Genomic DNA, 72089 nt, shown 5'->3' with positions numbered 1-72089 from the left:
TGATTTTCAATGCAGTAAGATTGGATTAAGCAAAAACACAAACACTTGGTGATACGTTCAAATTGATAGTGATTCAAGTTGTGGTGAATTGTGATGTTTGTGCAGAACTTTAATTCACAATTTTAACACTCGAATCGTTGATCAATTTTGCACTTATAACCAATTATGAACAGAAAGTAAAAGAGAAAGTAAAAGCGACAAGAACACGATATTTGTTTAGGCAGTTCGTCGATCGTCCTCGCTACGACTACGTCTGCCCCCAATTCCAAATTGAAATTGGGTAATCTTTCATTAATGTTGAAAGAAGTATATACAAAGAAGATAACAAAGCGATAAACGATAAACCAATTATGTCGATCCTTTGAATCTTCTTCCCCCTTAATCTTGACCAAGATCAAGGTTATCCAAGAGCTTCACTTTGATTCCCTTCTGCAGTGTCTTGATTCCTTGAACTCCCCGTTCCTCAATCGTTACACTCAGCTGAATCCTCAATGAACGCCTCTTGATAAAAACCCCCAAGAACCACCCGTCGTGGAGGACAAAACCCGCAGATTTTATTCACCAACAAACCCCACAAACCTTCACCCACTAGGAATCTTCAATTCCGTTCCATGGACGTTATCGAACTCATCACTAACCCGCAACGCAAGAATGATTATGTGTAATTGTGTTGGAGATGATGAAGAACGAAGATGAGAAGCATTTGTGTATCTTTCAGTCGTTGGTGTTGCTTGAATAATTACCCTTGCACAATATATATGATTGCATAACAGTTAGAACCAAGAAAAACTGATTTTTGAACTTTCTTGATCAGTTAGGTCGACCACTTGTAGTGCTTAGGTCGACCTAACAGAGCTTGCAGAATTTTGCTCCCAGTTAGGTCGACCTGTTGAAGGAGTAGGTCGACCAGAATCCTCTTCTGATGCATTCTGGGGACATTTTCACAGATTAGGTCGACCTAGTTGCCATGTAGGTCGACCTAGCAGACTGATATGAAGATTTCTTCATTTTGAGTCGACCTAAATGGTCTGTGAGTCGACCTAGCAGAGGTATATGGATTTTCCTTCATTTTAGGTCGACCTAGGTTGACAGTAGGTCGACCTAACTGCTGATTTTCTGCATTTTTCATGTCCAGCTTGTGTTGAGTCGACTTATATGCATAGTGGATCACCTTGTGCTTTCATGAGTGATCAAATGCTTTGCTTTTCTGATTCCTCCTTGTTGTTTGAATGCTCATTTGAGTTTGCCATAAATCAAAAACATCTTTGAGTGTAATCTTGTATTCACAGAACCTAGAGACTATAAGGAAGTTATGAGGAGTCGAAATAAGACTGAATGGCTGAAGGCCATGGATGATGAGATAAAATCTCTTCATGATAATCATACCTGGGAACTGATCAAGAAACCTGCTGGGGCAAGGTTAGTCAGCTGTAAATGGATTTTCAAAGTTAAGGAAGGAATTGAAGGAGTGACGTCGAAAAGATACAAGGCAAGGTTAGTTGCAAGGGGTTTCACTCAGAAAGAAGGTGTCGACTTCAATGATGTGTTTTCTCCTGTTGTGAAGTATAGGTCCATTCGAATGTTGCTTGCCATGGTGGCACAGTTCGATCTTGAACTGGAACAGATGGATGTGAAGACTGCGTTCTTGTATGGTGATCTAGATGAAACGATCCTGATGAGGCAACCTGAAGGGTATGTCGAAAAGGGGAAGGAAGATTATGTGTGCAAGTTAAAGAGATCTTTGTATGGGCTGAAACAATCTCCTCGACAGTGGAATAGGAGATTCGACAAGTTCATGGCACGCATAAGTTTCATTAGAAGTCAGTTCGACCACTGCGTTTACTTCAGATTTCGACCTGGTAATTCATTTGTTATTTTGTTGCTTTATGTGGATGATATTCTCATAGCAAGCAACAGTGTCGAAGATGTGATGAGGGTGAAGGCTGAACTCAATAAGGAGTTCGATATGAAGGATCTGGGAGCTGCTTCCAGGATTCTTGGAATTGACATTCGAAGAGATAGAAAGAAGTCGAAGTTATGCATATCTCAAGAGGCATATCTACGGAAGATTCTTGAAAAGTTTGGTATGTCGAATTCGAAGCCAGTTGTGACTCCAACAAACCCTCAATTCAAGCTGAGTATTGATCAGTGTCCCAGTACTGATGTCGAAAGAGCCTATATGAATAGCATTCCGTATGCTAATATAGTTGGTTCTTTGATGTATGCTATGGTCTGTACTAGACCCGACATAGCATACGCAGTAAGTCTTGTAAGCAGGTACATGGCGAATCCTGGAAAGGCTCACTGGCAAGCATTGAAGTGGATTTTAAGGTACATAAATCGGTCTCTGAATAGAGTCCTAATTTATGGTGGAGCCTTGGGTGAAGATAGTAAAGCAGTAATAGAAGGATATGTCGACTCTGATTATGCAGGTTGTATGGATTCCAGAAAATCTATTTCTGGATATGTTTTCACTATGTTTGGCACTGCAATTAGTTGGAAAGCAACACTTCAGAAGGTTGTTGCTCTATCAACCACTGAAGCGGAGTATATTGCCCTAACTGAAGCTGTGAAAGAAGCATTGTGGCTTGAAGGTTTTGCGAAGGAGCTGAAACTTCAAGGTCGAGGTATCACTGTTAAATGTGATAGTCAAAGTGCAATACACCTGTCGAAGAATTCAGCCTATCATGAGCGAACTAAGCACATTGATGTGAGGCTGCATTTCGTCAGAGGAGTAATCGAGCGTGGAGAAGTCCAAGTGCTGAAGGTTTCGACTGAAGACAATGCTGCTGATATGATCACCAAGACATTGCCGAGTTGCAAGTTTTTCCACTGTATGCAGTTGATAAAGCTGCATGAAGAAAGCTAGTGTGTTCCCTTGATGTTGTAGAGTTAGATCCAAGGTGGAGATTTGTGAGATTTTGGATCGAACTCTAGTATGGCCGAAGGGTAGCTTCTTGGTTCGACAGGGTTAAGCATGAAGTCGAAGGTTGTTCACATGCTTGTGTCGAAGATGCTAGGGTTGTTAGCATGTTAAATTAGGTTTTAGTGTTTAAACCCTAATTTGTTAAGTTAGCTTGTTTATTAAGTTGACTTGTGTAATGGGCCTTGTGGAAAAAGCCCATTAGTTAGTATGTTAGGTTTTATTATAAATAGCATACTAGTCTCTCATCATTGCTAAGCTGCAAATCCTAATTTAGGGTGAGAGAGGTTATTTGTTATTCTTGTAAACTTGTAATCTTGTTTTAAGAGAAAGTAAAAGAATAACGGTTATAACCAATTATTGTGTTCTTCTTCTCCCCTATAATTCCCTATTATACTTTGTTATTGGTATCGTTTTTCACAACAGTTTTCATTCATTTTTAAGCCACTTTTGTGTTGCAATATCTTCTCAATTTTTTACCATTTTGAAAATTTTGGCGTTGAAGATTAACGTCAAGGTTCAAGCATACATTTTACTTGATAAAGTGAAACTTGATAGTAATCTTTAAACCAAAATTTTCATTATACCGTTTTAGCACCTTCAAAGTCATTGATACAACAACAATAACACAACAAGAAATGGTGTTTTCTAGTTTGGTTTATAGAAGAAATTATGTTTGGGGAAAAGGTGAGCGAAGGCGTAGAGTTCGTCAATGGAAAATGAATTTTCTATTTTGGTTTTCTAGAGATCGTTAATGATAACACAACAAGAAATGATGTTTTCTAGTTTGGTTTATAGAAGAAATTATGTTTGGGGAAAAGGTGAACAAAGGTGTAGAGTTCGTTAATGGAAGATGAATTTTCTATTTTGGTTTTCTAGAGATCGTTAATGGAAGATGAAGTTTGGAGACGAAATAAGTTAGGTTTCGAAAAAAGGTGAATGAGCATGTTGAGATTTTATAAACAAACCTATGATTAAATATGGTGCACTTTCTATCACATTCTTTGTTACCACGAACGACCAGCTGTGGTGAAATTTTTCTCCCAATCGAGATAATAGATACTTTTTATAGTAATGTTTACGTCATTATTTTACACTTGCATACATGTTGATGTTATTTCAAAGTAATTCGTTGTTAAATTTTCCATTTTTGTGATGTTTGTGTACAAATGTTGATGATGCATGAAATTCTATTGACGTGATGCACAATGTGCAATGTCAGTTGGCCATTAGCCTGAGGTAAAAAGTGGTGCACTTTCTCTCACATTCTTCGTTACCACGGACGACCAACTATGGTGAATTTTTTCTCCCATCGAGATAATAGATACTTTGTGTAGTAGTGTTTACGTCATTATGTTTACACTTGCATACATGTAGATGTTATTTCAAAGTAATTCATTGTTAAACTTTCCATTTGTGTGATGTCTGTGTACAAATGTTGATGATGATGCATGAAATTCTATTGATGTGATGCACAATGTGCAATGCCAGTTGTTTAAGTGGCTTTTGTGTGTAAATGCTTATTTTAAATTAACCATGTCATTTTGGACTTTGCATGAATATTTGGAGTTCCAATTTTTGTGTTTAATGAATATAAAAAGGATAAATAATCAAATTTATAGCTAAAATGATTAGAAGTTGAAGTTATTAGTGATCACAACATAAATTATAAAACTATAATTTTTAGTCCTTAACCTCACACATTTTATTATGTGTTAAGTGTTACATCGCAAGTACAAGGTTATGCATGTTCTTACAAATTGGTGATAATAAATTATTTATTTGATGCATAAAGATGTAGTGTGGCCAAAAAACAGAAACACGCAAAATAATTACCCTCAAAGATAAATAGTCAAAGCCTCAAAAGAAGACCATTCTAAACAATACTAATTTGGATGAGTCCATTCGCACAGGAGCATACTCAAGAAGTAGGATACCCCTAATTGAGATAACACTGTTACAAAAGAACCAACAAGTGATGGATATAAAAGCCTCAGGAAGGAAAAGATTAAGTGTTATGTTAGATGGAATGCATCATTGCCAAAGCATACATGGTTTTATGAGACTAAAGAAGGTCTTTGATCTTCAATCATTTGGCTTGAATCTCATGTCTAAGTTTTCCAATAACGAACCAAGTCAACAAGATGAAAATACAATGTCATTGGTTCATAGTCCATATAAGACAACTAAACCACATTGCATCTGACCTAAAAAGATTGTTGGAGTTCAAAATATGACAACACATTCATCTTTATATCTAGAAGTTGGTAGTACTTCAAAGTCATAAATATAAGTACATTAAAATTTGAACTTTTAAACTTTCTACAAGTTATGACAAAAACTTTAAAAGATTGTCAAGTTCAATCCGAATAGCCACTCATATAATCTAGTAAAATAATCGTGCCTACGCACGGGTACTGATATGATACACGCATTTGTTTTCAAAATGTAATAAAAATGAAATGAAAAAATACAAAATTGCTTAATCAAAAGAATATTTTTAAAAGATAATAAATCATGCCAATAAATTTTTTGGTATATAAAAATATTTAAATCATTAGTAAACTTGTTCATGTTATTATTCAATATTTTAATCAGTAGCTTCATTTTCCACGTTTCATATAATTTCCATATTTGGAGAAAACAAAATTTATTAAAATTTGAAATAAATATATTTTTCCTAATATTTATATCGAATTATTTATACAACAAAACATTAATTAAAGTAACTATTTTAGTTTGGTGTTTTAAAAAATGGTCAAAATTAGTTTTCTAAAGATGATCAACATCATAAAAAATATTAATAACAATAAAAATCTTAAATTGACAAATAAAAATCATATTAATTAATTAAATCCTCGTAGAGTTATAATATTGTATCATTAGAAAAGCACTTTGGATCTTCTTTCTCCCTTCTTCTTTCTCCTTACAAAACAAGTATAAGATGAAAGAGAAAATGAATAAAAATTTATACATTAAAGAAGTGAGATGAAATATAAGAGAGATATAGAGAAATTAGTGAATGAGAGAGTTAGAGAGAAAAGATAGAAGGAGATGATCTAAGTTCATTTGTCTCACTTAAATCATTAATAAAATATAAAATATATTAAAAAATATCAACAATAAAAGATATATCAATGCTTCAATTATTATTTCCTTACATTTTTTGGCACAAATTATTTTCTTACATTTATATGTAAAATATATTAAAAAATATTAACAATAAAATATACATTAATATTATAATTAACAAACTTGCATTTTAGTGTCAAACAATAATATAAAATGCTAGTTAGCAAAAAAATAAATATCAAATGCCAAAATGCATGGGAGAGAAAGAAAAATAAATCCACTTTAGATATTCACAGTCGATGTATAATTTATAATCTTTCAATACATATTAAATTTTATTTATTGCCACTTTATTAAAAAGAAATATGATAGTAATGGTAATAAAAATAATAATAATAATAATAATAATAATAATAATAATAATAATAATAATAATAATAATAATTCAAAGGTATAGAATAATTTTTTATCTTGCAATTTCTATTTTTTTTATACTTAAATTGTAATCAATTTTATATATGAGGTTTGATTATTTCCTTAAAACATGAAATTTGAATTTAAGTAAACAAAACATTTATATCCTTAAAATATAAAAGACTATCGAGAACAAAATGCATACACTATAAAGACTTTTCATGTACCAGTATGTGGCTTTTCATGTGCCAGACTGTCAGTATGAAAAATGCATATATTATATCCACCTAAAATTGAGGTTGCAAATGGTATAGTATCCTCAAAGATATCAGCTTAAAAAGCAAGGCAATGAAAATATGTTAAAATGAGATTTTATCTTCAATTGAGAACAAAATAAAAATATATATAGTTAATGCTTAATTAATTGTCTTGTTTAACTTGAGGGTCAAAGATAACATCAAGTGAAATTCACAAACACCTTATAAATATAACTTTCTCTTTTAAAAAAATCTGCTTTTCATTGATTCAATTGTGTTAGTAGTCATGAACCTTCAATCTCCTTTTCAAGTCTCTCAATGTTGTAAAGGAAAATCATGCATCTACAAAAAAGAAAAGAACAGTGGAAAACAATAAGAGAGAGGGAGAGAGAGGAAAAATGATAATATAAATTACAAATTGAGACAACTCTACCTCTCCCTATTAATCAAAATTTTAACAATTTCATAACTTAATAAAGAATAGAAAGGAAATAACATAGCGACATTCCCTCCCAAAAGACATAGCTGCAAATGAACAAACTCTTGTATGTCGGCACATGGAACAACCTGCTATTTAAACAGACAAAATAAATTAGCAGATTTGGAATTCTTTTAGAAGATGACAAAGAGAATTGCATATGCCTAATCAATCTGAATCACTTTAAATGACTGAGAATTACATAAGGTACCAATATATTCATTCACCATCAAAGAATGAAATATGATATCCAACTTTGAACAATGTAATGTACTCAAGCAGGGAGTCGTGTAAAGAAGGACTCTGGTCACCTATTGAGATACACTTGTTATGGTCTGACAAATTGGAAGCTTCGTGTTCAATAACATCTTTCAAAGAAGGATTATGGTTATCCTTACTAGGCTCTTGATAAATTCGATGATCGGCTCCTGGTTTATATTTAGGAAAACTATTAGAAATGAAGCTTACATTGGCTGAAACAGGCAGAATTGCTGACAAACAGATAATCAATTCATACAAACAAAACCAGAAAAAAAATTAACAAAAACTCTAAAACTGACAAAACTGAAAATTGCATGTGTAAATTAAAGAGCTTGTTTTCTAATCGCAGGTATTACAAGGAAATTGAAATTCTTCAGGTTGAATATCAAGGAGCTCGCCAGTACTCATGATTGAGGGATCATCGGGAAGAGGAATATCCGAAGAGGGTTACTGCGAAGAAAAATTTACAATTACTGACTAAGCTGTGTGCGATGCATTATTATTAGAGTATACTTTTATATCACTTACAAACATAAAAATCAAAACATATTACTAGTTGAAAGAGAATTTTAAACATTGGCATGATTGTTTCATAACAGTGATAGTTAGTTTTAAATAACTACTTCATAGTTTGGTTTTGTAACTTGTCTTTTTTTGGACATATATTTTATGGATTTTTTCTATAATTTTAAGAAACCATAATACTGCAAAGTTATTTGGTACATTGCTTGAATGATCATTGAAAAACATTGTAACATATTATTCTCATGTTGTTGGTCTATTATACTTATATGTTTCTATCATAAATATTAACATATGGATGACAACAACTAACAAAATAATCATGCCAGGTATTTCAATGTTGTTCTTATTCTTCATTGATAATAAGTGCTCTCATGTTGTTATAATGGACAACATACAAAAGGGTCCACTACACACCAGAGTAATCAATCTTGGCCGCTATAGCGGCGCTCCGTAGCGGAGCAGCACCCCACCGCGCGATATGCAGGGTGCGGAGGCAGAGATGAGAAAGCGGCCCCTTCAACCGCTATACCGGGTCGCGGGTCGTGAGAAACTTCTGGGCGGAGCGGCTCCGATTCTTTTTTTTTAAGACATTTTTCTGGGCAAAATTACCAAAACACCCTTGTGCGAGAGAGGTTGAAGAAGAAATGACTTAGGGTTTTCAATGTCTGATTCATAGAGAGAGACGCAAAGCGAGAGAGAGAGAGAGAGAGAGAGAGAGAGAGAGAGAGGGGTTGAAGAAGAAGTGAAGAGGACCTTGATGAAAAGAAGAGGAAGAGTATATAACGTGTCTGAAGAAAAGGTGAAGAGGTAGATGAATATTTAGACGAAAAAGAAGAGGAAGAGTAAATTACGTGTCATTGATTACATAAAACTTTATTATTATTTTTTTATAAATGTGTTACAGCTGTAACTCATTGTAACTATATATAGTAGCTATTATTATAAAAAGAAGTACAGTTGTATAGGTAAAATAACCTAAAATTAAGTTAACAATAGCTGTTCACTCATTTAAGAATAAATAGTTAAGTTTTTTATCCATTATCATTATTTTATTAATTTGATTTTTATAAAAGGATTATTTTTTATAAATTATTTATATCATGTATATATTTAGTCTAAATAATAGTCAATTATCAAAAGTCAACAAAAAATGTCCCGTTATCCGGGATTCTGCTATTCTCACTATTCCCATTTTTTGAGGTCGTCCGCTTCGCTCCGCTATCCGAGATTAATAACTCTGCTACACACCCATAGTTACATAATCCTGTGTTCACTTTCACTATCACTTAACTCAACATCAAAACTACCATGTATGTTATACATTTCAACGTATCCATCTAAGTTGTTAACAAATGTCCATACTAGACCAAAATATATGCCACTGCAATTACTTATGTATAATGTCTGATACAACCACTGATAATACAACTCACTTCTACATAACACTGATGATTACTTATGTACAAGCAGTTCAAATTTCATTTTGTTTGTTGTGTGTTTTTTTACATATATTTTCTACTTTTTTCTCAAGGCATAATGTATGATACAATTCTTATTTTTTTCAAGGCATAATGTATGATACAATCCCTATTTTTTTTCAAGGCACAATGTATTATACAATCCTTGTTTTTCACATAGCTTGTCACGGTGTTATTATTAGATAATTTTTTACTTTAAAGATATAATTATATATGTAATTGAACAACCATATTTGAGCGACTACAACCACTACTGCTAGGGGTGAGAATATGTCAGGCTGACTAACATGGGCCTACGGCCTAGCCTACACATGCCCAAGCCAGAAAGCATGTTTAATTGTATATGAATAATTTAATTATTATTATAATATTGTATTCATACTTTGAATTAAATTACAAAAATCAAGCTTAATCATTTTGATGAACGGATGAAAATTAACTGCAAAATCTTTATGAATAATGTCATAAGTTGTTTTCTTAAGTTCTTTCAAACAAATAGTATCAAAAAATTTATGTGAATAAGTAAACTTGAATAAGTCAACACAAATAAGCATTTACTTTTGTTGATCTTTTAATTTGTTAGTGTATTTAAACATTAGTTAAATTTCTTATTTACAAAGGCTCAAATAAAATAGACTTTTATGTAGGCTCTTAGGCCAAACAGGCCTTCGAAAAGGCCAGGCTTAGGCCTAAAAAGAAGTCTTTGACAGACCACGGGTCAGGCTTAGGCTTTGAAAATTTTGATAGGCCAGGCTCAAGCTTGACAAAGCCTAACTCGACCTAGCCTATTCCCACCCTAACTACTGCCTTTTTCTTAAGCTTATATTTCAATTGTATGCCCAACCTTTACTTGTTTTTACTTATTCACAAAAGTAAATGCAACATCATATTTCCCTTGCAGATTGTTGTGGATGGCATCCAGAAAGTGTGTCCTCGTGTTGGTGGATCCATTTTGTTCCCTGTCTATAACGGTTAATAATACTTCTATTTTATGTATTTTTACTTGTTTGTATGTTGTTGTTTAATTCTCAATAATTTGATGAATACAATTGACTCTTCATTTTATTTTTATATAGGTGAATTAATTTGCTTTGCATATCCAGATCTTTGTAACTCTGACCCAATATTTTTGTCTGGTGAATACAATTGCCATTGAACATTCTTTTGAAATTTTCGTTTTGAGTTAATGTTACTTATTACATTAACTGCATGTTGATACATTAACTACATGTTAAATGCTGTAGAAATTTTATTGGAAATTCTCTTCTCTATTACAATCTAATATGTTAATACTATACTATGATCGTTTCATATCTAAATACAACTTTAACTAAAATTCAATTACAAATGGATAATTTAAGATATAAATGTTTTTTCTGTGCAGATGCACATGTTCTACTAGTTTTACACATGATTGTCATAATACAATTTACATTATGTCATATTATGCATGTTTTTGAATAACGTTTGAAGATTATTTCTTGCGTTCCAAAATATTTTTTAGGTAAAAATATAAAACTACATAACTAAGCTTTCATGTCAAAATCGCCGCATAGTTTTTCTTAATAGTATTATTTTTTCAAACATGCACTACATCTTAATTTAAGTTAGTTAGGGATGTGCTTCACCTTGATTTACCTTTTCCATCAAGAAGTGAAATCTAGCTTCGATATGCTTACTCCTTCCATGCAGAACTGGATTCTTCGTCAGATTTATGGTTGACTTGTTGTCTATTTGTAACACAAGAGGTTTCATCACTTCGACCTCCATTTCTTCAAGTACTGATATGATCCAAATTGCTTGACATGCAGAATAAGATCCTGCGATATATTCAGCTTTACACGATGATAATGTCACCACGGGTTGTTTCTTCAAACACAATGAAATTGGGGCACCAAATATTTGAAAGAAATATCCAGTTGTGCTTCTTTGATCTTCCTTATCTCCACACCAATTAACATCTTAAAAGCAAGTAACTGTTGCTTCTTCGCCTTCAGAGTCTTTTCGAAATAGAATTCCATAATCTATCGATCCTTTTAGGTATCTTAGAATTCTTATTGCAGCCTTCATATGTGACACTCTTGGTTCACTCATGTATCTGCTCACTAATTCCGACTGCGAAACCTATATCAGGTCGACTATAGCACACATATCTCAGATATCCAATAATTTCTTTGAACAAAGTTACATCGACCTTGTCTTCCTCTCCATGCTTCTCCAACTTCAAGTTTGTTTCGACAGGTGAGGATGCAGGATTTGAATCATCCATTCTGAATCTCTTGAGTATCTCTTTGACATACTTCCTTTGATGTAGCACCATACCTTGCTTCGACATTTGAAATTTCATTCCTAGGAAATAAGACAATTTTCCTAGATCTGACATTTCAAATTCCTTCATCATCAACTCTTTGAACTTTGACAAGTTCTCCAAGCTATTTCCAATTACCAGCAAGTCTTTGAACATCTCAAATGTGTATTCTCCACCTCTGGGCTGTTTGCAGAAATTTGATCTTTTTCTCACTCTGGTTTTCGACAAGTATATTGAATCTCTTAAAGATGTCAAATACTTTGTCCTTTGTCTTGATCACATAGAGCCACAACTTTCAACGAAACTCATTGACAAACGAAAAAAAATATCTGTTTCCACCAAGGGTATGTTCTTCGAATGGACCACATACATCTGAATGTACCACTTCGAGTATCCAGGATGATCTCATTGGCATCGTCGAAGCGAAAGAATTTTTGGATTGCTTCCCAACTAAACAAACTTCATAAAATTTGTCAGGCATCTCAAGACTTGGAATACCAATAACCATATCTTGAGTAATCAGTTGATTGAGTGATCAAAAATTCAAATGTCCAAACCTCAAATACCACAACTAACTATCTTTGTGGCCGACAACAGTTTTTAGACATTGTACTTCAGTTGAACTGATTAAGGTCTTAAATATCCTGTTCTTCGACAAAGGAGATTTCAAGACCAAATTGTTCTGGGTGTCGAACAATTTTAAAATTCCATCTTTCATGACAACTGAAAAACCTTTTTCGACTAGTTAACACTTTGCAAGTTGCACTTCATTCCAGGTACATAGAGCACATCTTTAATCATAGCTTTCCCTCCATTACTCATTTATATGTTACCAGTACTTTCTGGTTGCAACGAACTATTATCTGCAAGTTTTACCTTGCTCTTCTTCGACCCGTCGAAATTTACTAACCACACATTTTAACCAGTCATGTGATTTGAGCAGCCTGAGACAAGGAACCAGATCTTGGATTCGACATGGTTATCTGCAACTAGAACCATAACCACCATACCTTCAGAATCATCTGAATCTTAGCATGCAAAGTTCGCTCATTCGTCTTTGCCTTTTGTCGATCCACTGTCTTTCCTATACCAAAAATGTTTAGACAAGTGACCCCACTTCTCACAGTGATAGCACTGCACACCTTTACCTTTCTTATCTTCCCTGTCCTTTCAATAGTTTCCTCCTTTTCCTTTCGAGGATTCAGAAGTTCATCTTCGACCTACTGCTCATGAGAGTTCGACCAAGGCTTCTTGTCACGAGTCTTGTCGACTTTGCCTTTGAATTTGTTGGAACCACTATTCTTTCTCTATGACTGAGCCTGTAAAGCTTGTATCGAATCTTGAACTCCTTTCCTTAAGACAATCTTCATCTTATACGCCTCCAACGAACCAACTAAATCTTCCAATTTTAGGGTTTGAAGTTGATTGGATTCTTGAATAGCTACGATAACGTGATCAAAGTAAGAGGTCAACGTACGCATTACCTTCTCAACTATGATCTTATCGGTTAGGCTCTCACCACAACCTTTCATGGGATGGACGGGTTGCTGCACCTTCGACACATATTCTGTAACCTTTTCGTCTTCTCCCATCAATAATAATTCATATTATCGACGCAAGGTCTACAACTTGACAACCTTGACTTTCTCACCTCCTTTATAACACTTAACAAGAATATCCCTTGCTTCCCTCTCCGATTCAGCATGAGAGATTCTATCGAAGTTAGTCATATCAACCGCCGTCTAAATGCAATATGCATCTTTGCAATCCTTCTTCTTGACTTCGACGTTGGCAATTTTCTGTCCGTTGGATGCATTTGCAGCCAACACAGGAACTCCATTAGTAACCATTTCTAGGGTCTCATGAAAGCCAAACAGAGATTGCATCTGTTTTCTCCATCGAATCCAATTCTTGCTGTAAAACATTGGAGGTGAATCCGGAATGCCCTTAGTACCGTTCATCTTTGCAACGATTGATTCACGTTCCCTACTTCTAGGGTCTCATGAAAGCCAAACAGAGATTGCATATGTTTTCTCCATCGAATCCAATTCTTGCTGTAAAACATTGGAGGTGAATCCGGAATGCCCTTAGTACCGTTCATCTTTGCAACGATTGATTCACGTTCCCTAGAAACATGATCTCTAACGTGAAGTTCTCAAGAACAATAACCTGAAGCTCTGGATACTAATTTGTTAGGGCGTGAGACATTTTAAGTGAGGAGAGAATAGAGAGAATAAAGGAAATAAGGATTATATTATTGAATTGAATTGTACAAATAATGATACAAACTATGACTATTTATATACAACCTTAATTGGACTTGGGCTTACACAACTTGAATTATATTTGATATTATTATATTAGATTATATTTGATATTATATTAATAATATCAATTCCAATAATATCTCAACTAATCCCAATAATATCTCAACAATGAAATCATCATATATAGATTCAAGGCCATTCAGAACTGAAATGTACTCTACTATACTTCATCAAGTACAACAATTATTTTGTTGTCCTTTTCCTATAGTGATTAACTAAACGAATATATAGTAAAGTTTATAAGGAGTACTTATATTGAAATTAAATTCAAGAATAAAATCAGAACCATACATTTAATAATTCACAATCAAAATTATATGAAAAAATAATTTTTTTTAAAAGATTCTCACCGTTACATTGAAAGGAGAAGAAAGAGAAAATTTTGATACCTATTTGAGGTTGGTGAAAAATGGATCGACGTTGGGATAACGGAAACTAAAAGTGAGACAAATTTGAATTGAAATATATTCAAATTAAAATCGATTTTAAACCGATTTGAAACCAATTATATCTCTCAAAGTGGTTTTTGTAGCAAATGATTTGATTTATAAACTATAATGATAAAAGTGAATTGGTTCAGAATAGGTGGTTAACCATACACAACCCTAAAGTTAATAATACACCTTTAAATAATCATGAGTTTATAAATTAAAGATTAATTATTATGCATTGTCGGTGTAATTTTTTTTTTGAGATTAATGGTTATGCATTGGTAAAAAATTTTACACTATCATTCCATCACAACCATTCATAATTATTATTTTATATATAATTAAAATAAAAAAATAAAAGTCAAATATAATTTAAAATCTGACTGTTACAATTTACTGTAAAACTACTTTACACCGTCGGTATATTCCCATTAAATTCATTTTTTTTATAGAATCACTAAATTACCACCATTAATTATATTTTTTTTATAGAATCATTCAATTACCACCATTAATAATCATTATTTTAGATATAATTAAAATAAAAGTTAAACATAAATTAAAATCTAATTATCATTCATATAAAATTTCTTTACAATTCAATGCATTCCAAACAAAACCTAAAATAAATATATGTGATAACTAATCCATGTTTTTAACTTTGCATTTACATGCTTAGTATTTAGTAGTAAGAAAATATACATGTTGAGTAATAATTTCCATATTTTTACAATTGCGTTTCCATGTATATTATTTATTTATTTTACTTTTTCTAAAATTGTAGATGTTTCTAATTTCTCAAAACCAAACAGACGAAAAAAAAAGAAGATAATCGCATGTACTATTAAGATGGTGCCACCTTGTAGCGATAATCTGAGCCAACTCTCTCCCACCATACTCAATCCAACGGTTCAAAACCCAAAACCAAACTCCGAATCGCCATGTCACTCACTCTGAAACATTAAACACCATTCATCCATCATCACGAACCATTTAACTAAACCAGCACGTGCTATTAACTATACGAACTAACCACGTGTCGTTTGGTAGACTCTAGATCACGTGCCACTCTCTTTTCCTTCCACCGTTAAAATCGCTAGCAACTTCTTCTTTCTATTTTTCTTTCTCTCTCAACATTCTAACCTTCCACTCTCACTTTTCTTTCCCTAATTTTTCTTCCTCACAAACAAAACCCTAATTTTCTCCCATTAATTTCTCTCGATTCTCACAGGTTTATCTTCGACGATTTGATTTTTCTGCGTCTGATTAATTAATATTGTTGTTATAAATAAATAGAAATTGATTTTTTTGTTCTGTTAATCTTCGACGATTCTTGTGCTATTTTTCGAGTAATTAAAGATAATTAAAGGAAGATTATTTTTGATAAAAAAGAAATGATGATGGCGTTTTTGTGCAGGTGGCGGTTGCGGAGGAGGAAGCTGATTCGGCGGTGGTGAAAAATTCGGTAAATTCGACATCTCAAAGAAGGTTTTGTTGTTTAAAGTTGAAGGGTTTGGGTCTGATGAGAATTATTAGGGGAATGCAGAGATCGTTTTGTTGCGAGGATCTGAAGAAATCGTTCAGCAAAGGCATTGGCATCACTGCACCCAGGGCAAGAACACGTGATAAGCTCTTTTGGTTTAGGGTTTTGGATCACTGAGGTGCTTGAAACGCCATCGTTTTTGGTGGCTTGTTCGGGATACTTGTTTACTAGTTTACCATGACTCGTATCTATGTTCAGCGTGGTTCTTCCACCGGTGGTAGTTCTCAGAACCCTAATACTAATGCTAACAACCCTAATCAGAATCCTAACCATGGCCGTGCTGGTGCTGGGTCTTCTGTTCGGCCGGAGCAGGGAACACAGGCTCAATCGGCTGCTAAGGAGGAGGAAAGTGTAGAGGAGCAACATAAGCTGACTGTTGGTGATGAGATTTTGGAGTATGCTGGGACTAGTAACAGGGTAAAAAGTGATGAGCTTTTTATGGAAAGTCTTTGTTTGGAGGAGAGTGATGCACCTTTAGGCAAAGAAGTGTTGGCTGATCTTCCTGGGAAAGATGTTAAAGAAGAGGTTGAGGGTTCTCAGGAAGAAAGACCCGTGATAGAGAACGAAGGCTTGTGTGAGGATAACACTGTTAATGTTGGTGGTGGTAGTTCACATCCTCCACCTCCTCCTGTTCCACCTCCAAAGCCTTCAGCAACTAACTTAACTTCAAGAAGAGGTGCATCAGGGTCTCCTAATGCTGTTAATGCAGGATCACCAAGGAGAACAAATGTGTGGCCTGTTGTTTCGGCTAGGTCTTCACCTGCTGGGTCGCGGCCTTCATCTCCCAAGGCGCATAGTGAAAGTGATGGGTATAATAGTGCCGATGAACAGAATCCATGCTATGTGTCCTCTTATGCTGATGCAGTAAGTTGATGATTACCTCGGTCTTAGTGAGTAATTAATGATTAACTGTTGTAGTATGTTCTATTGAACTTCATTTCATAATTCGCCATTCTTTTAGGACATAGTATTTGTGGGTGTATTCTAAGAAAATACTCTGTAGGAATAATATGGATAATTCTGTTGCTTTCTTCATATGGATAATTCTAAGAAACTACTCTGTAGGAATAATATGGATAATTTTGTTGCTTTCTTCATATGGATAATTCTAAGAAAATACTCTGTAGGAATAATGTGGATAATTTTGTTGCTTTCTTCATGCTACAAGAGAAGGACCATGGTGATTAATTATCCTACATTTTTTAACTGAGCTTCTTCATTTATACGTTAGAGCTATTACTTTATCACTTCTTTCTTTCTAGGTATGGCTAAATGCCTAATCCCACTTCCATCATTTTGGCCTAGTTTCGAAAGGGCTGTTTTGTTAGGTTTCCTATATTGGAATTTATATGTTAGGTTTCCACTATTGCATGTTTATGTACTATTAGTTAATTAGAAGGTTTATTCATGCCTTTCACTGAAATAATATCATATAACAAAATGGTATTGACATCCATGTCAGGAAAGAGAGCGGCAGTTTGAATTTGATATTAGAAGGGTTAAAGGCTATGAAGTAAAAAGAATGACAGCGGATGGCAATTGCCTTTTTCGTGCTGTTGCAGACCAAGTGTATGGGGACTCAGAGCTGTATGATTTGGTCAGGCAGATGAGCATAGATTACATGGTATGTTTGTTTTTTCAATAATAGATTCTATGGTATGTTTATATTGTGCTAAATGTATTTTCCCTCAATATCCGTGTCTGCGTGTTGTTGTAACAATAATAAATTGTTCTTCTTAGTTCTTGTTAGGTCGGCTTCCAATCAATTGTATGACTTAGTGATATGATGTTCATGGGCTTAATGGTATTCTACTAAAAGGAGGTCTCATTTCTTATCGAGGTTCATGGGTTTTGTGGTTGTATAATAAGTAAATAAATTGTTCTTCTTAGTTCTTGTTAGGTCAGATTCCAATCAATTGTATGACTTAATGATATGATGTTCATGGGTTAAATGGTATTCTCCTAAAAGGAGGTCTCATTTCTTATCAAGGTTCATGGGTTTTGTGTTGTATAATAATTAATAACTAATAAGTAAATTTTCAAATTAATTAGTGCATTCTACAGAGTTAGGAACACTGCCAGTGCCAGTCTGCCACTATGGTTGTGGTTTTAAAACTATTTTTTGCAATTACGGTAAGGAATTTAAGAAGGTTTCCTTTTAGGTTTAGGGATTCATATTGAAGGTCTTAAATGTATCTAGGTTTTACCCAGTATTGGCATGATGGAATGCCTGCGACTTTCTGATTATTTATGAAATCAACAAAAATGTTAGGGTTTTAAGAATAAGTTAGTGAATGGATGTGTTTTTATCTTCTAAGATGTAAATAAGCAAGGAATAAGTTTGAATGACTAATATATTATTATTATCAGAAGTAATTGAAACATGAACTATGTTGAAGAAGGGGAAGCTCTGAACTTTAACAACAGAGTATTCTGCACTCTTGGATGTGTTTTTATCTTCTAAGATGTAAATAAGCAAGGAATAAGTTTGAATGACTAATATATTATTATTATCAGGAATAATTGAAACATGAACTATGAATTGAAGGAACTAATTTTCTTTCATAAATAATATTAATCTGCACTTGATTTATTGCATTACATCATATTTTCTCATTTTTTGCTTACTCGGCCATTTTCCTTCTGGTCTCGCTTTTGATTTGTTCTTTCTCATTCTATTATAATATTGCCTCTGTGAATCAAACTGGCCCTCCTATCATTCTATGATCGGCTCTTTTACCATCTGTGTTTTTGTGTAATTTTAGCAGTATAAATGCAACTTCCTGGACGTTTCTTTCAAACACTGGTATGAAGGAAATAATGTTGTAACAAAAAATTATATTATCTGGGCCAACGCATTAGGTTTGCCCATTCTGTTTAAACTCTTGTGATATGTTGTACTGCGTCTTATTTTCCTGGTCTTGCTTTTCATCATTATTTCTAATTCTATTAGGATACTTCCTGTGAATCAAACAAACCTTGTCACTTATATTGATTTTATGTCTTCAGGAGCGGGAGAGGGATCACTTTTCTCAATTTATAACAGAAGGTTTCTCCTCATACTGTAAGAGGAAGAGAAGAGATAAGGTATGTTGCAGCATGATTTGGGTTTCTTTTTTTACTTTATGACATTTTAATTTACTCCAGCAATTGCTGGGCTTTTAGCATTTTAGAACAAACATGCCAAAATTTCCCTTGCATGTATTATTTTTCGAAGAAATTTCTTAATATTTAGGTTTGAATCTTCACAAATGTTTTGAAAGCTGTACTTTTGTACTTGTGGTAGTGATTAATGCAATTAGTAGTTGACAAAGCGCGCCCGCGCACACCCACACACACCCACACACTTTAACTGGCCAGTTGATTCAGATGTTTGTGATTGTTCCCTTCTAGCATATTCATTTATACGATTTCCCCAAATGTTTTGAAAGCTGTACTTTTGAACGTACGGGATTGATCAATGCAATCAGTAGTTGAAAATGCACACGCACAATCGCACACTTTAACTTGTCAAATAATCCAGTTGTGGGCTATGATTGTTTCCTTCTCACAACTCTTTTTTCATATAAACCATATTGTTTTTGTCAAAACTATCTAGATTGTGATTCATGATTAGGTCATCATGTTCTCTCCACTTTTCCTTCATCAATCTTTATTTAGATATTTCTTTTTTCCTGCCAAAATCTTATTGCTTCACTCTTTTTAAGATGTTCAGATAAGTTTATTTTTTTTAGCTTTACAATTCTTTCATCGACGTCCAGGTTAGGCAATTAGATCTTGTGATTAAGGGAATTATTTGCATTCTTGCTATGATCGAATTGTCAAGAGAATTGGTGGGGTTATGCATGGATCTTTAGTTTAATTTAAGGTGCAGTAGCTGTTAGTTTTACTCCCTGACAGCTGGTACAAGTTTCCCTTAGAAAAGTATGTTTGGCTGCATGTGCTTGGTAAAATTTTGAATGCCTAATAGTTTGTTTGGCTGTGTATCTGTTGCATAAATGAACCGAGTTCGAGTCTTTGGTGGGTCACAACATTCTATTTCCCATTTTTGCTAATTAGTGTTGTATACTTAGTTCTTACTTTTCAACCATGAAGTTACAATGTGTACATATTACATATTAACGTTGTCTGGTTTTTTGGATAAATGAGTTGAAAGGTATGGCAATAGTCCATTTCATATGATAAAAAGCTTACATGTTTTTAATGAAATTCTAATCACTGTGTACACCAAAGAATAATGGACATGTTACAAATTTACACATGGTCTCAAATGTCTCAAATTCACTATGAATTTACCTCTTCTCTAGCGAGTATTCACTTTATAAAATTAAGAGAGATCTCAACAACTAATGATCTCAAATGCATTACAAATATGCATTTTCTGGATTTTACTCCCTTGATTTTATAATTAATGATTGAGTAGTGAAAGTTTACTTTTTCCCTCGAAAATATGATTATATTCAACTTTTAGCACCACTAGCAGTTTTAGTTTGTTGATAGATAGTACTTTTTAACTTTCTGAATTGGTGTTAATTATGTTACTCTTGTTGGCAGGTTTATGGCAACAATGTTGAGATCCAAGCCATGTCTGAAATGTATAATAGACCTATTCATATATACTCCTACTCCACAGGTAGAGCTGATCTTTATTTATAGTTGTTTGTCATCTACCATTTTACTAAATAACATAACTTATTAATGCAGAGCCTATCAATACATTTCATGGAAGCTATGACACTGATTCACCACCAGTACGCCTGAGTTTTCATTATGGTAACCATTACAACTCCCTTGTTGACCCACGACGTCCAACAACTGGTGAAGGACTTGGTTTCAGCTCTCTTCGTGGGGTGGGTACTTTCGTAATACATTGCAGCATTCTTTTTTCTTTCTATTTTATTTTATGAACGAACTGTTAATAATACATGTTATCTTCCAACTGAAAAACCTAAAAAGTTGAATTATGCATTAAATTTTTCTAGAAAACTGAGTATTGAGGAGCCCCAATGAAAGGACCTTTAACTTGGAACTGTGAACTGTCTCATTATTCTATATTGAATGGAAATTGGTTGAAAAATTGTTGATTGTACATTTTCATTTACTATGCAGAGAAATGCTGACAAAGATCAAGTCAAAGCTGCTATTAAAGCTCAGCAGGATCAACAAATCGATAATGCAAGCATCTTGACTTGTAACATTGTGCACTTCTTTTGTTCTTTAAATTGCAGGCTGATGACCTTAGTTTTTACAACTTTCTTCTGACAGGCACTATTAGCTGAGGGGAGGTTTTACTCTGATCTTGAGCTCACAGAGAAGGAAATTGAACGCTCCGTAATGGAAGCTTCTCGAGCTGAATATCTTGCTGGTGGTACATTAAAGCATCAACGTGGCCATCGAGAATCGTCTACATCAACTGCTGAGCCATCTTCTTCTGGAGCAAGTTAGTATCTCCTCATATGAATTGGTTTATTTGCTTTAAAAACTGTATTGCAGTTCTATCTTTGGTGCTTGGTATTTGAAATTTGTTATAAATAAGCTAAACTTGGAGTTGCAGGATCATCACGTAGCGATCCCAAGAAGGAACACGGGAAAGAGAACGAGTCTAGTCTTAGCAGCAGCATGCATATCTTACTATCGATGGGATTTAGTTACCTACAAGCGATCGAGGCATACAGCATTTTTGGAGATGATGTTGATTCTATGGTTTGTTACCTGTTGGAAACTGGCAGCAGTAGCAGACGGAAAGGAAAGGCTACTGAATGACAAGAGACCTAGTTCAATAAAAAAAAACTACCGAACTTTAGTTTTCAATTGATATCCAAATAAAATTAATCACTATCTTGTATTGTCGTATGATATTTCACGTCAAGTTCTATGAAAAAATCACGTATCTTTAGTAACTTTAGAATGTCTTACGATATATCTCAAGCTTTACCAAGTTTGCTAGGTAAGAAAATGAGAAAATAGTATAGCCTAGTCTTGCCACTTAAATTCAAAGTTTGATTAATAACAAGAGATAATTGCTGCATTTTTCTTAAACCAAGCCTATTACAACTACGTTCTCTACCAAATTTTGGTAAATCATTAACCATTTTAGTGGATTTTCAACCAAAAGAAGTAATGTTTACGAATATTTGTAACGAAAGTGGCATTAGGTGGAATGATCTTTTGCAATAAACGTTAAATTGCTTGGGAATCATTTCAAAAGGGTGTTAGGTAAGTTTATTACTACCTTCGTTCTTTTTTTTATAAGAGACAAGTCATTTTTTAGATTCATTGAATAACTAATGTATTTGGTCTCTTTATAGACTAGATACATTGATTATTCAATGAATCTAAAAAGTGAATTTTCTCTTATAAAAAGGAACGGAGGTAGTATTATTTAGTTCAGGTGAATGTTTTTAACTTTTTTTCTACCATGATGATGAATAAATTTAAACGGAAGCGGTTTTTAAAATATATGGGCGTTTGCGGTGCAGTTTAAACGGTTTTGACATAAAAAATCATCCATACTGCAAGTGAAAATGTATACGGTTTTGACATAAAAAATCATCCATACTGCAAGTGAAAAAGTATGTGGTTTGGTTTGGTTGATTTTTAGAAATAAAATCGAACCAAATCAATGCGATTTGGGTTGGTTTGGTTTTTTTTACAAAAATTTGTTGAGTCATACGTATACATATAGATGACAACATAACTTTGTAATTAATCATTTATGCGTTATCAAATAATAATAAAATTCATCATATTTGGAAAACAGTTTTCCATTTAATATACAAAAATAATATTAGATAAAAGTGGAATAAAAAATATAAAATAGTAGCATAAAATAATATCAAAAGTATTATAATGAAATAGAAAAAAAAGGAGATAAAAGATTAGACAAGATGAAAAAGAAATAGCAGAAAAGATGAGAGATTAGATAAGAAAATAAGCATTAAAAACGTAATTATAACATAATGCAGTTTGGTTCGGTTTGTAAAATATAAACCACAAATCGAACCGCACAATTTATAAAAAAATAGTCTAAACAAATTTGAATCAAATGCGTTTTTTTACGATTTCAATGTGATTTAGTTCGATTTTGTAGTTTTCTATTAGACTGATTTAATTTTGAAGAATCTTAACTATAAGTGTAACTCTCCACCTTTTTCCCGAAGTTTATGTTTATATGTTGCCTTAAATTTCAGAAGAAACATTGCCTAAATTGAATGTATTAGTTGAAGAAAACCTTACAAAAGGCAATTGTTTTTCACTAGGCAAATGTAGTAATGAACTAGTAGTTTTTTTAGAGAGGACAACAAAGGACATGAAGTAAAAGGAGAAAAGGACAAAACAGAAGCAGATTTTTCACGTGTCAAATGTAATTAATTCCCTCCAAATTTCATACCTTTTTATGTACCTCTTTAGATAATATTTCTGTTGCTATTGCCATTGCCATCTGTGGTGGAATATATTTCACATGAGATTTATGTGCTAGGAATTACTTAGCTCACTATTTTTTGAAATCTTGGTTAATAGTTGTAATCTCAAATGATGTTTTTTTTACTATGGTGTCATGAGCTGCGGAGTTTGTTTAATTTTGTTGAGGTGGGTAATCATATATCTTAGTATTTTATATGAAATCCTTTTTACTTACTAAAATGTTATATAATATTTTTTTTTACATTATCAGGTCTGTATACGGAAAACAAATCTATTATTGATCTAAATATTTTTATATACGAGAAATGATATTTATGATCAAATATTTTTGATCCAAAAATGATATATGAGAAAAAAATCTATTATTGATCTAAATATTTTTTATACAAAAATTTAATATTGATCCAAATATTTTTGTAAGTGATAACTAAATAAAAATAATATTTGTATTATTATTTACGAAAAATGTTATTTATGATCCAGATATTTTTATTCAAAAATGGTATACGAGAAAAAAATCTACTATTGATGTAAATATTTTTAGATACGAAATTTACTATTGATCCAAATATTTTTGTTAATGATACCTAAACAAAAATGAAGTCTGTATACAGAAAAAAAATCTATTATTGACCTAAATATTATTATATACGAGAAATGGTATTTATGATCAAATATTTTTGATTCAAAAATTGTATACGGAAAAGAATATATTATTGATCTAAATATTTTAATATACGAAAATGTAATATTGATCCAAATAATTTTGTAAATGATACCTAAACAAAAATAATATTTGTATACGGAAAAAAAGTATATTATTTACGAAAAATGATATTTATGACCCAAATATTTTTTATTCAAAAATGGTATACAGGAAAAAATTTATTATTGATTTAAATATTTTTATATACGAAATTTACTATTGATCCAAATATTTTTGTAAATGATACCTAAACAAAAATCAAGTCTGTATACGGGAAAAAATCTATTATTGACCTAAATATTTTTATATAAGAGAAATGATATTTATGATCAAATATTTTTGATCCAAAAATGATATACGGGAAAAAATATATTATTGATATAAATATTTTAATATACGAGAATTTAATATTGATCCAAATATTTTTCTAAATGATACCTGAACAAAAATAATATTTGTATACGGAAAAACATCTATTATTTACGAAAAATGGTATTTATGACCCAAATATTTTTTAATCAAAAATGGTATACGGGAAAAAATTTATTATTGATCTAAATATTTTTATGTACGAAATTTACTATTGATCCAAATATTTTTGTAAATGATACATAAACAAAAATGAAGTCTGGAAAAAAATCTATTATTGTTCTAAATATTTTAATATACGAGAAATGGTATTTATGATTAGATATTTTTAATCCAAAAATGGTATACGGGAGAAAATATATTATTGATCTAAATATTTTTATATACGAAATAGTCAATTATTTATCTAATTTTTTTCCTTCTTTTTTAACATTTTTATTTAAAATAAATGATGTATCCAAATTCGTCTAACTGAACAATATTGAATATTAACGGAAACTTGAAGTTACTGATTAAAATATTTTTTTATTAACAAGAACATGAAGTTACTTATCACAGTATTGAATATTAACGGGAACATTAAGTTACTTATCATAATATTGAATATTAACGGGAACATAAAATGACCGATCACAATATTGAATATTAACGGGAACCTGAAGTTACTGATTAAAATATTTTTTTATTAACAGGGACATGAAGTTACTGATCACAATATTGAATATTAACGGAAACCTGAGGTTACTGATTAAAATATTGAATATTAACGGGAACATGAAGTTATTGATCACAGTATTGAATATTAACGGGAACTTAAAGTTACTGATTAAAATATTGAATATTAAGGGAACATGAAATTACTGATCAAAACAGTGAATATTAACGGGAACATGAAGTTACTGATCACAATATTGAATATTAACGGGAACCGAAAGTTACTGATTCAAATATTGAATATTAACGGGAACATGAAGTTATTGATCACAATATTAAATATTAACGGGAACATGAAGTTACTGATCACAATATTGAATATTAACGGGAATCGAAAGTTATTGATTCAAATATTGAATATTAACGGGAACATGAAGTTACTGATCACAATATTAAATATTAACGGGAACATGAAGTTACTGATCACAATACTGAATATTAACGGGAACCGAAAGTTACTGATTCAAATATTGAATATTAACGGGAACATGAAGTTACTGATCACAATATTAAATATTAACGGGAACATGAAGTTACTGATCACACTATTGAATATTAACGGGAACTTGAAGTTACTGACTAAAATATTTAATATTAATATGAACACGAAGTTATTGATCAAAATATTGAATATTAACGAAAACATGAAGTTACTGATCAAAATATTTTGAAATTAACGAGAACGAAGTTACTGAGCAAAATATTAAATATTAACGGGAACATGAAGTTACTGATCAAAATATTGATTATTAACGGGAACGTGAAGTTACAAAAGGCTATTTAGACACAATTTAATTTTGGTGATTTCAATTTTGTTCCTGATTTTTTATAGATACAATTTAATGTTAATTGTTCTTATTTTTTTCAACAAAATGTTAATTACTTTTAATATAATTTTTTTCTATTAAAAAATATACATCTGAATCAAATGCGCGTCTCGTACCAGAACCCGTGCGAATGCACGGGTTTGTTACTAGTTTTATATGAAATCCTTTTTACTTACTAAAATGTTATATAATATTTTTTTAAATTATCAGGCAAAAAAAAAAATTAACATAAATATTGTGATTTAAACAAAGTTTTATTTTTATTTTTGTTTTGTCTCATTCATGATTTTGGTATCTTTATTTTAAATCTATGAGATTTTAGTCTCTTTAAAGTTTTGATTTTTTCTTCTATTTATATACTTTGAAATTTGAATTTTAATAATTTAATAAAGAAATGTTTATGTGATAAAATCAGTATGAATTTTGGACTTTGAATTCTAAACAAGCTTTATAAACTTTGAATTCCCACCAATCACGATCTAACTTATAATACATCATGTCTTCTCCTCATACTTGTAATTTTGTGAAACGAAATTTTTTTCACCCTTCAAGTCATCCCGAGGCCTTTTCCAAGGAGATCTGCCCCTTTAACTTTTTACTACATGGAAAATTTCTCTATTACCATCTCTAATGTTGTTCGAAGTGGATCTTGAAAATCTTTGTGTATATTAACTTTTCACTCATGAACTTCGCATATCTCATCTTATTTTTACAAAGAAGTCGTCCTATTTTTCAAGGCCAAAAAGTCTTAATTCAAGCCTATTTACCTTTTAGATCACTTCAATCATGCCTCACGTCCAAAGATTGACTTTGTCAAGTATTGTGCTCTCATATCCTCTAGCATCCTCTAGATCAAAAGCCAATAACTCACTATCATCTCAAGGATCTCCACAACTCTCGAAAAATATCTAGGCCTTCCTATCCTCAAAGTTAAAGTTAAGAGAAATGAATTCAATTTCTTTATTGAAAATACACAAACCTATTTGGCCTCTTGAAAAAATAAAGTTTTAAACAAGTCTCATATGTCCCTACCCTCATATGTTCTTACCTCTAACTTGTCTTAGTGTATGCAAACCCCATTGTTCCACAACAACATTTGTGATACAGAGACTCAGTGACTTGTAATTTCATATGAAAAGAAAGTAGTAACACAAACATCAACTTGGTGGATTGAGAAAAAATTGTTCTCCCCAAAAACATGGATGGCCTAGGAATTCGAACAATTAAGGATGTAGACACTTTTGTCATTGTAAAGCTAGTTTGAGGTAGGCTGCAAGTAACAAATATGTTATGTGTTATGTGTGATTGTTCTCTATAATATGTATGTATTTTATACTCCAATTCTTCTTCATTTGCCACTACAGGTCCACCCACGTGAAATTCCACAATAAAAGCTAAGAATATGGTCAAAAATGATATTATTTGGAGGGCTAGTTTTGGTTTATCATCTTATTTATCCAATAATTAAACCTTCCTTGGCCCCCTTGCTGCCATTGTCCTTTGTGTTTATATTTACGATATAGCTCTAATCGTGAAAGACACTTGTTCAAACAAACTTCCTCACCCCAATCTTCAATTCACCACATTATCCTTAGATGTTTCTATAAAAGTAAGCAATAAGAATCTCAATATTAACAGTAACACATAAGACACTTTTGTTTGGCATGACCATGTTAATGGAAACTATACGACAAAAAATCAGTTACATGTAGCTTCTTATAAACATAAAAAGAGACATTAATCATCACATAAATTCTAATCATTCTTGGAAGCTCTATCTCTCAAGAAAACAAATTAAATTCTTGTTTTGGCTCATCATGCACAACTTTATTCCTACTCTTAAAATGCTTTAACATTGTAATATGAACACTGCGACTTTATGTTCTTGTCGTGGTTTGAAAAATGAGATTTTTTTTCATTATGTATGAGATTGTAGAGAATCCTAAAACCTTTGGCTAATGTTAGGGTTTACCAATTCATATACTTTTTTTTTTACGATTTATGATGATAACAATTAGCTTGTAAATGACATGTTAGACGATCATTCTATTTTTTGTCGCATGAATTTGGCAGCATTGGAAGAAACGGAATTTTTTCAGTAACTGCTATGTGTCATCCATAAGGGCATCCCAATTGCTAAAGTACGAGTTTCAACGATTCACTTTGTTACACAAATTTCTTATTTTACAATAACCTTACTGAGTCTTCCACCAACAGGTTCCACAAATATGTTCTATTAATTCAAGACATCAAATATAAATTACGTGAGAACAATGGACTCAGATCACCAATACTCTCCAAACAACCAATCAATATGTCTACTTCATGATTAAATTGGTGCGTATTTTAATCAAGATTTTCTAATTCTCACATTTTCTCCTCTGAACTTTAACCACATCGACGCTACGAAAAGTTTCTACATTTATAATTAATTTATTCGTTATGCTTTTTTTTTTTTAATCCAATAAAAAACAATTAATGTAATTCCTGTACTATTATTGACCATAATTATGTGATAATTAAACAGGTTTAATTTCAATTTTTTTTATCAAGATATAATTTCAATGTTAACTATTTATAAAAGAGAAAAGTTAAGAACAATTTTTTTAGATAAAATATATATAAATTTTATTATTTTATGTGATATTCATTTCTAAAATTTAGGGTATGTTTGGATATCACGAAATGAACGGAGCGGAATGGAATGGAGCGGAGTGGGATGGAGCGGAGTGGAACGGAGCGGAACGAATATACCATTTCATTGTTTGGAAATTTTAGAACGGAATAAGACAAATTATTCATTCCGCCCAAATCGGAGGGGAAGGAATATGGTGGTAAGTGATGGAATGGAATGGAATCCATACCACTCCTTTCCGCTCCCTCCATCCGTTTTTAAATTATCCAAACAACAAAATATCATTTTATTCCATTCCATTCCGCTCCATCCGATTCCATCAATCCAAACAAAGCCTTAAAGTGAAGACGCATATGTGTCTTCCTTAATAAAAAACCTTAATAGAAAAAGTGAGTGCCCAAACAGGAGTTGTTGTTGTGATATGTTCCGTGCAAGAAAATTAATCTAAGACACCAAAAAAGACTTGTTCGGTAATCATCATATCACTACAAGTACAAACTAAAACAAAAATAAAATAAATAAATTAGTTGGAAGGTTATTTCCGTAATTTCACCATGTTTTCTTCCCGAACAAGCTGAGTTATACTCAACACGGTTCACCTGCATTCCATTGCGTCGCGCTCTCTCTACGTTTCACCCTTCTCTGTTCTCTGTGTCTCTGAGAGAGAGAAGGAACCTAACCCTAACCCCCAAATTTCTAGGGTTTTTTCTTCATCGCTCATTCATAGAATCGCAATAATGTCTCAGAACGGTAAATTGATGCCGAATCTAGACCAACAAAGCACCAAGCTTCTTAATCTCACCGTTCTTCAACGGATTGATCCTTTCGTTGAGGAGATTCTCATTACCGCTGCTCATGTTACCTTCTATGAGTTTAACATCGATCTCAGCCAATGGGTTCGCAATTTCTCCCTTTTTTTATATATTTTCTCTCTCTACTTAGTTTCTCTCTCATCGGTCTCTTTTATTGATTTGCAGAGTCGCAAGGATGTTGAAGGATCCCTCTTTGTTGTTAAAAGGTTCGTTTTTTTAACGGAATTAATGAGTTCCATGATCCGAGTGTTTTGATTGGAAATTTGTTTTCAGCTGAGGTTAATTGTGTTTTTTCTGTTTTTAATTTCAGAAATATGCAACCACGATTTCAGTTTATTGTGATGAACCGTCGCAATACTGGTGAGTGAGTCTATCTGATTTTGGTTGTGAAAATTGAAAACTTAACATGTGTTTCCATTTGGATTATTTTGTAAATTGGTCTATAGGAAGTGAGATCAAAACCCTGTGGTTGAATCGGTAATGCTTGAATTGCATGCTGTTACATTTTCTGTTAATGGTCTGTCTGGCTGCATAGATTTCTGTTTTTTGCCTAGGTTGTTTGAAATTGGTGTTCAAGTATAATTTCTTGAGTCAGATTTTGGTCTTGGAATATTTAAGTATGTAGTTATTATTGTAAAATCACGACAGTCTTGGGTATTAATACATTATTTTTTGTTGGTAGGTAGGTATTCTTTTATAATGAAATTTTAGGATTGGATTTCAGTTTGGCTATCAGCATTCCACTTTCTGCATCTTGCATTGAATATTTAGAAGTGTTGTCAAATATTTATGAGTTGAGTTCCAAACATAACCTATTTTTAAAATAGAAAACTAAAGATTCAGCGGGTATTACTTTTATATTCACCCTAATTTTTCAATACTTAAACCATGCATTCCCTCTATTCCCTTTTATATTTGCATGCAGCCTGCCTTTTTATTTATGATTGACTTATTTCAACCATTATGTGGCTTCCTCTATTTTCCTGCAACACTATCTGCTATTTCATATAGCAGTTTTTCAATACTTTGCTATTTTTTGCAACCATCTATCGATGACACTGAATACTGATATTTAGAGTGTTGTGAATGCAAAAATTGTGAATATGTCTTTTAGATATTGTTTTAAGGATTGAAATAGATACTTTGGTGATACTTGATGTGTTGGTGATGGAGCACTGATAGTGTCCATGCATGTATTTAATCCTTGTCTATGTTGGCATAAGCAGAAAATTTGGTGGAAAACCTCCTGGGGGATTTCGAGTATGAAGTCCAGGTTCCATATCTATTGTATAGAAATGCTGCTCAAGAAGTGAATGGTATTTGGTTCTATAATGCCCGTGAATGTGAAGAGATTGCAAATCTTTTTAGCAGGTATTGTTTTCAGGTTTTGGCAAAGTTTTTAGCTCTGCAGTGTTTTTGAGTAATCAAGAGAGAATACCTCATGTTCGGATTAGCTTATTTTGTTTTCAAAATCACTTATAATGAACACATTATTGAGAGAGATTTAGAAAAAGGACAAATCAATATCTTCCTATATTTTAAGCAAATCCAAACATGTTAGTAATGTTTTGAAACTTGATGTGTTAAGTGTAGGAAAGTTAGCTAATACAAGTAGATTTGCTAAAATATTTCTAGACGGTAAAGAGTAATTTATGGTGAAAAGCACTTCACCATTCTCCTTCTGCAAGTTAAATACCAATATACTATATCTATTAGGTTTTGAATGATATCTGATGGATGATTGAACTCAAGAGTTACCGACCAAAATGTGGTATTTGTTTCGTATGACTAGGAATCCTGAAGTTCGTTGATGTTATATCATTAATGCCATATACACTGAACTAGTTGGCTTTTGTATGTTCAATAACTTACTTCGGTGTCTAAACTTTTGAGCATTTCCCTGGATTGCAATTGTATTTTGATATAAATCTTTAACACTTCACTATGCACCTAACTAATATTTATTGTCACTTATTTGAGAATGGGAAAAACCTTGCATTTATCTATACTAATATTCTATCGCAGTGATGATTTCCTTTTAAAAACTGTAAAATATAATAGAACTGTACTTGTGGACACATGCTTAGGATAAGAAAACAGAGTTCAAATATTTCCTAGTAAGTTATCTGTGAAACGGAAGATATTACTAATAGAGAGATAGAGTATTGAATTATATACGTTATCGCTGTTGTTGTTAGAAAGGCATATATAAGCACAAATTTGCTAGTGACGGTTTACAAAGGTATACAGATTATATTTTATAGTTAGGGATCACTTTCGTCGATGATGTCAGCACGTATCTAGATTGATATGGAATTTCATAAAATCATCATTAAATTCCCACCTCAAAGGGCTCACATGTGCATCTGCTCATCCTATCTTTATATTCACTTATATTTGATAATTTTTCAGGATCCTTAATGCATATACCAAGGTGCCGACGAAGTCAATGGTGTCTACTACAAAGAGGTAATAACGTGCTTCTAGCAACACCTGATTGATCACCCATGAATGGTGGGGCTGGTTTAATCCAAAGTATTCTATATCTTAGTCCTGTCCCATTCAACTCTCCTAGTACATACATCATGTTCATATCCATATACCATGGATTATCCCTCTTTGTTGCATATTTCATTTGCATGTTCTGCCTGATATCTATCTCCTGTAATTCTACCTCAATGGATCATGCATATCTTCCCAACATACTATCATGGATCATTTTGTGCTTAATTCTATGCCTATTTATATCATGCATAATTTATGGATATATAATCACCACTTACAGGTGGATATATAATTAGCTAATTAGTTGCAACTCACACCTTGGGCATTTTATTATATATTATTATTATTATTTTGGTTGGGAAATGGGATAAGTTCCTTAATTTGTCTATTTTTGTGTCATTTGTATAATATTGTACAGATTGCTTGCAGTTAACAAGACAGAATTCTGATTTAATTTTTTCTTTGATTCTCTTTCTACCGTTGTTGTTTTCCAATGGAGTTGCCATCTTTGTTATTCAGAATACTGGCCACCATGTTGCATTCTTATATTTCTTTTTACTTTCTTTTTTTTTTATGCCTTTGGATAATCAATTTCTATCTTCTTTTTCTCCGTAGAATTTTTTTTATTATCCCCATTAAGAGATTTCTACATCAACTGTTAGTGATTATTCTGTAGTAGACAGATAAATTAAGTATACGTACGTTGTCATATATTTCTGCACTCTGTATACTTTGTATTCAGGTAATGAAGCCTTGCTTACATCTATTGCTATTGCAGTGAGTTTGAGGAACTGGAAGCAGTACCAACTATGGCAGTCATGGATGGTCCTCTGGAGCCATCATCATCAACTACTTCCAATGTAGCTGATGCTCCTGATGATCCATCCTTTGTAAATTTCTTCAGTGTACGTACCATTGTGAATAATCGTCTTACCTTTATATTCTTTCATCTTTGTTAACTTTCTTGAAATGGTTTTATATCTTGCATGCTTATCGTGATTGTGTCCTTTGGTTCCCTGGTACTTAATTTAAGTGCTCCTCATTTTTTTAATCTTAAACTATATTCATGTAAAAGCAAAACATTTTCAGCTATGTCCTAGTAGTAGTCTTCTCTGTGTGTTGCTGTTGTTAGAGAATAAATGAATTGAATTAACAAAGGCATACTTGAAAGGTTGACTGATTGAAAACTACAAGACAAATTTATTCCAAATATGTCTTTAATTCTTCTTTCTTTCAATGCATCTGCCGGTTTTAGTATCTGTGACATTACACACAAATTTCTTTTTTGGATCTATATTTTGAACTGGAACTCCTTTGCCTGTCCATTTTGTTACACACACTTTTTTCTGTGCTAGACTTGTTTTGACAAGTTTCAGGGCTATAAGACCCACTAATGAGCAGCATTATGGGGCTCCATTTATGATCATTTTCATAATGTAGCATTATTATATTACCCCTGATTCTTCATAATTCAGCACATTGTGATATTAGTACAGAAAGTTTATTGATAAGTTGAACATTTGTAATTTGGTTCCGACCAGGTCGATTATTCCTGATACTTTATTATTGCAGGCAGCTATGGCTATCGGAAATACTTCAAATGCTCCAATCACAGGACAACCTTATCAGTCTTCTGCCACAGTTTCTTCTTCTGGGCTAACTCATGCTGCTACACCCGCTCTGCCAACCTTGCAGATACCAACTCTTTCAACATCTCCTTATATTCCCCAGCATGATGCTCCAGAGTCCATCAACATCAGCAGCCGGGCCACAAATCTGGTGAAGCCTTCTTTTTTTGTCCCTCCCCCTTCTTCTGCATCAATGATGTTACCCCCTGTATCTTCATCCGTACCTACTGCTCCTCCTCTTCATCCTACTGGTACAGTACAGCGTCCTTATGGTACTCCAATGCTACAGCCATTTCCGCCTCCGACTCCACCAGCTTCACTAACTCCTGCTTCTTCTCCCTTTCCAAACTATGCTCCAGTTATTTCTAGAGAAAAGGTCCGGGATGCTCTTCTGGTGCTCGTTCAGGTTAGTTTACTTGCTTGGTACCTGTTTATGATATTTTGACGATAAATTTGTATAGTCTTGTAACGTACTAGTCCTTAGTAAGAAGCATATATTAACATAATTATTTTTCTTGGTTTTCCTCTCATTTTCTAATTTCTTTATTTTTTGATTCCATGATAGGACAATCAGTTCATTGATATGGTTTATAGAGCGCTGCTGAATGCTCATCAATAATGACTTTCAAGAGGTGTTTAATTCTGGAGAAATTCTTTTATGGGCTGAATTACATTTTCTATAAGTTTTAGGCCAGGCTTTAAAAATCATGTCCTAAACTTTTAAATCTTTCAGTCATAACAATAACAATTTGTAAAATCGATTCTGCATTGTGGCTACCATTTTGATCTTGCTAGTTTCCTGAGTGTCATAATTCAGTTTGCTACAGGCAGGAAATGACGAAGATCTGGATGAGTAGTTATAGCAATACATAATTGATTTCACAAATCATTATGTGGATTGATTGAAACTGATCTCAAGGCTATAGGGGTGGTAAGGTTGTTATTAAGTCTTGTTTATTGTGTACTTTATTAAATTGTTATATGGTAAGACGATTTTGCATAGCATCTTTTGTTAGCTTTTTCATTGAACATGTACTCTGCTGTATAATGCAAGTAGATAGTTAGCCTCTTTGTTAATGGATTATGCAGCAGCTGAGAAGCATTTTTTTTTTAATGGATTATATGTGTAGGATACATACATGAAAAAATCTAATAAATATATCTATTTTACAATGGTCTTTTAAAAATGGTCTTTGCTAGATGGTTGCATATTGAAGTATTTTGATGTAACAGACTAAACGTTGCATTGATTTTCCTTTTAATGGTTCATAGATTGTAGTTGAAAAAAGTAGTGTCCACTTTTTTCTATTATTAATAAAAATATATTTATTTTTGTTGGGTTGTCAATTAACTATATGCATTCAATCTAATTACATAAAAATGGTTTTTTTATTTTATTTTTAGGTTAATCAAACTTCACTTATTTAACTGTTAATCCTCTTTGTTTGATCTTCAAAATCCAAACTACAAATTCTTACAAATTGGGAATAAACAAAAACAGAAAAGAAAAATTACTCGACAAGGTCTCTGATGGTGAGTTTAAATGAGGGTAATTCAAAATTTTTTAAGGAAATTTAGTATTCTAGTTAAATCAAATGTTTTAATTGAATTTTCTTTGTTTTTAAATTATTTTATTTTGGGATAAAGAACTATAATTATTCAATTATAAAATTTTTCAGGGTCATTTTAATAAATTTTATGATTATAGATCAAATTTAAAATTTGGAAAATAGGAGTTAGTTTGCAAATTTGAAAACTTGAAGAGCTCGATTTGGGAATTTCGACCATGGCTAAAGGTTATATTCTGGATTGATTAGCATGAAGTTTGGTTTCATGGAAGCCATTACTTTTTGAATTAACCTTTGCAAGTTTCATATGTCGAAGTAAGATGCAGTCTCAAGTATATAATTGGAATGTTCCTAAATATGGAGAAGTTTGCTTCGACAACCACGTTAGATGATTTCACAAAGGGGTTCGAGCGGGAAAAATTTGAATTTAAACTAGCGTCTGTTCGTCAGAAGAACACGTGGTGTCATCAGGAAAAGCCTTTCGTTTGAAACATCGGACGTGACATTCATCTATGTAGAGACCGTTAGGGTCGAACTATTATAAATAGGAATCTTAGATTTTAAGATTGGTGTGTTTTGCATTGTATACTAAAAATCATTCAAAAACTCGATGTACCGGAGCGAGAGAAAAGAGTTTGTGATTATGTACGTATGAAAACACCATGGTTTTCTTTACTTTAAAGTCATTTGCAACTTTACTTTTTCCAGTCTTTTGCCATTTACTTTCCTTTACTTTAGTTCTTTACATTTTGTCGAACTTTTATTTTTTGTGACTTTACAATTCTTGCAAATCTTTAAGATTCAGCCTTTATACTTTACTTAATGTTTTTGTCCAATATTTTATAATCAAAGTCTTATTCTTCATAATCAGATAACACTCAATCCTTTCATAAAGAAACCTTATTTCTTCAATAAACAAGAATCATGACAATGTACAAAGTGAACTTAGAATTGACCATGAGACACATGTCCTAGGATCAATCTAGGGCCCGTTTATTTTGGCTTTGTTTAAAAATGATTTTTATAGTGTTATCAAATTTTGTGAAAATTTTTTTACAAAGAAACTTTTTATAAAAGCTTCAAATGAAAATCTTGTTTGAATAGTTATTCTTAAAATGTGATTTTAGGTATCTCATCTATTTATGGGGAAAAAATTGGATATCAAAATTTCAAAAAATCACTTAATTTTGAAGCTATTTCAAATAGATTTTCATAAAAATCATTTTCGAAATACGACTTTTTGAAAAATTATGATTTTGACAAAGTTTTGGTCTTCAATTATGTATGTTTATGTTATAATAAGATGTTAAAATTAGTGTTTCATTTTAGAAAAAATGAATATAAAAAAACTTGTAATATTTTGAAAAACGATTTTAGAAAATCTATTTTAAAAAATACAAAGAAAAAAAATCCATTTTTTAAAAGCTGAAACAAACTGGCCCCTAGTCGATCCTCTAAGTTATCAAATCATTCAGTTTAGAAGACTAACGGTTGTTTGTCAGAAATTACTGGTAAAGAAATTGGCACGCTCAGTGGAACGGTGTCGAAAAGTGTAAAGATTTATAAGTTTCGTTTGTATTTGCTTGTGTCTGTAGATTTATGATAAACCAAGACCTTGTATGAACCTTAGGAGTGGTAAATCCACTAGCAGTTTACAACCAATTCCTAAACAAAAATATAATAGAAAAATGGCTAATACCGCCAGTGATCAAGGGGGATAAAATCCTCCACAAGGATCAGACACGGTTGTTGCAAGTTCGACCGATGTTTCGACTTCCATGTCTGGATCCCAATCCATGCCTACATCTATAGGATCCATGGCCATAAATAGTTCTCAGACCATACCCACATCCACGGGTTCTATGGCTACAAAGGCTTCTATACCAATGTCCACAGGGACAATACCCACAATTGGCTCGACCACTGTGCCTCCTTTTGTAAGTACAATAGAAATCCCAACAAATATTCCAAGTGGCTTTTTTTTTACAAATTTTGGAAATCAGGCACAACCTTTGACCCCTAGGCCACCAGGTTTTAAGAATTTTAGACCTTGGAGAGAACAACCATATGGAATGCCAGCCTCTTTTATGGCAGGATTACATAATGGCATAACCACTTACAAACAACCTAGTATGGCCACTTTTTCGCCAATACATAATGTTGGTTCTGTGGGTCGAAGCGCCCAGAACCAAGGTCCGTCGAATCAATTGCCTACACTGACAACTAATAATCAGGCAGCGTTTAGGCAGCAAATGGACGCCAGCAACCATGATATGGTTGGGGTTCTTGCTAGAGAAATAAATACTATATTTTTCCCTTTAATCCAAAATGTCAATAGGACTAATCAAGAAAATACACAGTCCTATCAACAGCTATCAGCGCAAATGGCGCGCATTGTAGACTTTTTTGGGGATCTCCAACCATCAGGACAACGTAGGCGAAACCAGGTAGGGACTCAGGAAGAACAAACTATTAACCAAGTTCAACCACCCATACAGAATGTTGTTGAAAGAGACATGGGGCAAGGGTAGAACGACAAGAAGTTCAACTGCAAGCCCCTGAAGAGCAGCCAAGAGAGTAGTAATGGTTAATAGGGATCAAAATGTTGACGAAGTCATCCATAGGGTTAGACAAAATAACATGGTGGCGTAAAATAATCTAACTGCTATGATCAAAAGGATTATGGCTAATAATGGCCTAAACACAGGGCTTCGACGCCCAAACTATGCATCTCCTATAACAGACCTTATCTTATAGATAGGGTTACCAAGGGGTTGCAAAATCCCCAAGTTTACAAAATTTTCAGGAGACACTAGTGAATCTACTATCGAACACATAGCCAGATATTTAACAGAGGTTGGGGATTTGGCAAACAATGAAAATTTAAGGATAAAGTATTTTCCTAGTTCATTAAAAAAGAATGCATTCAAGTGGTTTACCACATTGCCACCTAGTTCGATAGATGCATGACCTCATTTAGAAAGAATGTTCCATGAACAATTCTATGTAGGGCAGACTAAGATAAGTCTGAAGGAGTTAGCAAGCATCAAAAGAAAGTTTACTGAACCTATAGATGATTATCTGAATATGTTCCGTTTGTTTAAGTCTAGATGTTTCACTATAGTTCCTGAACATGAACTAGTCGAAATGGCTGCAGGAGGACTAGACTATTCGATTAGGAAAAAGTTAGACACTCAATATTTAAGAGATATGGCTTAATTAGCAGATAGAGTTCGACAAGTCGAACGACTGAAGGCTAAAAAGGCTAGAGCCAATAAGAATTATAAAAAAGAAAGGGTGGCCTATGTCGAAGCCGAAGAGGAAGAATTCGAAACCTTTGATGATGCGTATAACTTCAAGGAAGTCGAAGTGGATTTGGCTGAATTAAAAGAGGCACCCCCATACTCTTGTAAACTGCTCACACCTTCCAATGGATGTAACTGTGCAGGGGCGATAAGCAAATGGTTCTATATAAGTACTTCAAATTCATTGAAAGAAAAGTGATGACCTATGAAAGAGAACAAGCATCTCGGAAAAGGGATTGTGCACCCATCGTATTAACTGCAGATCCTCTTATCTTCATCTGGGGGAAAAATTAGCCTACCACTCGTAGAACCATGTCAGTCCCTTGAAATATCTCAATCGACCATCTTGGTCGAATTTAACATGATGACCATGATTAAATATGTTCTAAAAGAAACAAATGCATGTAGAACACAACGAACAAGCAAGCTCGAAACATTTACTATCTCATAAACACTAGAAAAGGAGAGCGAGAGCAAATGAGAACGTCAAATGATAAAACTCAGAAGAAAGAGTAACCAAACATGCAAGGCTAATGAGAAATTTGTTTGAACTTGATCCAACACTTGAATAAAAACTCTTATTGAGATAAAAGAAACAAAAATTCCCCTTTTTGTTGGTCTATAGCACCAAAAAAAGGTAAATTGACGCTTCAAAAATGATTTATACACTGCTCGAGAACTAAGGATTGTACGATCAAACTATACTAGTAATGGTGGAGATCTTCTCGAGAAGAGTTCAAAAATATTCGAGTATCCTAAAGAATGAGAAACATCATTGCTAACTAGTGTAGGGAGACATGTTAACCATTCCCAACATCATAATACATCTTAAAAAGGAGGAATTTAATGCACTTAGTCCCAAGAGCGGTGACATCCTATCAAAGGCGTCCATGTCCACGTACTCTGTGACCACATAAAGATACATGTCACAAACCCTCGCCCTACAGAGCAGAAACAATGGCTTGAGGACAATTGTTTTGGGCCGTCCATAAGGCCCGAAAAGTGATGGCTCAACAATTATCCGAGGCAATGTTTAATGTATAATAGGTGGACTCTTTACTCAGGAGGAGGAGGAGGTAATATCACGCGAGTACTCTCTCAATCATCTAGATCAATATGACGACTGACCGCATCTCACGCTCCACCACACACGTCCAATTTCTAACCATTTATCCTATTTAAAGAGGAAAAAAGTGTCATTTCTCAAGTATTCAAATCATTTTTCATTCAAACTTCACTTATAGTTTATACAATTATACAAAAAAATTTGCAATGAAAATTATTTATACATTTTTTAATAAAAAATCATTTATACAAATTTTATAAAATAAAATAAAAATCTCTTATCTCACCCATGAGTCTCTTACACCCCATGCACATTGCCAAAAATGACCTTCTGCTTCCGTAGATGTACCTCCGAAAATACATCTTTTTTCCCAAAATTTAGTTTTTTCTGGAAATGCATCTCCGGAAGCGTTAAAAACATAGTCAACCTTTGTAAATTCCATCTTTTCAAAACTAAAAATAACCTCAAAGTATAGTGTTTTCCAATTACTTTGATTTACTAAAATTTGATGTTTCATTTTTGTTATAAAAGTTGAGTTTTTGAGTGAAATGTAATTGATTTAAAATATAACAGAATGTTCTGTAGGTACATCTACGAAACACTCTATTTTCAAGACCTTCCGTAGATGATGTAGCTACGGAAGATTTCATGAACTGAATTAATTTGAATTTTCTAAAGGTTCAATATATTTTTAATGCTTCCGTAGATACATCTCCAGAAAAAGTCAAATCTATAATATAAGAAAATTAATGGTTGTGGAAAAGTCTACAATACCCTTATTTGATTTTTTGTCACCACATTAAAATTGTAGTTATTTGGTCTTTGCACAATAAAGTTCTTAATTTTATTATTAAAATAATACAACCCTCATATTTTATCAAACTTACTCAATCTCTCTCCATTCTCTAGTTTTTTTCTCTTTCATCACATTCTCACTTCTTTCTTCAACAAAAAAAAAACTATTATTGATATAAATATTTTTATATACGAAAGATGATATTTGTGATCGAAATATTTTCTTAGTAAAAAATGATATACGGAAAAAATTTGTTCAAAAAATTTATAATTGATATAAATATTTTTAAATACGAAAATTTAATATTAATCCAAATATTTTTGTTTAGGAAAAGTGATATTTATGATCAAAATATTTTTTATTCAAAAATGGTATGCAGGAAAAAATCTACTGTTGATCTAAATATTTTAATATACGAAATTTACTATTGATCCAATTTTTTTTGTAAATGATGCCTAAACAAAAACTAAGTCTGTATACGAGAAAATATATATTATTGATTTAAATATTTTTATATACAAAAAATGTTATTTATGATCCAAATATTTTTTATTCAACAATGACATCGACCAAAAAATCTATTATTGATCTAAATATTTTTATATACGAAAATTTAATATTGATCCAAATATTTTTGTAAATGCCACAAAAAAATTCTATTATTGATATAAATATTTTATATTCGAAAAATTGTATTTTTGATCAAAATATTTTTTAGTCAAAAATGGTTTACGGAAAAAATTTATTCAAAAAATATACTATTGATCTAAATATTCTTATATACGAAAATTTAATATTGATCCAAATATTTTTGTAAATGATACCTACACAAAAATAATACTTGTGGACGAAAAAAATTATTATTTACGAAAAATGGTATTTATGATCCAAATATTTTTTATTAAAAAATGGTATATGGGAAAAAATCTATTATTGATCTAAATATTTTTATATACTAAAATTACTATTGATCCATTTTTTTGTTAATGATTTCTAAACAAAATCGAAATCTTTATACGGAAAAAATATCTATTATTGATCTAAATATTTCTATATACGAAAAATAATATTTATGATCCAAATGTTATTTATTCAGTAATGGCATAGGCCAAAAAATCTATTATCGATATAAATATTTTTATATACAAAAATTTAATATTGATCAAAATATTTTTGTAAATGATACTCATATAAAATAATATTTATATACGAAAAAAAATCTATTATATACAAAAAAATGATATTTATGATCCAAATATTTTTATTCAAAAATGGTATACGGAAAAAAAAATCTACTATTGATCTAAATATTTTTATATACAAAATTTTCTATTGATCCAAATATTTTTGTAAATGATACCTAAGAAAAATGAAGTCTGTATATGGAAAAAAGATTTATTATTGATCAAAATATTTTTATATACGAGAAATAATATTTATGATCAAATATTTTTTACCTAAAAATGGTATACGGAAAAAAATCTATTATTGATCTAAATATTTTTATATACGAAAATTTAATATTTATCCTAATATTTTTGTAAATGATACTTAAACAAAAATAATATATTCAGAAAAAATCTATTATTTACAAAAAAATGGTATTTAAGATCCAAATATTTTTTATTCAAACATGGTGTACGGGAAAAAATCTACTATTGATCAAAATATCTTTATATACAAAATTTACTATTGATCCAAATATTTTTGTAAATGATACCTAAACAAAAATAAAGTCAATATACGGGAAAAAATTATTATTTATCTAAATATTTTTATATACAAGAAATTGTATTTATGATAAAATATTTTTTATCCAAAAATGGTATACGGGAAAAAATCTAATATTGATCTAAATTTTTTTATCACGAAATTTACTATTGATCCAAATATTTTTGTAAATTATACGTAAACAAAAATGAAGTTTGTATACGGGAAAAAAATCTTTTATTGATCTAAATATTTTATATATACGAGAAATGATATTTATGATCAAATATTTTTGATCCAAAAATGATATGTGGAAAAAAATTTATTATTGATCTAAATATTCTTATATACGAAAATTTAATATTGATTCAAATATTTTTTGTAAATGATACCTAAACAAAAATAATATTTGTATACGAAAAAAATTATTTACAAAAAATCTATTATTTACAAAAAATGGTACTTATGATCCAAATATTTTTTATTCAAAAATGGTATACGGGAAAATTTTTTACTATTGATCTAGATATCTTTATATACGAAATTTACTATTGATCCAAATATTTTTGTAAGTGATACCTAAACAAAAATGAAGTCTGTATACGAGAATTTTTTTATTATTTATCTAAATATTTTTAAATACGAGAAATGGTATTTATGATCAAATATTTTTTTATCCAAAAATGGTATACGGGAAAAAAATCTAATATTGATCTATAATTTTTTATATACGAAATTTACTATTAATCCAAATATTTTTGTAAATGATACATAAACAAAAATGAAGTTTGTATACGGAAATTTTTTTTATTATTGATCTAAATATTTTTTATATACGAGAAATGATATTTATGATCAAATATTTTTGATCCAAAAATGATATGCAGGGACAAATTTATTATTGATCTAAATATCTTATATACGAAAATTTAATATTGATTCAAATATTTTTGTAAAATGATACCTAAACAAAAATAATATTTGTATACGAAAAAAATTATTTACAAAAAATCTATTATTTACAAAAAAATGGTATTTATTATCCAAATAATTTTTATTCAAAAATGATATACGGGAAAAAAATCTAATATTGATCTAAATATCTTTATATACGAAATTTACTATTGATCCAAATATTTTTGTAAATGATACCTAAACAAAAATGAAGTTTGTATACGGGAAAAAATTTATTATTTATCTAAATATTTTTATATACGAGAAATGATATTTATGATCAAATATTTTTGATCCAAAAATGATACGCGGGGAAAAATTTATTATTGATATAAATATTCTTATATACGAAAAATTTAATATTGATTCAAATATTTTTGTAAATGATACCTAAACAAAAATAATATTTGTATACGAAAAAAAATCTAGGCTTAAATGCACTTTTAGTCCCCCTACTTTGATATTTTTTAACTTTTAGTCCCTCTATTTTAAAAACCAACTTTTTAGTCCCTAAACTTTACCTCACTTGAAATTTTCATAGTCCCCTTCAAATTTTGCATACGTGGCATTGAAGATTGGGATAAAAAAATATTATTAATTACATGGCATTAGTGACTAGATAAATATCTAGATTTATATATTTTAATTAACAATTTTAATCTCGTTTTATTTTAAATTATTTATTAATGAATACAAATTTTAAAAGAATCTCATTTGGGCTGGAAAGCTATCTAAATTTGATTTCTTTACATTCCAGCCCAATAGTACCCACAAGTACTCATTTACTTAACATATTCAACGCTATATAAAGACTAAAGATTTAAGTTGAGAAAACGATGTGGGATTTGTATGCACTCTTTGTTTTTTTTTTGAAATTCTATTCATTGCTTGCTGCTATTGATGATGATATTGTATAGCATTTTCATGAGATTGCATCGCAAAAGGGTATCATTTCAGTGAGCTTCTTCATTGTAAAGCTTCTTAAATGGTATGTATATATGTATTAGTTTACATGTCAATCTTGTTAAATCTAGTGTCAAGGTAGAATCTATGTTTTTTTTTTGCAAAACACTCCAAAGAACACACACATACAAATGGAAATAATATAGGTGGTTCCCTAAAATTGGGAGACTCTTATCAAACCTTTCCATAGTCATTAGTACTTTTATCAATGCAAATGGACAACGTATCTGTGTTTTAACAAAGAGTTTAATGGATATGCACTGACAGTGTAAAATAGTTTTACACTGTCATCCAATAGAAAACCACAAATTTGTCATGTCATTAAAAACTTTTTAAAATAAAAGAGGGCTTTAATTGGATACATAGTTGTGATTGGTTGACAGTGTAAAACTATTTTACACTGTCACTGCATCACCCATTTTCTCTTTAACAAATATAAGAGAACAAGTATGTGCTATTTCAATTCCATACAAATGTTTGAATGAATTATTTCAAAGCTTTACATTATTGTGTTTTAATAAATGAATTATTTCAATTCCATGTAAGATAACAAATATATATGAATTAGTCTATGTTATAAGAGAACTCACAGCTTCTCAATTTCTCCAACTAGCCACTGTATCAATTTTTAGATTAATATTTTTATATACAAAATCTACTATTGATCTAAATATTTTTATATACGAAATTTACTATTGATCTAAATATTTTTTTAAATAATACCTAAGCATAAATGAAGTCTGTATATGGGAATAAGATTTATCATTGATCTAAATATTTTTATATACGAGAAATGATATTGATGATCAAATATTTTTTATTCAAAAATGGTATACGGGAAAAAATCTATTATTGATCTAAATATTTTTATATACGAAATAATCAATTATTTATCTAAATATTTATTTCTTATTTTAACATTTTATTTAGAATAAATGATGTATCCAAATGCGTGTAACAGAACATAACCCGTGCGTATGCACGACTTTGTTACTAGTTTTAGAAAAAAAAATATTACTTTCAAAAGTACATATACAAAAACAAGAGACATAAATAGAATTTCGCTGCATGGCTAAGAAATTCAAGTGGTAAATTGAGATATTTTCATAAAATAAGTAGAATTCTAAAATATATCGACACCAATGATGGAGGCCTTGGTCTGATTTCTCTCAAGCATTATAACATTGCAGCCAACATCCATCTTTGCTGGCAATTTCTCAATAACAAACACTCCTGGTCTATCCTTCTTGCTGACAGAGTTAAAAAGAGAAACAAGTTTATCAATGACTCAATCAAATCTTCCCTTTGGAAAGGTCTCAAAGAAGTCCATGATACAGTGATGGATAATTGTGTATGGACAATTGGAAATGGGAAAAGGATCAATTTCTGGCTTGACAATTGGACAGGGGTTTCTCTTGCATCCAAATACAATATCCAGGAAAAGTACCATCCAAATCTCACTTTAAAGATTGATGATTTCTGGAAAAAAAATTGGAATCTCCATGATAACATCCTCAGGGCCTTGCCAGACTTGCTTGCAACTATAACTCCTTTCTCAGTTTCTATTATGGAAAGGGATGATTTTTTAGCTTGGAAAAACAGTGAAGATGGCAATCTATCTATCAAACAGGCCTATTCATTTATTACCAAACCGGTTAGAGATGATACTTGGTCTAAGTTTCCTTGGGACAAAGACACTGCCCTTGCCCACTCCATGCTTGTTTAGAGGCTTCTTCATAACCGAATTCCCACTGATGAAAATCTGCATCTGTGTGGTATGCAATTTCCCTCCATGTGTTCTCTCAGTCAGTCTGCTCCTGAAGCTTCAAATCACTTATTCTTTGAGTGCCCTTATGCCTCTAAAATATGGACTTGGATTAGTGCACAATTTCAGCTTCCCTTCACCATCAACAATTTGGAAGACTGTTTAAAGACTTTGAATGAGCCTTGGAGCCCTCAGGCCCTAGTAGTTGTTAAGGCCAGTCTTGCTCACACCATCAATCAGATTTGGCATGCCAGAAACCTCTTCACATTTGACAACAAAGTCATTCGATGGAAAAGCTGCATATCTAATATAGTTGCCAGAGCAAAATTAGTGGGAAATCAAACTCCCAAAAAGACTAATAGTTCCTTGGTTAGTTTCACAATGCTGAAGGCTTTTAATATTGTGCTTCATCCTCGCAGACAGCTTAGCACGATTGAAATCCTTTGGTGTCCGCCGGCTCTGGTGTGGATTAAATGCAACATAGACGGGGTTGCCGCTGGTGCTCCGATGCTTGCTGCCTGTGGAGGTATATACTGTGATGAAAAGGCCCAACATGTGCTCAGTTTCAGTCCTTTTTTAGCAGAGGGGTCCCCGGTCTTTGCTGAATTCATGACAGCCATCATAGCTATAGAAAAGGAGAAACAATTAAATTGGCAGAAGTTATGGATTGAAACAGGCTGTTTACTTTTGGTGAAGACTTTTTCGAACGTTCAACTTGTGTCGTGGATAATCAAATCTCGCTGACTTACGTGTTGGGCGTATACCCTTAGTATGGACTTCATGATCACACATATTTATAGAGAGGCCAATTTTTGCGCTGGCTTACGTGTCCTGGTGAACATTGGATTAGCTAGTAGAAACACCACTTGGTTCAACAGCGTTCATACCGATATTAATGTGGATTACTTGTTAGACAAGGTGGGTACTCCTAGGCTTAGACTTTGCTCCTAAGAGGTTTTGGTGTTGTCTCCCTCTTGTGTTTCTTGTAATTTTTTTTTTGATTATTCATATAATCTTTTTTTTTTTCTTAAAAAAAAAAAGTTTACCAAAAAGAATAAAGAAATGAATGGTAGGGTTTTCTGGAAGCATCAAAAACGATTTTAATTTTAGGTTACAACTAAAGAGCGTCGCACCATTGTGTTGAATGTGAGCGAAGCAATGAAGCGGAAGAGCTCCGAGCAGGTATCGAAAGACAACAATGCCGCCGATCCAACTTCAATCTCCAGTCTTCACCTTACTCACAAAGCTCTTTCCGATGTAAGCTTCCATCAATCAATCCCATTTTCTTTTCTCTAACCCTAGAAATTTACAACCCTAATTTTTTTAACTTTTGTTAATTAATTACCCAGGTATCATATTTGGCCAGCTTCAATGACTTGGAGAAGCTTGACCTAACGTTCAACAATCTCACTTCACTTGAGGTATTTCATTTCTCACCTGTTGAATTTTAAGATGAAAATTATAAGCATATTTGATTGGTTTGTATTTGGTTGTTACAATAGGGTTTGAGAGGTTGTGTTAATTTGAAGTGGTTATCTGTTGTGGAAAATAAATTAGAAAGCTTAGAAGGGATTCAAGCACTTACTAAGCTCACTGTAAGTTGCTAATTGCTTTGTTAATCTCAGCTTTAATTTTAATAGTTAAATTTAAGTGTTGATTCAATGAGTTATGACTTATATGATGAATATGTGAACTAGGTATTAAATGCGGGGAAAAATAAACTCAAGTCTATGGATCAGATTGCGTCACTTACTACCATCCGTGCACTGATTTTGAACGGTGAGGCTTCTTAAACGCGGGAATACCTCTTCTATTTTGAAATTTGAACTAAGAGCAATGCGAGTAAAAAATGTTAGTCGTGAATCTTTGTTTGTGTATATTTTTCTATGTTTCTAAATTTTATACTCTTGTTTACTTTTGTTTTTGACAGACAATGAGATTAACTCCATTTGCAAACTTGATCAGATGAAAGAATTGAAAACTCTCGGTATGACTTATTGTGTTTTTCGTTTTCTTTGAAGTCTTGAGAGATTTTGCCCTAGTAGGATAGGTTTCTGTTATTGTTCATCTTTTTTAGACTTCAGCGACTGTCGTGGCTTTGGTGCTGTGCTTTCATCATACTAGGCTATATTTTAGTCTTGATTGCTTGCTTCTTAGTTTTCATCCATATATAAGAATGGCACACTTCTTGAAGAAAATAGAATATAACAAGATTACTTGAAAACTTGAGTTCTATAAGAATTTATTCCAAACTTTCTTGGTAGATTCTAATTCCCAATGGGCTTTATCAGAGGCAGTTTTGTTGATATACAATTGTTAATTGTTTTGAAATATGATCCCTATGCCCGTTTTATGTTTGAAATGCAATTTATATTTCACCGAATAATATCTCACTGATTGTTTCAGCTTGAATAATTTTTTTAAATAACTCTAATTTTTGAAGTTCTATCCAAAAATCCTATCCGTAAAATTGGTGATGCTCTGAAGAAGGTGAATTCTATCAAAAAGGTAATGAATGCTCCAATCTGTTGTGCTCTTTTAGTGCTCATTAGTTATTTCAGTATTGTGTTCTGATTTCTCATAATACTTCTTCTGGTTCCAGCTTTCCCTTTCTCATTGTCAGCTTCAGGGTATTGACACTTCCCTCAAGTCTTGTGTTCGATTGACCGAGCTTCGTCTTGCTCACAATGACATTAAGGTGTGCCTTATTTCTGTGACTTAACTTTTTGATTCTACATAATTTTAGAATGTTCAGTGCAGTGCATTCATACCATTTTTACCATGTCTATTTCTTTAGAATATTTTACTTTACATTGTTTACACTATTGTGCCATCTTTTTTATTTCAGTCTCTCCCGGAAGAATTAGTGCACAATTCAAAGCTTAAGAATATAGATTTGGGGAATAATGTGATCGCAAAATGGTCAGAATTAAAGGTTTGTCATGTATATCTGGAATTCTTCCACATCATTTCATTGTTGTCTATAACACTTGACTTTGAATCATCATTTTGTATTGCAACTGTAGGTGCTCGAATCACTCACCAATCTGAGAAATCTCAATTTACAAGGAAATCCTGTTGCTTCAATTGAGAAAGTTACAAGAAAGGTGCTTCCCTGTTTATTTGGGCTCACAATGTTAATACATGCGTGATTTTTAAATTTCATCCTTAAACTACCATGGCTAATTAGCTATATTGTTACAGATTACTACTGCACTACCAAAGCTACGAGTATTCAATGCCAAACCTTTAGACAAAAATGCCAAGAATGATAAAGTTCATATAGCAAATTATGCTCGCGATTTTTCATTAGATCATATGAGTCAAAATAACGATGATCTTCTTGAAGCTTCCGACAAAAAAAAGTCCAGTAAAAAGAGAAAGAAAACTGTTGATATTTCTGAGGAAGCCGGGGTCCTTGATAAGGAAAATACCGGTCATAGCAAGGATAATGGAGATAGAGAGAAAGACAAACTTATCGGCTCTGTTGATCTTGAAACGAAGAATAAATCATCTAAGAAAAAGAAAAGAAAGGATGAAAAGCCCTCGGACAAGGCTTTGGCTCCTGAGGACAAAAAAAAGAAGAATCAAAAGAATGAGAAACGAAGTCAATTTGATATTATTGATGATGCAGAAACTTCATTTCTGGACCTTTTTAACATCGAGGATGAACAGAGTTTGAATCATGGTGGTGAAATGAAATTGAAGGACAAAATGGCTAAGGATTTGAAACTGTTAGGCAGCGTAGAGACCTCACCTGTCAAGCATAAGAGTGCGAAAATGCATAACACGGAGTCGCTATCATCTCCAATAATAGAAATCGGAATGGGAGGGCAATCAACATGGGATGATTAGTGATATCATATGATATGCTGATATGCTTAAAATTAAAACCCTACAATTTTTGATTATGTATTGCTCAAGGTGAGCTCAGTTATTTTCTGCTTCAGTTCTTGACTTTTTGATCAGTATGAATCGAACTTGGTACTCCGGGGTTTACAATGCCCATTGTGCACCAACCACTTGCTCTTTATTCCAAGGGTTGCTAATTTGTGAAATGCACATCAGATTCAGGTCTTGTGACGGTGGTGGTATCTTTAGATTTAACCAACAGCTTTCTTGCTCTTTCCATTATTTAATGAGTTGTATGAAACTAGTTACTTCAAATGAACTTATTCGTGTATGAAATGCCATACTGTTTCATGCCCCTCTCCCCTTTTTGCATGGCTACTGTGAAATGCAGTTAGCAATTGTTGTTACTTTCCAAAGGGAGTTTAAGTTTTCTTGTTACTCTTCCAATACCATGAACTTTAAACTATAGCTGTAATACTATCTTGACATCCATGTATGATTAAAAGATATTTTTGGTATGCTAAAGTTTTTTCCTGATATAAATTTGGTAGAAAAATTTATTTAAATATTTAGTTTCTTTTAAAAAACATTAGAGAAGGAGAAAATATTATAATTTCAGTAGCACTAATGATCATTTTACAACATATGATATTTGAATATTCAGTAATTCTTGGAGAAAATTAGAAATCTCAAATTTTCATTATTTAATGAAGGCCAATTGTTTATTATATATATGTTTTTTTACATTAAATATGTACCTATAATTTTTAAAAGTTTAATTGGCCAGTTGTTTTACTTTTAAATCAGTGTTCTGTAGTCCTTTCTGTTTAATTTGTTACTAGGGAGTAGGGATCATGATATAACTTTTGTGAAGAAACTATGTTGTTACATGTTCAAAAATTATTATGAATCTTCGTTTCTTATGGTTCTTTTCACCAACTAATATCCTCATAATCTTACTATGAATTATTTTCTTTTTATAAGAGATACATAATAGACTAATATATACGAGTCTGTCTGTATATTAGAAAAATGTCCTATATCCATCACAAACCCCAACACTTCACATTTCTGCAATTTAAATTTCCAAGCCACAACCCTTTTGAAAATTTAATCATTCATGTGAGATATTGGATCGAACTCTAGTATGGTCGAAGGGTAGCTTCTTGGTTCGACAGGATTAAGCATGAAGTCGAAGGTTGTTCACATGCTTGTGTCGAAGATGCTAGGGTTGTTAGCATGTTAAATTAGGTTTTAGTGTTTAAACCCTAATTTGTTAAGTTAGCTTGTTTATTAAGTTGGCTTGTGTAATGGGCCTTGTGGAAAAAGCCCATTAGTTAGTATGTTAGGTTTTATTATAAATAACATACTAGTCTCTCATCATTGCTAAGCTGCAAATCCTAATTTAGGGTGAGAGAGGTTATTTGTTATTCTTGTAAACTTGTAATCTTGTTTTAAGAGAAAGTAAAAGAATAGCAGTTATAACCAATTCTTGTGTTCTTCTTCTGTTCCCTAATTCCCTATTATACTTTGTTATTGGTATCGTTTTTCACAACAAATTGGTGCGGTGAGCGTGGAGAAGATGCCTTCAACAAAGTATGAGATTGAAAAGTTCACTGGAGTGAATGATTTCGGTCTGTGGCGCTTGAAGATGAAAGCCCTACTGGTTCAGCAGGGTTGTTTGGAAGCGTTGAAGGGAGAGGCAGCCATGAATGCTGCATTAACGGCAGCGGAGAAGACAACTATGATCGAGAAAGCACACAGCGCAATTCTGTTGAGCCTTGGTGATAAGGTTCTACGACAGGTATCAAAGGAGACGACGGCATCAGGGTTATGGGCGAAACTTGAAAGTTTGTATATGACCAAATCGCTGGTAAATCGACTCTACCTGAAGCAGGCTTTGTATTCATTCAAGATGGTTGAAGACAAAGTGTTGGCTGAGCAGTTGGATATGTTCAACAAGCTGATTCTTGATCTTGAAAATATCGATGTAAAGATTGATGATGAAGATCAAGCGCTGTTACTATTGTGCGCTTTGCCTCGATCACATGCTCACTTCAAAGAAACTCTCTTGTATGGAAGGGAGTCCCTGACGTTTGAAGAAGTTCAATCAGCCTTGTACTCTAAAGACTTGAATGAACGAAAGGAGCATAAACCTTCGACTGTTGGCGAAGGTTTGGCCGTTAAAGGAAAACTCTTACGAAAGGATGGTAAGTTCGACAAGAAGAAAGGCAAAAGCCAGTCGAAGACTTACAGTGGCGAAGCATCTGGCATTCGATGCTACCATTGTAAGAAGGAGGGTCACACAAGAAAGGTGTGCCCTGAACGCTTGAAATATCATGGAGGTAAGGATAATGGCAACGCTGCCATTGTTCAAGATGATTTCGAATCATCTGATGTTCTTGTGGTTTCAAACAGTGACTCTAAGAAGGAGTGGATTATGGATTCAGGTTGCACTTGGCACATGACTCCAAACAAAGACCTGTTCGAGGAATTATGTGATCAAGATGGTGGATCAGTATTGCTGGGAAACAACAAGGCTTGCAAGATTGCAGGTGTTGGATCTGTGAGATTCAAGCTCCATGATGAGTCAATAAGGTTGTTGACTGAAGTCAGGTATGTTCCTGATTTGAAGAGAAATCTGCTTTCTCTTGGTGAATTCGACAAGAAAGGATATGTTTTCCAAGGAGAGAAAAGTATCCTAAGAGTCATGAAGGGTTCGAAGGAAGTCTTGAGAGGCGTGAAGAAACAAGGCTTGTATACCCTTGAGGCTGAAGTTGTAAGTGGTTCGACAAATGTTGCATCCACGAAACCTTTGTCGAAAACAGAAATCTGGCACATGAGATTGGGCCATGTCAGTGAAAGGGGTCTGATCGAATTAGGGAAACAAAATCTGCTTGGTGGAGACAAAGTCGAAAAGCTGAAGTTTTGTGAACCCTGTGTACTTGGAAAATCTTGCAGAGTGAAGTTCAACAAAGGCAAACAAAGAACACATGGATCCCTTGATTACATCCATGCTGATCTTTGGGGGCCTGCAAGGTGTCCATCACATTCAGGAGCAAGGTATTTTCTATCCATAGTAGATGATTATTCCAGAAAATTATGGGTATTCATCCAGAAGACTAAGGATGAAACTTTTGAGAATTTCAAAAGTTGGAAGACTCTGGTTGAAAATCAGACTGGCAGAAAAGTCAAGAGGTTGAGAACCGACAATGGCCTTGAATTTTGCAATGAGGCATTCGACAGTTTTTGTGCTGCCTCTGGTATTGCAAGGCATAGAACTACTGCAGGTACTCCACAGCAAAATGGTTTGGCTGAAAGGTTTAATCGAACTATTTTGGAGAGAGTCAGATGCATGTTGACTAGTGCGGGGTTAACAAAGGTGTTCTGGGCTGAGGCTGTTTCGACAGCAACATATCTGATAAACAGATGTCCTTCGACAGCGTTAGATATGAAGACACCTGAAGAAGTTTGGTCGGGACATCCACCAGATCTCGACAAACTGAGAGTATTTGGCTGCGTAGCCTATGCTCACATTAGGCAAGACAAGGTCGAACCTAGAGCTCTGAAATGCATGTTCATGGGATACCCTGAAGGAGTCAAAGCTTATAGGCTATGGTGCCTAGAGCCAGGTCACAGGAGGTGTATCACCAGTCGAGATGTAGTTTTCAATGAAGTTGAAATGGCTTTTAAGAAAACTAATGATGTTGGTCGAAGTACAGAAACATCTGACGAAGAGCTGGAACAGGTAGAGATTCCTGTTGAGGTGGAGCATGTTGATGCTGAATTGCATATCCCAGATGAAGTCGAAGAAGAAGCAAAAGATGCTGAAGTTGAGGAAACTGACGATGACTACCTATTGTCGAGAGATAGGTCGAGAAGAGTCATCAAGCCACCTCAAAGACTTGGATATACAGATCTTATAGCTTATGCCTTAATCTCTGCAAGTGAGGTTCTAGACGAAGAACCTAGAGACTATAAGGAAGTTATGAGGAGTCGAAATAAGACTGAATGGCTGAAGGCCATGGATGATGAGATGAAATCTCTTCATGATAATCATACTTGGGAACTGATCAAGAAACCTGATGGGGCAAGGTTAGTCAGCTGTAAATGGATTTTCAAAGTTAAGGAAGGAATTGAAGGAGTGACGTCGAAAAGATACAAGGCAAGGTTAGTTGCAAGGGGTTTCACTCAGAAAGAAGGTGTCGACTTCAATGATGTGTTTTCTCCTGTTGTGAAGCATAGGTCCATTCGAATGTTGCTTGCCATGGTGGCACAGTTCGATCTTGAACTGGAACAGATGGATGTGAAGATTGCGTTCTTGTATGGTGATCTAGATGAAACGATCCTGATGAGGCAACCTGAAGGGTATGTCGAAAAGGGGAAGGAAGATTATGTGTGCAAGTTAAAGAGATCTTTGTATGGGCTGAAACAATCTCCTCAACAGTGGAATAGGAGATTCGACAAGTTCATGGCACGCATAAGTTTCATTAGAAGTCAGTTCGACCACTGCGTTTACTTCAGATTTCGACTTGGTAATTCATTTGTTATTTTGTTGCTTTATGTGGATGATATTCTCATAGCAAGCAACAATGTTGAAGATGTGACGAGGGTAAAGGCTGAACTCAATAAGGAGTTCGATATGAAGGATCTGGGAGCTGCTTCCAGGATTCTTGGAATTAACATTCGAAGAGATAGAAAGAAGTCTAAGTTATGTTTATCTCAAGAGGCATACCTACGGAAGATTCTTGAAAAGTTTGGTATGTCGAATTCGAAATCAGTTGTGACTCCAACAAACCCTCAATTCAAGCTGAGTATTGATCAGTGTCCCAGTACTGATGTCGAAAGAGCCTATATGAATAGCATCCCATATGCTAATATAGTTGGTTCTTTGATGTATGCTATGGTCTGTACTAGACCCGACATAGCATACGCAGTAAGTCTTGTAAGCAGGTACATGGCGAATCCTGGAAAGGCTCACTGGCAAGCATTGAAGTGGATTTTAAGGTACATAAATGGGTCTCTGAATAGAGTCCTAATTTATGGTGGAGCCTTGGGTGAAGATAGTAAAGCAGTAATAGAAGGATATGTCGACTCTGATTATGCAGGTTGTATGGATTCCAGAAAATCTATTTCTGGATATGTTTTCACTATGTTTGGCACTGCAATTAGTTGGAAAGCAACACTTCAGAAGGTTGTTGCTCTATCAACCACTGAAGCGGAGTATATTGCCCTAACTGAAGCTGTGAAAGAAGCAATGTGGCTTAAAGGTTTTGCGAAGGAGCTGAAACTTCAAGGTCGAGGTATCACTGTTAAATGTGATAGTCAAAGTGCAATACACCTGTCGAAGAATTCAGCCTATCATGAGCGAACTAAGCACATTGATGTGAGGTTGCATTTCGTCAGAGGAGTAATCGAGCGTGGAGAAGTCCAAGTGCTGAAGGTTTCGACTGAAGACAATGCTGCTGATATGATCACCAAGACATTGCCGAGTTGCAAGTTTTTCCACTGTATGCAGTTGATAAAGCTGCATGAGGAAAGCTAGTTTGTTCCTTGATGTTGTAGAGTTAGATCCAAGGTGGAGATTTGTGAGATATTGGATCGAACTCTAGTATGGTCAAAGGGTAGCTTCTTGGTTCGACAGGATTAAGCATGAAGTCGAAGGTTGTTCACATGTTTGTGTCGAAGATGCTAGGGTTGTTAGCATGTTAAATTAGGTTTTAGTGTTTAAACCCTAATTTGTTAAGTTAGCTTGTTTATTAAGTTGGCTTGTGTAATGGGCCTTGTGGAAAAAGCCCATTAGTTAGTATGTTAGGTTTTATTATAAATAACATACTAGTCTCTCATCATTGCTAAGCTGCAAATCCTAATTTAGGGTGAGAGAGGTTATTTGTTATTCTTGTAAACTTGTAATCTTGTTTTAAGAGAAAGTAAAAGAATAGCAGTTATAACCAATTCTTGTGTTCTTCTTCTGTTCCCTAATTCCCTATTATACTTTGTTATTGGTATCGTTTTTCACAACAATTCACACTAAAGTGGACTTTCTTGAATCAATGTCTCGTATCATATTTGAGTTGGAGTATCCCATTAAAGTAGGAGATGAACTATGATTAAGTTGTGATTATTTTGATGATGACACCTTGAAGATGTAGACTTTGTTTGTCGGATCTCCTTAAGTAAACTTAAGATGATTCAGGTGCAACATCAAGATCTTCTTCGTATGACCTCTCACACTCTTCATCATTATCATTTATTAGAATATTTAACTCATTTCCAAGCCGTTGATCATCAAAATAATCATATGTCTCATCATTATGAACATCACCGTCAATCATATCCATATTATGAACATGAAATCAAACTGGATCAATATCATGGATCAATATCAGACAAACTATTATCTTTTTCGAGTGTAATCTTCTCTATCTTATGAATGCCTTAATAGTTTGGTCTTTCATCATGAGTACTTCATTATAAGAATCTTTCTGGAAAGACAAAGCAAAGGTCAAATGGCATTTGGAGGGAGATAGAAATACATCATATTTTCATAAATGTGCTAAGATCAGACAGGCAAAGAACACCATAACCCACATTAGAACCAATGATGGAATGTTACATGATCCTGATGCCATGGCAGCTCATGCTGTCAATTATTTCACTAATCTTTTTTGTTTTGCAGGTGATCAAATCAATGACTTCTCCATGGTAGATGAGGTCATCCCTGACCTGGTGAATGATGACATGAACAGATTCCTAACCAGTATCCCTTCTGAAGAGGAAATTAAAAATGCGGTTTTCAAGTTGAACAAGGATGGTGCCCCTGGGCCAGATGGTTTTGGAGGGATATTCTACCACACCTATTGGAGTATCATAAAGAAAGAGGTTATTGATGCGGTAATTCAGTTTTTCAAAACAGGTTGGATATTGCCCATGTATAACTCCAACAATATTATTCTGCTGCCTAAGCACAAGGAAGCTGACACTATGGAGTCTTTCAGACCAATCGCCCTTGCCAACTTCAAATTCAAAATTCTATCCAAGATCTTGAGTGATAGGCTTGCAACTCTCATGCCCTCTCTTATTTCTGTTGAGCAACGTGGATTCATAAAAGGCAGATGTATAAAAGACTGTATATGTACTGCATCTGAAGCTATCAACCATCTTCACAACAAAGCTTTTGGTGGTAACATGGCCCTAAAAATGGACATTACAAAGGCCTTTGATACTATTAATTGGAACTTCCTGCTGCATGTTCTTCGTAGTTATGGTTTCAATCATGTTTTTTGCAGCTGGATCCAAAGTATTCTTCATTCTGCTTACCTATCAATTTCCTTCACTGGAGCTTCCAAAGGGTTCTTTAATTGTAAGAGAGGGGTGAGGCAGGGTGACCCCCTCTCTCCTCTTATTTTCCGTCTTGCCCAAGACGTTCTTAGCAGGAGTATTACCAAGCTTGTCTCTGTTGGGAACCTCAAGCTTATCAAATCTAGCAACAACTTATTTATTCCTTCTCATGTCATGTACGCAGATGACATCCTCATTTTCTGCAAAGCTTCGATCTCTAATGTCAATTCTTTAATCTCTCTTTTCACAAGATATTATCAGATTTCTGACCAATTTGTGAACAGCTCCAAATCTTCTCTTTTTCCTGGCTGCATCAGCAACTCCAAGTTTCAAACCATTCTTAACAAAGCAGGTTTTTCTAAAGGCTCTCTCCCTTTTACGTATCTCGGTGTGCCCTTGTTTAAAGGTAAGCCCAAGACAATTCATTTGAGACCGATTGCGGATAGGATTTTGGCCAAGATGTCAGGGTGGAAAGGTTCGACTCTGTCTATGGCGGGAAGAGTTTGCTTGGTTAAATCTATTATTGAAGGGATGCTCAATCACACTATTGCAATTTATGATTGGCCCGTAGCTCTTTTGAAGGAGATTGAGAAAGCTGCGAGAAATTTCATTTGGTCTGGCTCCACGGTCAAGAGAAAAATCTGTGTTGCTGCTTGGAATAAAATTTGCAGACCTAAGCTTCATGGAGGTCTAGGGATAAGATCTCTTTTAAGAATTAATGAAGCTTCTAATCTTCGGCTGGCCTGGGATCTTAGAAATAGTGCAGAGCAGTGGGCTATCATCCTCAGAGCCAGGGTTCTAAAAGGTTTTGGAACGATAAACTACCACATTTTCTCTTCAATTTGGTCATCTGTTAAAGCTGAGTGGCCTACTTTGAATCGGAACTGCGCTTGGATATTGGGCAATGGTTCGAACATCAATTTTTGGCTAGATAACTGGTGCGGGAATCCGCTGGTCATGAGCACTTCTGTGGAATTTCTAAACCTTCACGACATCTCCCTCAAGTCCAAGGTCGGAGATTTTATTCATGACAGCTCTTGGAACATTCCTTTAATTTGGTCAGATTTGTTCCCTTTTTTAGAGCATAAACTCAACCCAAATCTTCTCAGTAACTTGGAGGCGGAAGACATTTGCATATGGCCTCACTGTACATCTGGTATTTTAACTCTTCAAGAGGCTTAGAAATTCAAAAACCCTTCTGCACCTATAGTATGGACCAAGGCTGTTTGGAATAAGGACATTCCTCCTTCAAAATCTATCTTCATTTGGAAGCTGATGATGAATAAACTTGTCACTGATGATAATCTGACTATAAGAGGATGTAATATTGTTTCTATTTGCAGCTTATGCAGATCCTCTTTGAAAACAGCACAACACCTTTTTTTTGACTGCACTTTCTCAAAGAAGATTTGGCTTTGGTTTATCAACAAGGCTATGCTGCAAAATTGTCTGCAAAATATGGAGTCTTGGTGGATATTTTGTTTCAGGGGAAGGTCTGAGCAATGTAAAATGCTTCTCATTGCTGCTACGGTTTACATTCTGTACGGTATATGGGAGGCCAGAAATTTCGAGAGATTCAACAATGTGCAACCCAATCTGAAAAACATCATTCAAAGGGTTAACAGCTTCATTTGCCTCGTGTCTCACAATTCTTCTGCCAGCTCCCATGCTTCTATTGATGATTTCAAACTTCTGAAGGCTTTCAATCTGGAAATTAGGCCGCCTAAAGCTCCAATGATCAAGGAGGTTTTGTGGCATCCTCCAAATTTAGGTTGGATAAAGTGTAATTGTGATGGAGCTTACAATCACAACAATCTCCCCGCGGCTTGTGGAGGTTTGTTCAGAGACTATATGGGGAATTTCCTTTTGGCTTTTGCAGATTCAGTTCCTTGGTCGTCCTCTTACATAGCTGAATTCGTCGCAGTTATCCGTGCCATGGAAATATCTATGGAGAGAGGTTGGAATAAGCTTTGGATTGAAACAGATTCGCTTGTGGTGGTTCAGGCCTTCTCCAAGCCTGAGCTCGTCCCTTGGCAAGTCAAAGTAGCTTGGAATTTTTGTATAAATTATTTCGTTTCTAGGCAGATTTTCATTTCTCATATATTCAGAGAGGGTAACTCTTGTGCCGATTTTTTTGCTAACATAGGTCTTACTAGTAACTCTCTTTTATTTTTTGATTCCATTCCTCTGGGCATTAGGAAGGAATTTGTTCGTAATAGGGTTGGAATGCCTAGTTTTAGGTTTACATCTTGACGGACTATTTGTCCGATTTTTTGTAATGTTTCCTTTTTATATATACAAGGTTTCATTAAAAAAAAAATTTTTTTGAGAGCCCTTTTTCCTATAGGATCATACCACCTATAATAATCTTACCCAGTGTTTTAAAAACCGGACCGGCCGGTCGGACCGGTCGAACCGGGAACCGGCCAGGTAACCGGTCTTGTTCAATAGTCAGATCGGATATGCCATCAAACCGGTGAAAACCGGCGGTTTAATTGTTTTTTTTTTTTAAACTTTTTTTTTATAATTTTTTTTAAACTTTTTTTTAATATTTCTTTTAAATTTCTTTTTTAACTTTTTTTAAATATATTTAGTAGTGTATTACTTAAATAGCATTCTCACATAGTTTTTTTTCGTTAGTGACAAATTAAAAACTTTATTGTCTATTTATTATCTTTGCTAATAAATTTTCTTAAATAGCATAAATATATTGAATTTTATTTGATTTTCTTTTTAGGAGGATCCTATTTTGAATTAAATTTGGTACACATTGGAGTTATTTTGTTATAAACTATTCAATTAGATTATGTTGTAATTAGACTTTGTTTAAATTATGTTGTAATTAGACTTTGTTTGCAATTAGACTTTGTAATTTTTTACTATTTTGTTATGTGTGATACCTTTGTTTAAAATTTGAATTTAAGTTATGAAATTGTAATTTATGATATGATATTTTTAAAAAATTTAAAAGCTAGTTATATTTTTTTAGAGACTGAATCATCCAGTTCGACCAGTTTTATACCTATATAATGATAGGTCTATTCAACCGGTTTAATACGGTTTAATCCGGTTTGGTCGTGCGGTTCGACCAGTGACCCAGTGGTTCGACCGATAAACTAGTGACCCAGTACCCTCACCGGTTCGATGACCGGTCCGGTTTTTAAAACAATGGTCTTACCAATATCATGAAAATACGTAACCCAACCTTTGTTTGGAACCTCTTTTTTCAAATAATTTATAAGAGTAAGATTAAGAACTTGTATCGCCTTATACAATAATCCACATTAACTTCAGAGAGCATATACATCACTCTCACAACCAATGCTTGATTTATTTTCTGAGTCATACCCTTCAACTAGAAAATTTCTTCACCCACCTCCCAACCTTCTTGCCCACCCCTGGTGAATTTACCACAATACCCCTTGTTTCGGAAGTTCATTTCCGAAACTGTACTTTTTTTCTTAAAAAAGGTGTTTTCGGAAATGCATCTCCGAAAACGTGTTTTTTTTAATATAAAATATTGAGTTCGGAGATTCATCTCCGAAATAAAGTTACTTTTTCAGAAAATGTGGTGTTTCGGAAGTTCATCTCCGGACGCACCCCCCTTGGGGAATTCGGAAATGAACTTCCGAAAATATGTCTTGACAGAAGAAAATGAAAAACAACAACAATTCGCTTTATTTAATCGGGTGAAGATTACAACGATAATATTACATATAATTAAAGTTACATATTGTTGATCACAGGTAGGTGGGGATGAGTCAACATTTTGATAACATCGTCCGCCGATCTTTGAAGTTTCGCGTCCAACTCGATCGGGCCCTTCGAAGAAAATCGGTCGAACATTGTCCACAAAACCGCCAAATCTTCGTCGTTCTTGGTCTCAAAAGGTGTGAACTTAATGCCTCCCTCGTCGTTAAGCGATGGCGAGCGGTACTCGAGCTTGACAACCTTTCGATTCTCGGGATAGCGCAAAAGCGTGTTGAGCGACGGTATCAACTCCGCAAACGGCGTGTCGCGCGAGAAGCGAAATTGGAATGGCATCGGGTAGCCAGTTTCAAAGTACACGAATGCTAGGTGGGGGTAGGTTTGTGTCATTTGTGTTTTGTGGTGTGAAGAGGATGAAGAAGAGTGTGTATTTATAGACTTATTGGAGCATTGATGGCCTAACAAACCTTATCCTGCCTCAGGGGACATTTCGGAAATGAACTTCCGAAAATAGGAGGCAGACTAGCATATTTCGGAAGTTCATTTCCGAATTATGCAGAAACAGACATAAATTTTGCATTTTGTTGATTGCTTAGTGTGTTGTCTAAATTGAACATATGGAATTGACATTAACCATAAATTAGACAAGCAAGTCATAAAACATAATTATATTATACATGTATTGAATCGGTCCGATTTTACATGATAAACAACAATACATACAAAAAACGATCCGGAACAAACTAAAATTCACCGAACCAATCGGTGGATCCTAAGTCCAAAATAGGCTCATTCTTCGACCGCTCTCTATTTTGCTCGCGCTCTTGGCTCATCATTTCTTCAAACTCCGCCATTCTTGAAACAAAAGGATCCGGCCAAGTTTCCGCCTTATTTGAACGATGTGCGGTCCATTGACAACAAGTAGCCGGTATAGGACACCCCGGTTTCAAAAACACTTGGACGAAGTGCCGCGATCGTAGATACCCGATGCATATGATTCGGCCCGACGAGTCCAATGGCGGTCGACTATGAAGTGGAAAGAAAGTCTCACTTAGTCCAAACCTCGTCAAATCGACGCATACAATATCATATGCACTTGCTATGAGATGACCCATATCGGGGAATGACATCCACTTCGAGACCGGAGCGATACCGGTAAGTGGTGGAACAAGTGCATCATGAATTTTTGCAAACTTTTCTTGATTTTCATATAGTCGGCCGTAGATGTCCCGATACGAAGTCAACCCCGCAAGAAGTTCCCGTCGGACTAAAGTGTGATTATTTTCCCCTTTACCGAGCAAACCCGCAACGGCCCGATATCCACAATTGCCGTCTCCTCCAACATCAACAATGTTATCGATATATTTGTGCATAAAAAGTGGCATCTCATCAATGTAGACAATGGGTGATTTTTTTATCGGCGGTGTGCGAGGTGGCTTCGAAATATGGGCACCTTTGTTACCACTACACTTGGACTTAGGTGTCTCATGAATTTCCGGTAACGATGCATCAACATGTTCAAAGTAGGAAGGAGATCGTTTTGTTGATGTGTCATCTTGTGTAATTTTGGACTTTTTCGGTGCACCTTTAGTCTTAACCGGTTGAGATGGCGGTTTCAAATCGGTGGTCTCCGGAAATGCGATCTTTCGCAATTGTTCTTTTATGTGCATTTTTGTTGTGTCAATGTAGTGAAATAGGGAATGAAATAAGTGATGTTTACCTGAAATTGTAGCTTTCTATGCTCCCTTTAACGTGATCAACGGTTTGAAACTTGATTTTAGGACGAAAAATGGATGGAGATTGATTGGGTTTTGTAGAGGGTTTGGAAAAGTGTTGGAGAAAAATGATGAAATAGTGAAGGAGGGAAATTTGTATATGCAGAAATATTTTCGGAAATGAACTTCCGAAAATATTAACGGTTTTGACATCTTCGGAAGTTCATTTCCGAAGACAAAAAAAATTCAAAAAAAAAAGCGCTTCGGAAGTTCATTTCCGAAGCAGGGGTAGTTTTGTTTTTTCGCTGGGGGTCACCCCCATAGGGAGGTGGCTAAAGAAAAAATCTTCAACTAAGCAATTTTAAGAGGAACTTTTTCATGTGCAATACTTCGCTGCTTGCAATAGACATAAAGTAGTCTATATTACTCACCACCTACGTTAGTTCAACACTTGGTTTTTGTATTCAAGACATAAACTCATAATTTTCAGAATTATTCATCAATAAAAATAACAAAACAAATTGTACCACTAAAATATTTTATCTTTAAAGAGCCACAGTTGATAGAATGCACCTGTTGAAGCAACTTCAGCTTCCTTGAAAAAAGATGACTTTTAAAAGATACTCTAGTCTTTTTATCTGCCATACATAAAAACACTTCTTCAAATATGCATTATCCGATTCTAGAAGCACATCTTTTTGACTAAAATATTTAACTCATATTTATTGATATTATCAAGCATTGATAAGACAAAGATACTTCCATATTGATGACATTCACACTGGATTTAACAATCAAATATTTTGTCCAGTACCATTTAGAAAATTTATCCTATATCCCATATAGTCACAATCAAGTTATCTTTGTTGAATTTTTATATTTCAAAAATCAAAATGATTGTCACAACCACAATCATCATCAAGCATATGTATAGAGATCAAATTAAAGCAGATGTACGAAACATGTTTGACTCCTTTAATAAACATCTTCAGTACTCCAAAATCATCAGAAGCCTAAGATGCAAAAAAAAAACCTTCCATGATGTAAAATGTCATGTAGTACCACTATCAATTATTCACATGCTCTCATTTGATACAAGATTAAGTGAGTCATAGTTATGAAGAATAATAAGACCATCATTAATAGTAGTAGCAATAACACAACCATCCTCATGATCTTCACGATACATTTTGTTTATGCTTACCGTTCTTACTTTGTTCTCCATTTCCCCAGTGGCGGAGTCAGGAATTTCAGGCAGTCTGGGCAAAAACTTTACACTATTGATTATTCATCTGTTTTAATCTTCACACCCTATTTTTACTAATTTTCCCCTGGTTTTATCTAAAAATCGGCTATTAAATTAGGGGAAGTACAGAAAAAGTAGGAGTTGAGCCTTGACGCGTACCCCGGCTAGCCGGGCCTTGGAACCGCCCTTGCATTTCCCACAAAATAATATATTTGTATGAGTCATGCTTTGTGACCATAATGTCACTCCAAATTCTTGTAACGCGACTTTGACTTGCTTATACTATTCTCTTTATCACCCTTTAGTTATTTGTCTAACTTTCCTCTTATTTTCAGTGACAAATACTTCACATTGGAAAGAATAATACTCCCTCCGGCCTTATTTATAAGAAAAAGTCTTTTAAATATTTTGGCCTTAAATATAAGCAAATGACAACAAATATAAGTGCATTTAATGCCTTTATTCCCAAATTATTCCTGCATTAATTACATAGCGAATTACAATATAATTGAGGGTATAGTAGTTTGAATTTACAATGACTGGTTGTTGACATTACTTGTGCTTCACATTAAGACTCTCTCGTGTATCTTATTTTAACTATAGTGAAGCTATTACTTTTCGTCTGGATGATCCGTAGTTTTTATCCTTACATTGAGGGATTTTCCACGTTAAAATTTTGGTGTTCATTTTGTACGTTTTATGGGTTTAAAGGATATGCATTGACAGTGTAAAATACTTTTAGACTTTCATCCAATAAAAAATTATTTATCTGCCATGTCATTGATTTTTTTTAAATAAAAAGTGATTTAATTGAATACGATCCCACACCTCGAATGCATGCTTGCAGGAAAAAATCCTAGGGAGAACTGACACAGAAATTGTAGATAAGAGCCATATGAAGACTGCTTGATCTTGAACGATCCAAGCTTCATATTCATCAGAAAACGTACTTGAGATACGATCTTGATCAGTTTTGTATTTCTGCGGAATTTGAGGATTAACAACAAATTTGTGCATCTTTTGAGTGATGATTACTCCTTCAACTTGTTGGTTCCAGAGCAGATAGTTATTCTCTTGCAGCTTGATGGATAGTTTCGATCCAAACGTATTGCTAGATTTGGTTAACGCAAATACGGTGGAGACTTCAGGATCTTTGATTACAGATTCCTTGTTTTCAAAAGACACCATTGTTGAACCTTGAAAAACTTCCGATCCTGAATGTTTAGCGTAGCTTGTAGGGAATAACGTGACAAGTGGTGGATGATGGATTGCGGAAGCGTAGTTGATCAGAACACGTGATTGATACCATATTGAAGATGAAGAAGGTAGTTCATCTTAAATCTTTAATTCAGTTACAACTAAAAGTAATTTGAGTGTAAATTCTGTGTAACTCTGTTATTCATCATCAAAGAGCAATGTATCATTACAAAGGCTTATATATACTAGCTATTACAACTAACCCAAGTCATGGGCTTAACAGAATTAACTAATGAGTCTAATCAGTATTGGTTAACACAATTAACCTCACACTTAAAACTACACTCTAACAAATACCCCATATATTTAAATTTAGTTAGATACCATATTTTTATTCAATAAAACATTTACACTAAGAAAGATATCAATATCTAATCAAAATTTACGGGTATAAAAAAAATTTACCTAATTTTTAAACTAATTTTAATAGTTTGAAAATTAATAAAATAATAGCAGTCTAGAAATTAAATTAACAGTTTGTTCATCTCCTTATATTTCTTCTTCTCGACAACAAATATCCTCCTTATAATTCTAATATGACACATCTCCTCTTATACAAGTGAGATATAATACCTAGAGCTGTCAAATAGGCCGGCCCGGCCCGCCCGCTTCGGTCCGGTGGGCCAACGTATTTTAATGGACTGACCCGGCCTAGCCCAATTGCTAAATGGGCCACATAAAATGAGCCCGACCCATTTTTCAAAGGCCGTTCGGCCCGATGGGCCAGTCCGGCCCGTATTTCAATATTATAATTTTAATTTTATAAGAAAGATGTAATGGATAAATGCAATACAACATAATTAGAAAGTCATTATAAACGTATATAAGTGATGTTTAAAATATTTATCCATAAATATATATGAATACAACAAAATCATCCATGTAAAAGTATAAAGTAACTTAATATTATCACCTATACTTATCAAATTTTCTCTACATCTCACAACCATTTCCTTGATGACATCATTTTGAAAATATATCTTGATCCTCATTAACTTTTCTTTATGACTTGAAAACACATTTATAAAATCATATCTTATCTCAATCTTTTTTCTCCAAAATTTACCAATTTTTTTTTAATGGGTCAGCCCGAAGCCCGCTTGGCCCGGCCCAACCCAGCCCATAAAAAACATAGGCCTAGTGGGCTGGCCTAAAAAGACAGGATCATGTTTTTTAAGGTATTTTCCGGCGCGGCCCGTGTTAAATTGTAGGGCTTATGGGCCGGCCAAATGAGCCGAGCCCATTTTGACAGCTCTATTAATATCCAACACACAAGATTTTAAATTTTTTAATACTTTTTTTTTTATAAAAATAAACAAATCAAATTTGAATACATTATTATACAACTTTTTATAATTCTTTTTGTTATGGTCGGTTAAAAATTTATAATTTAAAATCTTTAAAAGTGCTTTTATAATGTGTCACTATTACGTACTTCTGTCTAGTAGCAGTTAACTAGTTATTATCATATATGCATCAACGTCAAATTTAGTATAGTATATAGTAAGAAACTGTCAGCATTCAAACTTCAATTTCAATATTTATTGAAAAACACTGACGTAACGCAGCCATAAGAGAAAATACATTCATAATCACTTTTGACTTCAAAATTTAGCAGTTTTCAAAATAAGCCGAGTATCATGTTGTGTTTTATACTTAATTAATTGTCAATTTGTTTTAATATTATTTTCAAATAATTAGAGAGGTGATATAAAAAAGAAAATATTACGTGGTTTGGTTTCATTTCCCACAGACAAAATAATACAATAAAATGTCAACTTCATATACTTGCTTAGCTTGATAAAGATTCAACATTGATAATAATAAAGTGAGATAAGGATAGTAAACCAAACAAATAAAAAAGATTAGATCAAATGAACTATGCTTGTAAGCAATTGCAAACCATCTAGTCCCAATTTAGTTTATCTTAATTAATTTGCATTATTAGTTAATTTTTTTTTCAAATTTTCAATGGCAAATTATTAACTGAAAAAGATAGGTATAACGTATATAGGCATGACTAAAACAAGCAAATATATGAACCACTTGTCTATGTTGGCTTATTCTCCAAAGCCATTATTGTGACAAGATTATGGATTTGATTTTTTTGCTTAAAAAACTATACATATTTTTTATAGAGACAATGTATTAAATAAATGTAATAACTTTGTTTGAAAAATATAAGAAATTGATATCTTGTAAGATATCTTTTATTGATTTTTTAATATTGATCATGGAAGATACATTGTTATGAAATATTAGATAGAATCATCAAATACATTAAAGTATCTTCCTTGATTTCTGTTGAATCTTGAACGAAAAATCTGAACAGAATCACACTGATTCTGTGATTTTGTAGGTTGGGAAACACTTGAGTGGTTAGATTTGAGGTATGTGCAAGGTTTAAGATGAGTGGAGGAAGTAGTTTGAATATCAAACTTCCAGTGTTTGATGGCAAAAATTGGAATCGTTGGATGATTCAGATGCGTGTATTATTTGGTGCTCAAGATGTTCTAGATCTTGTCACTGAAGGATACGTTCAGGTTGCAGCAGATGCAACAGAACAGGAGAAAGAGGTGCAAAGAGCTACAAAGGAAGAGGGATCAGAAAGCATTGTTCTACATCCATCAGTGTGTGGATACGAATGTGTTTGAGAAGATTGCGGATTCGACGACGTCGAAGGAGGCGTGAGATATACTGGTCAGATGTTACGGTGGTGACACATCAGTGAAGAAGGTGAAGCTTCAGTCCCTGCGAAAGCAATATGAGAATCTCAACATGAAGAACACTGAGAAAGTTTGTGAGTACATCTCTAGAGTGATTCTGTGAGATGAAAGCTTGTGGAGAAACAATTTCTGAACAGGTAATCATTGAGAAGATTCTGAGGTCGCTCACTCCTCAATTTGATTACATTGTTGTTTCTATTGAACATTCTAAAGATCTGGAAACCATGAGAATAGAAGAGTTGCAAAGCAGTCTAGAAGCACAGGAGTTGCGTCTGACTGAGAGAATTTCTGAGAGAGAAGTTGAGCAAGCTCTGAAAGCTTCTTTTGTCAAGAAGGACCAGAAGCAGAATAGACGTGGTGATAGATTCCAGAAGTCATAAACCTCAACCTCTGATGAGAAGAAATATCAGAAGGGAAAGGAGAAGTATGACAAGAAGAAGATTCAATGTTACTGTTGTAAACAGTTTGGCCACTTTGCTAGAGATTGTAGGTTAAACAAGGGAAGGAAATCAGAAGAAGCAAATATAGCCAGAGGATATTCTGATGATGAACCTGTGCTACTAATGGCTTCTGATTCTGATGAACAATGTTCAAAAGATTGGTGGTATATGCACAGTGGCTATTCAAATCACTTGACTGGAAACAAACATAGCAGATAGATTTTGACTCCAGAAGGAGAACAAAGATCAGATGTGCTAATGACAAATACCTTAATGCAGAAGGTATGGGAAATGTCAAAGTCAGAGTGAAAAATGGGAAGAACATTCTGATCAAAGATGTTTGGTATGTTTCGCGCATTAAAAGCAATCTGATGAGTGTGGGTCAGCTCATTGAGAAAGGTATCTCAGTTGTTATGAAGGACAATCTCTTGACGTTGCATAATTCCAATCAGAAGTTGATTATGAAGTCTGAAAAGGGAAACAACAAAACATTCAAGGTGAATGTAGAAACAGCTGAAGCAGAGTGTCTTAGTGCAGAAGGCGCTGAAGGTGAAAGTAATCTGTGGCACAAGAGGTTGGGGCATTTGAACTATAAAAGCTTAGGGCATATAAGTTCTAAGAAGCTTGTACATGGCATTTCGAATATTGTGAAGCCTGAGAAGTCATGTGAGATATGCATGAAAGGCGTCCAATCCAGATTGCCATTTGCATCAGAAGTAGCCCCCAGAGCGAAGCATGCTTTGGGAGTAGTACATTCTACTGTATGTGGACCGTTTCCAGTACCTTCACTTAGAGAAAAAAATATTTTGTATCTTTTGTGGATGAATTCACAAGGATGACATGGGTAACACTTATCAAGTTCAAGTATGAAGTGTTTACTGAGTTCCAGAAGTTTAAGGTGAAGGCTAAGAAGCAAAGTGGTCAGAAGTTGAAAATTCTCAGAACACATGGTGGAGGTGAGTATAACTCCTCAGAATTCCAGAAGTTCTATGAGGAGAATGGAATAGAACACGAGTTTACTGCTCCATATACTCTGAAAGAAGAAACAAAACTTTGGTTGATATGTCCAAAAGCATGCTTAAAGAGAAGAAGCTACCTCATATGGTATGGGGAGAAGCTGTTGCCACATCAGTATATGTTCTGAACAGATGTCTAACGAAGAAGCTGAAGGAAATGGTTCCTTTAGAAAAGTGGACTAGAGATAAGCAAAGTGTTAGTCATCTGAAAGTGTTTGGTTTTGTATGTTATAAACACGTTCCAGAAGGTAGAAGACAGAAGTTGGATGATAGAAGCAAAGTAATGTTACTAGTGGGTACCACAGTACAGGTGCGTATAAGCTTTATTGTCCAAAAACCAATAAAGTTGAAGTCAGTAGAGACGTTATTATGAAATACTCAAAAGAATGGGATTGGAGCAAGTCTCAATCAAATTCTGGTGTAGTGCCAACACCAGAGTTAGCTTCTGAAGATTCTTCAGCAAATTCTGAAGATGAGTCAGAGTCAGAAGATGAATCTGATTCTAAAGACTCTGAAGATGAGTCAGAAGATGGTCCAGATTCTGATGATGATCCAGAATCTGGTGGTGATCATTTTTCTAGAAGGGAAAACTTTGAAGACGTAGGGTTTGGAGGACAAGCTTCAAGAAGTAATTATGAAGGAAGCAGTTCTCGACAAGGTGGCAGTTCAGAAGTTCCTGAGTTTAAAAGTTCTGGAGAAGTTTCAAAACAAGTTCAGAGACCTCATAGACTCAAACAAATACCAAGAAGGTTTACAGATTTCAACATGTTGTAAGATACTGGAGTAGATTATGAAGGAGAAGTCGTTCAGTGTGCCATGTTGGTAGATTCTGAGCCAGTGAGTATTGAAGAAGCTCTCAAGAAGAAAGTATGGTTGAATGCCATGAAAGAAGAACTTGAGGCTATAGAAAGAAACAAAACTTGGAGCTTCCAGATAAGAAGAAAGCCATCACTGTAAGATGGATTTTCAAGGTGAAGTTTAAGCCAAATGGATCAATTGGCAAACACAAAGCGAGACTAGTGACTAGAGGTTTTCTTCAGAAACCTGGGCTAGATTACTTTGAGGTGTTTGCACCTGTAGCTAGACATGAAACAATCAGACTGGTGATTGCTTTAGCTACAAATAGAAATTGGCCTCTGATGCATCTGGATGTAAAGTTTGCATTTCTGAACGGTCCATTACAAGAAGAGGTATACGTGTCACAACCTCCTAATTTGTGAAAAAGAATCAGGAAGGGATGGTGTACAAATTACATAAAGCTCTGTATGGATTGAAACAAGCACCCAGAGCTTGGAATTTGAAGATTGATTCACTTTTCAAGAAGCAAGGGTTTCAGAAGTGTGAGATGGAATATGGTGTTTATGTACAACACTCTGATGGTAATATGATTCTGGTGTGTCTCTATGTTAATGACATATTGCTAACAGGAAGCTGTCCAGAAGATATAGTCAAGTTCAAGGAAGTTCTGATGAATGAGTTTGAGATGATAGATTTGGGAAATATTATAAATTTTCTAGGGATGGAGATTATGTACTCAAAGAAGGATATTATTCTGAAGAGATTTAAGCTGCAGAACTGTAAGGTTGCTATTACACCTTCAGAAACCAATCATAAATTGGATTCTGACTCTGATGGTGATTCTGTGGATGCTACAACTTTCAAACATTTAGTTGGTTCTCTAAGGTATTTGTGTAATACCAGACCTGATATTTGTTATGTAGTTGGGATGGTTAGCAGATTCATGAGTAAACCAAAGTGGTCCCATTATCAAGCTGCTGTCAGGATTCTGAGGTATATTAAGGGAACGCTTAAGTATGGAGTGTTATTTCCCTCTGGAAGAAAGGAAGAATCAGAGTTGATGAGCTACTCTGACTCTGACTGGTGTGGAGATAGAGTTGATAGAAGAAGTACTTCTAGATACTTGTTTAAGTTTCTGGGAGGTCCTATTTCTTGGAGTTCCAAGAAATAGCCTATTGTGGCTCTGTTAACATGTGAAGTTGAGTACATTGCAGGCGCTGTAGTTGCATGTCAAGCTGTTTGGCTTCTGAACCTATTAGAAGATCTGAAGGTTAAGATAGATAAACCTCTAAAGTTGATGATTGATAACAAGTCTGCAACCAATCTTGCCAAGAATCCAGTGTTGCATGGAAGAAGCAAGCATATTGAGACGAAGTATCATTTTCTCAGAAGTCAAGTGCAGAAAAGGAGTGCTAGAAGTTCTGCATCGTAGCACCCAGAAACAGCTGGCAGATGTTTTGACGAAGGCAATCAAGACAGACCAATTTCTTCGTTTGAGGAATGAAATTGGTGTTGTTAGTTTCTGATAAATAACTAAATTAAGGGATGATATTAAAGGGTAATTTAGTATTTTTCTATTTTAGTGATAACTTAGCCATTAAGTTTATCTTCTTTTTAGGGCCTATGTGGCAACTTTTGTTTTATGTATGAATAGGCTACTGTACGTTTCATTTATGTAATTCTTCTTCTTACACATTAATAACAACCGTCATTTTATCATTCTCTCTTCTTCCTTGCTTTCATCACCTTGCACACTAACAAAGAGAACATTCTATTTTGATTAAAATGAGAAAGTTTATATTTAGTAGTTTCTTAAAATAAAATAATAATGAACCATCGTGGTAGATGAATATAAATAGAAAATATAATTTTTATTATTTGTTAAGAGTCCTACATCGAACAATATAAACTCTGAATATATGTTTATAAGTGAAGACAATCTTCACTTTAAAGCTAATTTTGTAAAGTTGAGTTAAACTCAACTATATTTCTTAACAATGTATAAGAGTGTGGTTTAAGACCCGGTAGATCACACCCCATTAGGTTCATGCTATGAGATCACCCACCATTTATTTTTACGTTCCAAATATGCAGCCTTGGACTTGAGGTGTGCTTATACGTGGAAGCAATTCTCAACCTAAACATTGTATTAAGAGTCTCGTTTAATATCTAGTGCGCTACCAACTATCAGATTTCTACTATTGGATTACCCATTATTTATTTCC

The 72089-nt window shown here is 33.6% G+C and overlaps 3 protein-coding genes across 4 annotated transcripts; all 3 read left to right on the top strand.

Annotated features, from left to right (window-relative positions):
• The first annotated feature begins 15576 nt into the window (after positions 1 to 15576).
• On the top strand, positions 15577 to 21917 carry LOC131653535 (OVARIAN TUMOR DOMAIN-containing deubiquitinating enzyme 6). 2 transcript variants are annotated; one of them, XM_058923709.1, is made up of 10 exons: positions 15577 to 15705; positions 15892 to 15939; positions 16021 to 16881; positions 17480 to 17641; positions 19027 to 19104; positions 20572 to 20650; positions 20722 to 20867; positions 21127 to 21192; positions 21283 to 21457; positions 21572 to 21917. In XM_058923709.1, the coding sequence occupies exons 3-10, from the start codon at positions 16195 to 16197 to the stop codon at positions 21778 to 21780; spliced, it is 1602 nt and encodes a 533-aa protein (XP_058779692.1). In that variant the 5' UTR covers positions 15577 to 15705; positions 15892 to 15939; positions 16021 to 16194; the 3' UTR covers positions 21781 to 21917. The 2 variants fall into 2 exon arrangements, with proteins under 2 accessions (XP_058779692.1, XP_058779691.1); XM_058923708.1 differs by having other exon boundaries at positions 15892 to 16881.
• Positions 21918 to 29257: 7340 nt separating this feature from the next.
• Positions 29258 to 34715, top strand: LOC131653534 (mRNA-decapping enzyme-like protein). The gene is made up of 8 exons (XM_058923707.1): positions 29258 to 29589; positions 29671 to 29711; positions 29816 to 29865; positions 30732 to 30876; positions 31918 to 31974; positions 32789 to 32915; positions 33583 to 34044; positions 34204 to 34715. Exons 1-8 carry the CDS (start codon positions 29431 to 29433, stop codon positions 34255 to 34257), a joined length of 1095 nt encoding a protein of 364 aa, XP_058779690.1. The 5' UTR covers positions 29258 to 29430; the 3' UTR covers positions 34258 to 34715.
• A 12147-nt stretch (positions 34716 to 46862) lies between these two features.
• Positions 46863 to 49953, top strand: LOC131647880 (uncharacterized). Its single transcript, XM_058917696.1, has 10 exons — positions 46863 to 47022; positions 47115 to 47186; positions 47268 to 47360; positions 47463 to 47544; positions 47696 to 47752; positions 48209 to 48273; positions 48368 to 48463; positions 48614 to 48700; positions 48792 to 48872; positions 48970 to 49953. The coding sequence occupies exons 1-10, from the start codon at positions 46924 to 46926 to the stop codon at positions 49618 to 49620; spliced, it is 1383 nt and encodes a 460-aa protein (XP_058773679.1). The 5' UTR covers positions 46863 to 46923; the 3' UTR covers positions 49621 to 49953.
• Positions 49954 to 72089: the final 22136 nt, after the last annotated feature.

This window comes from Vicia villosa, linkage group LG2 (assembly GCF_029867415.1).
Source record: "Vicia villosa cultivar HV-30 ecotype Madison, WI linkage group LG2, Vvil1.0, whole genome shotgun sequence".
NCBI classification, from domain to species: domain Eukaryota; kingdom Viridiplantae; phylum Streptophyta; class Magnoliopsida; order Fabales; family Fabaceae; genus Vicia; species Vicia villosa.
Note: the sequence above shows the minus strand (reverse complement) of the source record. Positions and strands in the feature narration are given on the sequence as shown.

Coding starts and splice junctions, on each gene's coding strand:
- LOC131653535 (XM_058923709.1), top strand. CDS start 16,195: ATGACTCGTATCTATGTTCAGCGTGGTTCTTCCACCGGTGGTAGTTCT. Junction 16,882..17,479: donor TGTCCTCTTATGCTGATGCA/GTAAGTTGATGA, acceptor CATCCATGTCAG/GAAAGAGAGCGGCAGTTTGA. Junction 21,458..21,571: donor GCCATCTTCTTCTGGAGCAA/GTTAGTATCTCC, acceptor TTGGAGTTGCAG/GATCATCACGTAGCGATCCC.
- LOC131653534 (XM_058923707.1), top strand. CDS start 29,431: ATGTCTCAGAACGGTAAATTGATGCCGAATCTAGACCAACAAAGCACC. Junction 29,590..29,670: donor ACATCGATCTCAGCCAATGG/GTTCGCAATTTC, acceptor ATTGATTTGCAG/AGTCGCAAGGATGTTGAAGG. Junction 32,916..33,582: donor CCTTTGTAAATTTCTTCAGT/GTACGTACCATT, acceptor TTATTATTGCAG/GCAGCTATGGCTATCGGAAA.
- LOC131647880 (XM_058917696.1), top strand. CDS start 46,924: ATGAAGCGGAAGAGCTCCGAGCAGGTATCGAAAGACAACAATGCCGCC. Junction 47,361..47,462: donor AAGCACTTACTAAGCTCACT/GTAAGTTGCTAA, acceptor TATGTGAACTAG/GTATTAAATGCGGGGAAAAA. Junction 47,753..48,208: donor GAAAGAATTGAAAACTCTCG/GTATGACTTATT, acceptor TAATTTTTGAAG/TTCTATCCAAAAATCCTATC.